General features: G+C 37.1%; 3 protein-coding genes and 1 long non-coding RNA gene across 7 annotated transcripts; 1 reads left to right on the top strand and 3 right to left on the bottom strand.

The window, feature by feature from the left end:
• Nucleotides 1–995: 995 nt before the first annotated feature.
• On the bottom strand, nucleotides 996–5995 carry LOC147548078 (F-box protein At4g22280-like). Of its 3 annotated transcripts, none has more exons than XR_015238529.1 (4): nucleotides 5792–5951; nucleotides 3536–4739; nucleotides 1616–2974; nucleotides 996–1534 (listed from the first exon to the last, which is right to left on the bottom strand). XR_015238529.1 is itself a non-coding variant. In XM_086671591.1 (4 exons), exons 2-4 carry the CDS (start codon nucleotides 4734–4736, stop codon nucleotides 1476–1478), a joined length of 1158 nt encoding a protein of 385 aa, XP_086527717.1. In that variant the 5' UTR covers nucleotides 4737–4739; nucleotides 5792–5995; the 3' UTR covers nucleotides 996–1475. The 3 variants fall into 3 exon arrangements, 2 of the variants coding, with proteins under 2 accessions (XP_086527717.1, XP_086527716.1); XM_086671591.1 differs by having other exon boundaries at nucleotides 1616–1772; nucleotides 3795–4739; nucleotides 5792–5995; XM_086671590.1 differs by having other exon boundaries at nucleotides 1116–1538; nucleotides 1624–1772; nucleotides 3795–4739; nucleotides 5792–5934.
• Nucleotides 5996–8319: 2324 nt separating this feature from the next.
• On the top strand, nucleotides 8320–10588 carry LOC147548077 (uncharacterized). The gene is made up of 2 exons (XR_015238808.1): nucleotides 8320–8739; nucleotides 8946–10588. It is a non-coding gene; the product is annotated as an uncharacterized LOC147548077 (long non-coding RNA).
• GEX3 (gamete-expressed 3) lies at nucleotides 8876–13509 on the bottom strand. Its single transcript, XM_086672319.1, has 10 exons — nucleotides 13194–13509; nucleotides 12259–12446; nucleotides 11823–12152; nucleotides 10804–11050; nucleotides 10425–10709; nucleotides 10252–10338; nucleotides 10117–10149; nucleotides 9990–10049; nucleotides 9767–9909; nucleotides 8876–9663 (listed from the first exon to the last, which is right to left on the bottom strand). Exons 1-10 carry the CDS (start codon nucleotides 13279–13281, stop codon nucleotides 9067–9069), a joined length of 2058 nt encoding a protein of 685 aa, XP_086528445.1. The 5' UTR covers nucleotides 13282–13509; the 3' UTR covers nucleotides 8876–9066.
• Nucleotides 13510–21390: 7881 nt separating this feature from the next.
• On the bottom strand, nucleotides 21391–31124 carry LOC147548075 (nudix hydrolase 1-like). 2 transcript variants are annotated; one of them, XM_086672386.1, is made up of 2 exons: nucleotides 30816–31102; nucleotides 21391–21828 (listed from the first exon to the last, which is right to left on the bottom strand). In XM_086672386.1, exons 1-2 carry the CDS (start codon nucleotides 30970–30972, stop codon nucleotides 21518–21520), a joined length of 468 nt encoding a protein of 155 aa, XP_086528512.1. In that variant the 5' UTR covers nucleotides 30973–31102; the 3' UTR covers nucleotides 21391–21517. The 2 variants fall into 2 exon arrangements, with proteins under 2 accessions (XP_086528512.1, XP_086528511.1); XM_086672385.1 differs by lacking the exon at nucleotides 21391–21828 and adding an exon at nucleotides 29711–30086 and having other exon boundaries at nucleotides 30816–31124.
• Nucleotides 31125–58568: the final 27444 nt, after the last annotated feature.

Genomic DNA, 58568 nt, shown 5'->3' with positions numbered 1-58568 from the left:
ACTTATGGAATTTGCTACTGAAGTTGGTCATTTGTTTCCTGGTGGTGCAAAATCATTTGGATATGCTCTTCGAAAATATAGTGTAAATGTTGTTTGTCCTGCTCAAGACTATATATGCTCTTCGACAATATAGTGTAAACGATTTTTTGGTAAGAGAATGTAAACGATGTGTAATGTAGAAGAAATTATGTGTTATGTAATAGAAAGTATGTGTAATTTACTGAACAAGACCCAAATACATTTGATAAATTACGTTGTATACTTGACTAATGATGGTTTATTCGTCATAAATAATACATAATTTACGTATTTGTTTCATAATTTGTATTCGATTTGTATTTATGTATGAGTAAAAACGAAAACAAATGCTGCTTTAATGTTCCCAGAGAAATATACTATTTCCAAAACTGAAAGTTAAGTGAGAGAAAGTGATATATATGTTTTGTATATTAACCCCCAAATCACGCTAAATTGATCCTAGATTGATTCAGATAATAGGAAAGAGAAAATTTGATTTCCAAATCTGTTTAGAGGAAAGAGAAATTATGATTTGTTTCTATCTTTTTTTTTCTAATAAATCTCCATATTTTTTGCTAATAAATCTCCATATTAAATCTGTAAAGAAGAGAGAGAAAATTGATTTGGGAAAGTTTAGATTTTGTTTCTAAACAGATTATAGAAGAGAGAGAAATTTTCGTGAGAATCTAACCTTTTTTTCCTAAATTTATCCTAAAATCAAGGTACATTAAACCGATTGAAATCCCAAATGAAGTAGGTTTAGAGAGAGAAAGTGTCTTTATGAAGATTGGTATCCAATCTGTTTCGGCTGAATAAAGATCCCCCACAAATCACGCCCTCGGGTTTTGGGAAAGTTTCCTAAAACCCTCGTAAATTCAAAAAACCCGGACTTTTTTGATTTGGGATACATTTGGTATTACCCAATAAATTAGCCATACTTTATACCCTTCTTGTAAAAGGACCAAAAATCCATAATCTAAGAAGAATGGTCTATAGACCTATTATCAAATTAATTTTGGTCTATATACCCATGGACTCCAAAATTAAAGGGGTTAATTCCGTTTTGGCCCCTAATTTGTGACCAACTCACCAACGCGCCCATAAGTGTCCGGGATTTCAATTTGGCCCCAACAGTACTTTTTGGGCAGTTATTACATCAGCAAGCTCTAACATAATATTTTGTATTCCTAATCTACCCCTCACCTAATACACTTCCTGATGAGTTTCAACTTCTTGAGAACTCGATCACACAATTGCTCGCCCTCGGAAGCCTTAGCAACTCCTCCATCACTTTCAATTTGGTCTTCAGTTTTTCAGATAGATAAGAACTAGGTGAAATTATAATCTTCTGCAGAACTTTGGAATTCTTCAAAATTAGGGTTACCAACTCCATCTCCCTACATGCCCCTGTGAATTCCTTCAACTCGACCGACTTCAAGTTTACAAACAAAAACTTACTATTGAAATCTATCCAAACAACGCTTGGTACGTACAGGTGCCGGTATACACAGAAGCCCTGAAATTTATTTAGAACCAAAATAAAAGATTTAGACAACTAACATAAGTAATATAACAAAATTTTCAAAAAAGCTAATACTTTCCTGATCGAAGACAAGAGACTGTAGGTATGGTGCCTTTTTGAGAATGGCAAACAATGCTTTATCAGCCCAATGATCAATTGCGGTGGTCACATTCAAATGGACCAAACTGTGAAATGTAGAGAGTTTGTCGTGACGAGTTGGCAAAGAGAGAGCCTGATCACATGGTAACACAAAATACATCAGTTCCAAGAAGGAAAGGTATAAAAATATATTCTACTGTCAGAAAATCTATGAATGCTTCAAGTCTCGCTACCCCAAAATCTAATGCTCTGAATATTGTAGTCAGCTTTCGGCCTCGAGGCATACACATTTGGAGGCCTTAAAAAGCCAAATGCATCTTATCTGGCAGGCCGCTGAGGCGTACAACTCGCATGGTACGCCTCGACGTGTAGGAGGCATACAGCTCACAGATTGGGATACAATTGAGAGAAAATAAGAAGCATGTACCTCGTATGGTACACATCGAGGCATACACCTCACAGATTGTGATACAATTGTGAGAAATGAAATTATGGGGTACATTTACAATATTTTTTTCTTTTAAGTTTTAAAATGAAGATTGAAGACAAATATAACAAAGAAAATATAAAAGACTAAAAAGGAGACAGTATGGCAACTAAGTTCTTCTAAAATCTATCATTTTTGTTTTCAAGTGTTTGTGTTTAATTTTTAAATGAGATGGAGTTTATGTGCCATTAAACACAGATGACTTTTTGGTTTGTGAAACACTCCTTATATTATTGTAACAAAGTTAAATATGTATGTTTTCTATCTATATAATGTGGTATTCTTTCTCTTCAAAATCAAATGTACGCCCTGTACGCATAGAGACATATGCCTCGAGGTGACACCTCGCTTTTTTTTTGTTCGTTGAAAACGATAATTTAAAACATTGGCTCCTTTTCTTCCCCGCTATCCCTTTCTTTCGTACATTACCTAGCGCTAAATGCTTCCTCAGGTGTCATGGTTTTTAAGACAAGCCTTCCTGAGTTCTAGTAAACTAAACCCTAGTCTATATGTCGTGCTTGTTTTTTTATTGTCTGAATCTAACTCACTTGAGTCTAATTTGCATAGATCTGATTCGACTGAGTATAAGTGTTTCCAGTCAGGGCGCAGGTTATTTCAGACAATGATCTCTTAATTAAGGCTTACTTCATGTCTGAATCAAATGGACACATTTAGATGAGTAAGATAAAACAAACATTTTATTTGACTCGAGCCAATTTAAATCTCAAGTCAGATTTTACATCTATGTTTGAAGAAAAACAAAACACCACATGACAAGATTACATGGCAAGCAAAAAGGGAAATCAAGAAGCATAAACCATAGATAAGTAATTCAGTACTTAGAGCAACTCCAATGTGGGGGGGCTGGGGCTCCCAAATTCAAATTTGGGAGCCCCAGCCCCCAGCCCACGGAGTCCAACCCGGGAGCCCCGGGGCTGGGCTCCCGGTGGGGCTGGGAGCCCCATGCTCCCTGGCTCCCAAATGGAAGCCCGGGCTGGGGGGCTCCCAGCCCCAAATATGACCGTTGGGGGTCTCCCAACGGCCATATTTGGGGTGGATCCCCTAAAAAGGGGATCCACCCCACTTCTTTTTATTTTTGTTTTAAACTAAATTTTTTTTCAAAAAATATAAATTGTTTTAAATTTGTTTTTCCAATCATTTCTCTAATTTTTCTTTTTTTAATTTTTTTCATCTTTTCAAAATTCCTCTCTCTCTAACATAATATTAAATTTCAATTTTATATTTGAAATTAAAAGTCCGCACACGTACATTACACACGTACATAATTTAGATTTGGGAGCTCCTGTTAGGAGCCCGATGTTGGAATTGAAAAAAGCCCCGGGGCTCCTAAAAATCAAGGGCTCCCAAAATTGGGAGCCCGAGCCCCACATTGGACTTGCCCCAAGTACCACAGGCACAGAACGGGTACAAGTACAAAGCGAAATGTGTTCAATACTAATTTAAGGAATACTAGAGCTTTTACTACCGGATAATCCAAACTAAGAAACCCTCATTTATTATTGTAGAAGGTACCCTCGCAGGAAGTAATAAAATGGTAATTATGTCCTTAAACTCAAAATATCATGTAATTATCATGAAAACATAAACTATATTCTTCAGACTACATGGTAATAGTCAGAAATGCAGGAAAATTGCAAGAATTCATACCTTTAGAGTTCCCCCAGAAACAATTAAATGTTTAACATGAGAAAGACTCCCAACAAGTTCATTTGCATTTGTACCAGCATGCATTTCTCCTTGTCTTCCAATTGCAGGCTTATTGAGAAAGTCAACTTCAGCAGTAACAAGTGATGTAAAGGTAGATAGGAAGTACCCCTTTGCAATATTACCCTGGTAGATGAGAGATACTAGATTTGGTGCATCCAAATGGACCTCACAATTTTGTAAACCATTTATATTTACTACATTGGGTTCATTAATCGACAATTTCTCAAGTGCATGTGCTCTGATACATAAATTCATATCCATCCAACTACAGGAATTTAAAGTCAACCTTTTGAGGACCGGGCAATTGGAAAAGAGTTGTTTTGTCAAGTAAGGACTCGTAAATCTCAAGCCTGTTAAAACAAGGTTCTCAAGTCTTGTAAAAGAGATGAGTTGAGGAAGACATAAAGGAGAGTTTGTTGTTAGCCTTAGATCCACCAGTGATTCACATGTAAAAAGAGAGAGGGGAACATAAAAGGGTTCATTTACTTTGATACTGAGAGCAAGCTCTTCTACTTTATACTTTATTACGGTAGAGATCCACGCATTGATTCGAGATGCATCACAAAGTTCATCACATTCGAGAGTGAAACCCCGTATATTAAACTCACCACGAGATAGCAACATTCTGTCCATAAAATTCATGAATAGCTTGGTCTCTAAATGAATGTCTTTGATAGTTGAAGATCTCCATGTTTGAAAGTTAAGATTTGGAATTGAGTTCCAAATGTATCTCCATCTTTTAGATAAAATGCTAGTACGAGCGGCGAACTTTATTGCAAGGAAAGAGAGAATATGGTGAATAAGGTAATCGGGTAATTTGTTGGTCATATCCTCTTCTTGATCTATCCCTTCTCCAACTAGTAGCTTCTGAATTTTAGCCATGATCTTCAAAAAGCATAAGACTTATTTTTTAGAATAGCTCATGAGGATGTAACACATGCATGCTGGATGCGCTATATATCGAAACCAGACAAACAGGTAAGACACAATCAAGAAAATAACCGATTGTAATGGGTTGTATCTCCAGTCTGATCTAAAGCCTGGAATAAGTATGCAGACAGATGGCATATAGAAGAATCATATGATACAATTGACCGACTATTTACTCGTGCGCATTGGGATGTCTAAGATGCATTTCTAATAAACTTGTTATATTTTTAATGCTAAAGTGACCTTTTTTACCCACTTATATCATCTAAAAGAATTGGAGAACGTCAAGTTTGGTTTCCTTCTTCAAGGATACAATATAAACAAAACCGAACTTCACAGTATTTCACTTCATTTATCTATGTTTGTTTTTTTGCTTAAAAACACGAGTACTATACCTTTCCAAAATCTAGGTGAGTTTTCTTTTTGTTTTCATTCTTTATTGAGTTCAAGTTGAACAACTACACTATGCAGCCTGGCAAGGCCGAGTAACTCGTGACTTGCCGACCCGACCCTCGACCAAACCCCAAGTCTAGGGTTTCGGTGAGGGACTCGTTAGACTTATTCTTACTCGGCTGGACTTGGCTGTGCGAGTAGAAACTCATTATAAGCAGCTCACCCTGACTCGGCCGAATTACTCATACTCGACTTTTGGTTGATCCCAAGCCGAGTCCGGGTATGATATACATTAGCAGCTAGAAGATACAACAATATAAGGTTGTAAACGAGGTTGGGGTTTAGGGTTTAGACAACCTATAAAAGTTATCATCTTTAGAGATGTGATGATAAAAATAAATCTTCCAAAGCTGGGTAATTAACAACTTTTTGTGACTATATAATATTACAATTTCATTATTCAGGGTATGAAAGAACAAGTAAATAAAGATAAAATCTTCTCATAAATCCCATTTCAGAAGGATAAACAGAAATACATAAACTCAATTTAGTAACTGAAGAGAAGTAATTTCAAGAAAAAGTAGAAATTTGAATTGGGTTTAGATAAATTATACCTCTAATCAGATTTCTGAAGAACTTCGAAGCGCAACGTCTGGAGGGGTAAAGTAAATAGGTTGACGATGGAGAACAATGACTTGAACTGGAAAGGCGAGAGACTCTGGAGTGAAGGGATTTTTCGAAGGGTTTAAGGGAGAGAGAAGAAGATGGCGATGAATTGGTCTGTTGGTGTGTTTCCCCTCTTTAATGGAAATTGGGAGAAAGCTATAAAGGGCCCCACTTATTTTTGCTTTAGGGCCTCCGCTTGATTTTTTTTTTTTTTTGTTTTTTTCTTTTTAAGAAAGCCTGACATTTGATACATAAAAGATGTGATAAGTACGAACTGCCGAATTAAACGTTGAAATAAACGGGAGTTTGTCTATAGTATCGGGCTGGTACGAGTTTGACACCATTTAGATTTTCAGAAATGAGAAACCGAATAATACTTATAAGTTATTTTAAAACCATTCAAAATACATCCAAAACCGGTGATAACTACTTTTCAAAGATTTAACCTCTTTAAAAACTTATCAAACATTAGACTAAAATATAAAAGATTATTTTTCAAATGACCCCATAGTTTATGATTGTGAGGGTAAGAAGTCGCGGGTCAAGAAGTCAGCTGGACCGGGTGGTTGACCGGAAGTCGAACCTCCACCTGTTAATAATTTTGCGAGCATCGACGACGTCTTTGAGCTTAACCTGTGACAAAAGAGACAATAACACATGTGACCGTGAGATCTTAGGGGACACCGGGATGGTGCCGACATAAGGGGCTCCGACAGTCAAGTCAGTAAGCTTGCAAGAGAAATAATATGTACGAGGATATTAACCTTGGAATGTTACCGTTGGTTGGTTGGTGGTCGGAGCTCGCTTTCTACGGATTAACAGACTTGTTGGAGAGAGATTGTGAGGTCTGACCTCGACTAAGGCAACCCTCGTAGATGTGGCAAAGTAAGGAAGGCCTGACCTCTCGAAGAGATAAAGTCACTTGCCTATGCTTTGATCGTCAGGAGAGAGAAAAGTGGGTCGTCCTTTCTGGATGAGTGGTCTTTAAGACAGAGAAATAAGTTGTCTTCCCTTGATGAATGGTTGTCAGGAGAGATAAAGATATGTCGTCTTCCTTTGAATGTAGGTCGACCTCCTTTGATGTGTAGTCGTAGGAGAGATAAAGATAGGTCGTCCTTCTTTGAATGTAGGTCGACCTTCTTTATTGAGCGGTCTCCAGGAGAGTGAAATATGTGTCAAGATCAGTCGTATATAGTTCAATGGATGTTTGATTAGTCGATCACAGAGAAAGAATAGGACGATAGCAAGAGTGGGAGTGTCGTAGACGACCGATTGGTCCCTCTGTATGAGAGAGAAAGTGATGATGATCGATGATCGAGTGTATTGGTCGGGAATTCGATGATGAGTATTTTTGTCTGAGATCGGATCCCTTATATCATTCTTGGTTCCGTCCTTTTATAGTGTCTTGGGTCGACTGTTACCCGGTGATGAGTTGTCATCTTTATTGGTGGTAACGCATGGGTTGTCACCATTAATATTGATTTCGTAATCCCCTAACGGATATATCTGAGGTACGGTCATCTTAAATGAATGTAACGTCTCTCCAACGGATATATGGGAGGAGGTTTGTCGAGGATTTGAGGGCGGACCTCTTTATCCAGGGCTGGATGTGCTGTCGTACTTGGGCCTGTTGAGAAGGCGAGGACATACCTCTTCTTCCAGGGCTGGAAGTGCTTACGTATTTCGGCCAGGTGAGGAGGTGAGGGCGGACCTCTTCCTCTGGGGCTGGAAGTGCTCATTTACTTTGGCGTTGCTTCGGGGTATCCGAAGATGAAAGGGTTGAGCCCATTAGCCATTAGTTTATGGGCTTCGTCACCGAATAAGCCCATTAATCATGAATTCCATGGGGCACTCCTGGTGACGTATTTTGGTCCATACAATGCCATATAAATTACATAACTTAATCCTTAATAGGAATTAAAAAAATGAAATAAGTCGGGCTTTCCCCAGCCTGGACCCGAGATAAAACCTCGAATAGCCGGTCGGCCAAAAGGAATCCCATTCCATGGGTTGTTTTTGGCTTGGGTGAAAGTCTCATGGGATGGGACTCTCCTGGCCAGCTATAAGTCGTCATCTGGAATCTCTAGCCAGAAGTAAATTCTGATTAAATCTTACCTAGTACTTTAAATAACGTCCAATTTTGCGTCTTTTAGGAAATTATAATTGGATTACACGATTAGACTTTGGGAAGTCTTAACAAAGGGCAAGATTAAATCAGAAAATGTGTGAAAAATTCTCTCCAGCTACTCTGGCAGAAGATAGAATGGAAACTGTAATACTAATAAAGCCATCTAGTCAGTTCAGAAGGACTTCTGATCTTCAAGATAAAGTATCACCGTTATAGAGGAACCGAAAGGGTCTTGCATTTCAGGAGACTTAAATTTGTAAAAGAAAAAATTATTTCGGAAAAGAGCTTGCAAAAGGATTTGATTTTGAAAAGTTAAATATTGGCTTTCAAATTAATTTTGAAAAGGGTTTCAAGAAATATAATTGAAAAAGAGAAACTTTATTTTCACGATCCACATGTCTTGGACATGATTCGATATGTATCAAACTCAGTCTGAGACATCTTGAACTCCAGTCCGAGTGTAGCTTGAAGTCTGGTCGAGACTCGTAGGAGATGTGAGTCGGGCTTAGTCCGAGAACGTCTTTGATAGTGCCCCAGACACTTCTTGAGCCATAATTCGAGAAGGTCTCATACCTCTATAGGTTAAGGGGCATTGTCCCTGAGTTCTTACCAACCTCCAGTGTGTAATCAACATCTTCCAAAACAATGCTCGTGGCTTAGCCTAAATGGGAGTTCTTTCTCTTTTTTCTCCTGTTCCAGTTAAAAATTGACCCAGGCTAACCGAAGGCGCAAAAATTGGTTTACGGAATAGTAACATGGAAAATCCAAGTAACCTAGTTTTTTGAAAAATAGAATTCTTAAGAATGAAATGCTCTCAACATTTTCTACATAATTTAAAGTAATTAATAGAAAACACATTAAATTAATTTTTACTTTTTGAAAATTTTAAAACAAAAATAAATCATGTTAAAGTATTTTTCTATTTACCTCATCTATAAATTAAAAATCATTTAAAATTAATTAAATGTCTAAAGTTGAATCTTACTGTGAACCCCACTGTACTTAGTAACATATGAAAATTTAGCAAACTTTAATTCAATTTTAAACATGACTCCACTCTCAGTTCTATCTGAGTAAGGAAATAAACAACTTCTACTAATTAGTTGAAGATAATGTCCTTCTCCTCTTCAACCAAATCTTCTTCTTACCACTATTCCCTTTCTGAATCATCTCTCCTTCGACGTATAATGGATTTCTAAACCCTTTCGAACTCGACACGTTACCCGGTGAACTTTCCCAGTACTTTTCTTCAAATATTCCATTACTACTTGAAGGTCCAACATCAGTTTCTACCTTCTTTCCCTTGTCTTCAACTTCCTTATCTTCGTAGTAATCTGTCGTTTCTTTATTACTACTATTACTTCTCTCGCTACTAGTAGGACTATTATTTCTTTCACTTGACGAAGTTTCGCTTAATGTATGAAATATAGTTACACTCTCTGTCTTCCTTCCTTGAAATGAGTAGCTTTTCGACTTGTCTTTATATAATGGAAGTATAGATTTCGACATTGAATTACTTCTGTCCTTACCTAAACTATAAGTTGTAGAAAGTTTCCTCTCAATTCCTTCCCTTTCCTTTACTAAGTCTCCGATTTTCTCCAGTACTTCATTTGCCATTGCTTCTTCTGCTACATTTTTCTCAAGCTCTGTAATTGTTCGATCGAATTCTTTCTTCTTATCCCGAAGAGAACGCTGAGATGTAATTTTAAGTCAAAACTCAGAAAAAGAAAAATCTAATAACTCATTTAAAGGGTTGTCTTGAATCTTGATTATGTTTTTTGTTCAGTTTCCTCACCCTTTTCTCTAGAAATTTTCCGATATCTTGGCCTTTGAGCTTCTTCTTCTTCCAAAATATGCAACAGAATCGGACAAAACCAGCTAATATTATCAAAATCAGAGATTGAAATAACAAGAAGAGTAATATCGCACGTTCATTGCCTGCGAGGAAGATTCAGGTTACAGGTTATCTTGGCTGGAACCATAAATGCCATATATATATATAATGTAATGATACTGACCTGTATAGATGCTGGGATTTTTCATTGTTGTTTCTGAGCAGCTTAAAGCTAGCTTCTGCCCTGTAACATAAGAAAATATTAAGGAGGACTCTAATTAAGTCATACAGGTTATGGGAAGATTTCTTACGTGTTGTTCGGCATGACAATGGGCTGCCAGTATCTGTATTACAAAGAAAACACGCATGAAGTGTTGGTCTTGACGAATAGAGATTAGTGCACAAGTTTATGTCGGTGCTAGTATGAGAGAAAGATAGAGACGTACTTCCTACAGCTACAAAAGCAAGAAGAATTCTTTCATCTAATGCGAAGTGATGAAGATCACTATCGGACGAGAACAAGGCGAATTGGCCTGATAATTGTTAACAAAGGTTAGATAATTTAACAATCAATGGTGAAACAATATTCTTCTTTCGAAATACAAATACTTAGAAGTACCAGTATAGGTTTCGGTCCAGTAAACATGTCCAGTAGCTGGAACCAATGCGGTAAATACTACATTTATAGGTTTCATTGCTGAAATATATGTATGATCGCCAACAACTCGGCTTATCTTTCTTGTCACTCTAGTCTGAGAAAAATAAACTGCGTATCCAGAACAATCAAGAACTGGACTAACTTGAACCACAGAATCAAGAGCAGATGCCTTAGCAAATTCCCTGAGAACTCCCGAAGATGAAAATGAATACAGGAAACCATCTAAAGAACCAATTGATATCCAACCTGTTAAAATTTTGACGGTTAATGAACAATTGAGTCATAATTTTTATCTATAGATATCATTTAACATCAAAGTAGATGAAGATAAGATATTTACCATTCAAATCAACTACTGGTGAGCAATCTGTTGTACTTAAAGGACCAATATGATTCTGCCACAGAATATTTCCAGTAGAAACATCTAGAGCTAATAAGAGAGATATAATTGGAAATGTAACATAAACAAGACCATTGTTGCCAGGGGTGATTATCAGAAGATTGTCGAAAGAACTAAAGTCCTGAATCCATTTAAACTGAGGCTTTCGAATAGACAAAGAGTAAAGCTCTCCGTAAGTATTTGAAATCTGCAAATAAAATATAAAGATTGGTAAGACCAGAACTTGGCAACACAACTACGTGTTAGGACCAGGCACAAACTTAGCCACCATGTTTTCATATGGTGTTTGATTTTCATGGTATAATCATGCATACCCATATTGTTTTAGAAACTGAGCTATAGCACAAATGCAAACTTAGTAAATGTTTATGCCTTAATGGTATGCTCATGAGAAAGCACGCCAAAAAAAAAAAAAAATCCTACACCCATTAGGCTAGGGCCTGGTGGCAAAAGTGGGAACACCATTGATAGTGTTAGGCATCGAGTCGTTAGAAGATGGTACCAGATCCAGGGACTACTTGTCTTTAAGGATGGGGAAATGTAACAATGTAACATCACATCGCTACAGGGAGCATCCGAAGACTGCAGCATAGTTGAGCGATCAAGCCTCGTAAGTGTCGAGACCTTTAAGGTGGGCTGTGGTACACTCATCAAGAACAAAATCCTGTAGCCACTAGGGTTTCAGCCTCGATGACAAACGTGAGAACAATATCGATAATTGGTTCATACATAAATATATATATATATATATATATATATATGTATATATGTGCGTGTGTGTCTTTAAATCCATATAACCATAGGGATTTTTATACTCATCTACCTGACACCTTCTAAGGGAGTACATTCGACTACCTATTCAGTGTCCAGGTTATATAGGTTCCAAGAAGTTTTCTGCAGGGATGTCAAATTAATATAAATGAAACAAAATAAAAAGTATAGGCAAGGGGTGGCCTTACATACACACTACCTTCACATTGATCGACAACTGGGGATGAAGTAAAATAACAATCTGTAATGTTCCTCTTACAACCCTGACGATAACCAAAACGCTGAAGCACTGGCCCAGCACTCCATAGCCGTTGTCCACGAAGCATATATGCAAATAGTCCTCTGTTTTTAACACTGATAAACATATACGAACTTATCAAGCTTATTCCCATGCCAATAATTTCATTCGATCCTTCAGTAGTTAACTTTTCACCAAATAATACTTCTACTGTCGATTCAGATGTTCCAATAGTTGGAGGCTTGATTTTTAGAATCTTGTTTTCTGCCACCAAATATATCTGCAGACACAATGAAAGATGAAGTTACTACGGAAGTACGAAAACCAACAATAAAACGAACCAAGAAGACAATATTTAAGTTTAAGATTGTTAAAAGCAATATCACCTTCCCAAATTCATCTTGAACTGGAGCAATATCGATATTACAGGCATAGTTCAAAGGGGCACTCCAAGAAATAGAGCCATTACTTTCAAATGCGAAAAAATTTCTATCTGAACAACTATAAATCCTCCCATCATCTCCAATAAGTGGTTTTGAAAGTCTATAAGCTGTCCGTTTAAAGGGCTCTTGAGCTGAAACAAGAAGAAAATTTTCACTTTAAATGACCACAAAAGAAACTAAATATACTCTTAGGTATGTAGTCATACAACTCAAAACCAATTGGGAACGATTGAAGAGGACCTATACATTATATTCTTCGTTACTGATATAACCTATCTCCCATGATGGATGACTACTCTCACTCGTGGGCCTAAACTCTGATACCATATTAAGTTTGTGGTCGTTCAACTTTAAAAATTTGACAATGAGTGGAGATGTAATTTACGTTATATTTTGGATCACTACATCCCCTGTCTTCTCCCATGTGGGACTATTCTCACAGATAAGAACATAAAGTACCGAAAAAGTGCCTCCAAAATAAGTAGGCCAAATAAAAAGCACCAATTTGATAACAAAGGAATTAAACCCACACTAATCTCCAATACATCACTCACAACTTTCTTCAAACAGCTAGTCCACGGAAACAAATGCTGCTTACGCAATTCTTTCGAAGACATTATCATTCAAACTAGATTTCTCTCTAAGGGAGAATTAAGAAAATCAGATGATAAAACAATAAAAGAAAAAAAAACTTTTTCTTTTATAAGATCAAGTTCTTCCCCTTTCTCGTGCTTCCGGCAAACAAAGGCATCATAAGACCCTACCCATTCATCATCAATATCTCATGATCCCAGAAACAGGAGATAAAACACTTAAATTTTCAAACTAAACAGCAAAAGAGTGCAATAAATGAATCTAGAGAGAGAAAGAAAAAGTACCAGAGAATGGGTTGTGATCTCCTGGAAAAGTCTGGGAAGAAACAGTAGGTGCTTGAAGGAGCAGAAGGAGAAGGAGAAAGGGTGACATGACGGATATATTCTCAGAAAAGGTGATAAGTCAAGAGGCCATTGTTGTTGTTTGTTTATATTTTGTTGGAAACGGTTATTTAACTGAAATGGTTTTGGCGGGAATTACTATTTTCAAACACCCGGAAGCCGGGAAGCCCGGAAGGATGTCACCACCACCGAACACCACCGGACCACCCCAGTTGAAAAAAAGTAAGGCAGTGTTTGTTTTTGGTAGAAAAATTGCCACAAACCCCCAGAAGCTCACACCTGATACTAAAAAGATAAGAGTAGTCACTTTAAAATAAAAATTAGGTTGGGGACTTATTTGTCATGTTTTGAGGAGGTTAAAGTTAGTTTCAAGTCCCATTAATTTCACATTTCAAGAGGGTAAAAAGGTAAATTACATCTTCTACCCATGAATTTACGTTAGGTGCACAAGTCATACGCCTATTGATATATGTCAGACGGCATGGGTTATGTCACGCGCAAAATACCTTATGGTGTGAAAGACATTTGAAAATGCATTCTCTTACATTTAATGTGCATTAACTCTTATGTATAATGGCAGAGTCATGAGTAAGGGGCTATGTTGTTTGAGGCGAGAAGCGATGCGAAACGATGTGGTTGTCCGAGTCGTTTCCGTGTCGGGTCGTGGCTAATGGGCCAACTGTTGCCAAACGCAACAAAAGAAAACACTAAATAATTTTCAAGTCAAACTTTGTGCTATTTGTTTAAACTTTAGAATCTATGTTTATTTTGTTACTTAATAATTTTATTAACTATTAATTTTATCAATTAACAACTACTTTTAATAAAATAACAATAATGTTTTGTAAATTAAGTACTCGATTTTAACGGGTTAGCGTGTCGTGGCGGGTTAGGAACATCAAGGGTCGTGGCATGTTGTACTTCCGTTCCTAATGTGCCGTGGTTGACGGGTCTGGGAGCTTAAAATCTCAGACCCGCCACGGCCCGCTTGACTCGTGACGGGTCGACACGATACGGCACGCGACGTCCGTGCCGTGTCGTGTTGCCTTATAAACGGGTTGTGCCGGTCCGTTTCCGTGCCGACACGACCCGTTGGCCACCACTATTTTCAAACACCCGGAAGCCCGGAAGGATGTCACCACCATCGAACACCACCGGACCACCCCAGTTGAAAAAAGTAACGCAGTGTTTGTTTTTCAATAAGTCTAGGGAGCCCTCCTGTTGGGACTCCCTGTCCAAACCATCTGATGATTTGGACAAAAAGACAGCTACTTCTTGGGCTGAAAAAGTGGGAGAGAAAAAGTGGGAGATTTTATAGGGGCCCCTCATTTTTGTTAAAAGGCCTCCCCTCAGTGATAATTTAGCAAGTAAAATGGTTCATGGGGAGGCCTTTTAACAAAATTGGGGAGGCCTTATAAAACTTCCCAAAAAATAACTTTTCTCTCTCCCACATGTGAACAAATCCGATTCTGACGCAGTTAATAAGGTGACCGTTAATAAGTCTTGCTGGGATGATTTTTAATCCTTTTAATCTCAACCCTTAAATGTTTGAAGGGCTGAGATTTAAACTCCCAAATAACTCTACTATTCCAACCCCCAAGCCACTCAGACTTCTCTTTTTCTTTTTTTTGTTGAAAGGCTAGTCAGACTTCTTTACTTTTAATATTTTGATCCTCCATTGGGTGTTAGTTACTTTCCTGTTGCCCTGTTGCCCACTTTTCTAAACTAACAAAGAAAACTAAAACTTTGAGTGGGTTTATGAAGTTAAATTAAAAAAAATTGGGTTGGATTAATGTAACTCATCAACTATGATTCAGTGAAATATGTTCATGTGCATTTAATTACCAATATGGTTTGCCAAAAAGAAATACAAATTGAAATAATACTAGTCTTGATCTAAAACTATTAAAAACAACTATCAATATATTTTGGCAAAAAATTAAAAACCATGAAAGCTAACTATACTAATGATCACCCATCTTTCAATTCTTCTTTCTGTCTCCGTCAAGTACTAAAATTGAACCTCCAACTCAGTCCGTCACTTTCCTGTAATAATATCACACTAGTTAGAACTAAACTATGAGAAAAAAGATTCAAACACACAACATAGTCGATCAAACAATGTGTAAATATTCAATTTACGACAAGATTAAATCTAAAAATGAGAAAACTTTCCTATAATAATATCACACTAGTTAGAACTAAACCATGACAAAAAAAAACTCAAACACACGACATAGTCGATCAAACAATGTCCAAATATTCAATTTACCCAATGTAAATTTGAAGAAATTAGATAAGTAAAAGTGAACCAAGTTATTATAGAGATTAAGAAACTATCACCCAATGTAGGATGAAAAAAGTTCGAAGGGGAACCAGCAGCTCAAGAACTCAAGTGGGTTTGGATTAACAAATTAGGGCTATAAAAGTTATTTAGGAGTTTCAATCTCAGTCCTTAAAAAATTAAAGGGCTGAGATTGAAAGTTGAAAAGTAATCCTAGGAACATCTCACTAATGGCGTTAAAATATGCCGTTTTTATTCACGTGAGGGAGAGAGAAAAATTACTTTTCTCTCTCCCACTTTTTTAGCCCAAAAAGTAGTTGTCTTTTTGTCCAAATCATCAGACGGTTTAGATAGGGAGTCCCAACAGGAGGGCTCCCTAGACTTATTGTTTGTTTTTTGTAGAAAAATTGGCCACAAACCCCTAGAAGCTCACACCTGATACTACAAAGATAAGAGTAGTCACTTTAAAAAAAAAAGTTTGCCAGTGTTTTGGGGAAATCAAGGAAGTTTCCAGGACAATAAGTCTTGGGTGGAAACAAACTTTTTTTGTTTCCTCCAAACATCACCTTTTCAATTTTTTATTTTTTCTTCTTCTCCTCTATCTCAACTAAAATTTCGGCAATCTCCACCGGATTCCGGCAATTTCTGCCATTAACGCCGGCAATCTCCACAAATTCCGGAAATCTAATTCTGCAATAGTTTAGGGTTTTCATCCCTCACGGATCAACGTATCAAATACAGAACCCTTATCAGGTACTTCTATTTCTTCTTTTTATCCTTTTACGACAGTGATTTGAATCTATAGAGTTTCGTTGATAACTAGTCTTCGTTTTTTCATCAGTCAATTCACTTCACGATATCTTTTTGAAACTAGGGTTAGGTTTATTGTTGATTTGACCGAAGAGTCAACTCTCTATCCTTCATAAAATCTCTGTTTCAATTGGGCTAGTGTTTTTGAAATTTTTATATATTGTTTCAAGTTGTCATCTTTTTATACGTATTGTGCCATGACTTCACTGAAAGATCTTCTTCCTCCTCCTGTAGAATCGAATACTAAGACTTTATATGATCACTCCAATGATCCATGGTTGAAACAACTATTCACTGCCTCAAAATCTGATTTTGTTGTACTTGTAGCTAAATCAAATTCAGTTCCTCCTTACCTAAAACGTGCAGGTTTCATCCCCAGAAAGCTTGAGGATTTTGGAGATGGTGGATCTGGTTTTCCAGAGAGAGAGGCAGAAGAGAGAGAGAGAGAGAGAGAGAGGAGAGGGAGAAAGGGATGAAGATAGAGAGAGGGAGAAAGGGATGAAGAGAGATGATGAAGTCGCCGGCCGTCACCGGCAACACCCGGCCGGCGACATTCTGCCGGCGACTTCTGAGGTGCGTTTGGCATTTTTTTGATTTTGCACCGTCTTCCCCGGGAATTTTGCTGCTTTCTCCAAAGCGCTGGCCAAAAAATTAGGTTGGGGACTTATTTGTCATGTTTTGAGGGGGTTAAAGTTAGTTTCAAGTCCCGTTAATTTCACATTTCAAGAGGGTAAAAAGGTAAATTACATCTTTTACCCATGAATTTACGTTAGGTGCACAAGTCATACGCTTATTGATATATGTCAGACGGCATGGGGTATGTCATGCGCAAAATAATATTTTTTTTTTTTGAAACCATTGAAACCATTTTTCATACATAAGTGATTAAATCACAAGTTACATGGATAATTGTTATTTCTCTCGGTTCAGCAGCATGAGAGTTACATAAATAAATTCTTAGAATTTCGAATGTAAAGTGGCTCATGAAGTGAGAGAAATGGGACTAGACACGACGAAAATAAGAAAGAAGAAAGATGAAAGGATTCTAAAGATCACGGATGAAAAGACCCTTAAGGTCAACAAAATAACTGATAATACAAAAATAAAGAAAATAATAATTTACATCCCGTCGCTTTCGCCGGAAAACCTCAATTGTCGCCGGAAAACTGCCATTGTCGTCGGAAAACCGTCATTGTCTCCGAAAAACCGCCAATATTATTGTACTAAATACATAGAAAATCAAAAAACTCTCTCTTCTACCTTTCTTTGTTGCAATAGATTGATCATCGTTGATAAAACCACAAACATAATGCCAGAGTTCTGATACCGTTGAAAACTAAATGAAGAAAACATTTTTTTCCGTTAATGTGAATTTATGAGGATCAGAATCACTTTGGATAGTGGTAGCATGGCAAGTGTGATATTGATTTTTTTTGTGTTTTGGATCCAGATAAGACCACTTTTAACTAATTCAAAGTCGGTAGAGATCAAATCTTCGCCTTCCACTGTATTAGTTGTTAGATTGCTGTTGATAGACTCCCTAATTGTTGAAGAAATCAGAGGTCTTGAGCATCCATGAAAAAATACTTAGAAGAAAACCTGACAAAAGGAGAGTCATGAGTAAAGGGTGCCATCGGTGCGGTCCCCACTTTTACTCAAGGGCCCAACTTGTTAATAAATGGTTAAAAAAAATACGCAAGGGCCAAGAGTTTTGTGTCCGCGGTTAAAAAAACAAGATTTTAATTATCCAATGGTCACGATTTCTGAGAGAAGTTGAAGTGGTTGGAATAACGTTTAAAAATGTTAAATCTAAAGATGACATGCTTATTAAGTAGGATTTTTGACTTCCTCTCTCTAAGAGCATCTCCCAGATGATGGATATGCATGTGGCTCCAACCCGGGAGCCCCACCCTCTCGGGCTTCCATTCCGGAGCCCGGGCTGAGGGGTTCCCAACCTTAAATTCAATTTGTTGGGAGTCCCCAACGGCAGTGAAATGGGATGTACCCCTTTGGAGATTCACCCAAGTTTACTTTTTATTTTTATTTATTTAAATCTTATTTGTTTTAAATTAAATTTGAAAATGTCAAATTTAGAGATGACAAGCCTATTAAGTAGTTTTTTTTTACTTCCTCTCTTTACCCTCTAATTTCCAACTTCTACACTTTTAGAGCATCTCCAGCTGCTCTCCATAACGCTAAATAATGGCGTTATGGAGGGTGTTGGGAACAAGCACCACTGGAAATCAACAAAGATTTCTAATGTCGTAATTAGTGACCCGCCAAATATGGCAGATTGCTATTTTTTTTCTATTTAAACCAAAATTTTCATTCGTATGTATCAATTCGATCCAGTACATTACATTGTTTTGAGACTTTTGACTTCGTTGAGTACAACATGAGATTTACATTAGTAAATTACAACACGGAACTTACAAAAGTAAAGTACAACATGAAGGTAAAGGAGTACAACATTACAATAACTAAATAAAATACCCCAAAAGTCACAAAATGAAAAGATCACAGAGATCACAAATGAGAAGACCTTAAAGGTCTTAACCTTTATTATACTAAACTATATGTATGAACGATGAACCAAGTAGAGGTTGCTGATCGAATCAGGTGTTGTCCTCTCGATTTAGTAGATGTTGTTCACTCTTCTTTTTGGTGATCTTTGTTTCTTCTTCGTCATTCTTCTAGCCAAACCCGTTTTCATGAAGTTGTGAAGATTGTGAATGTCAATTTAACGGATTATCAGTTATGTTCTTCTGTTCCTAGAGAGAACCAGGAGCTCCATAACCCAAGAAGGGTCTTCCAGAACAATACAAAGTTTCATTGTTGGTTTGATCAGAAACATTGATTTTCTCTCTTACTTTTTCAAATCCGTGACTAAATACTCCGAATCCAAAGATAAGCCCAATCAATATAACCACCAATATTAAGAAGAAGCAGATCCTGCACATCGAACACCCACAACACATTTTCTCCCTCCTTCAATTACTACTTGTTATGATTCATTTCTTAGGCAACTAATTTCTCTCTGCATTTCAATTGTCAGAGATATATGAAAGAATATGATTCACATTGTTTAAAGAATTGGGTGATGAGGGAAAAGAAGGACTTAAAATTAAAATTAAACTTTCATTTCTTTTGGGTCTCTCTTGTTCATCTTCTCTAGTGACAATACCCATCGATCTTTGTCTCTCAGAGAGAAAAAGAGTAAATTCTAATTTAAACCTAAGACATAATATAACTGAAAATAACATATTCTTGCCCAAAATCGAAGGGAATTCAGGCAAAGGAAGTGTTTCTTCGCGAAAAAGACAATCAAATGTTTGGCTTTTTCTCTCTCTAGAAAGCGGTATGGCGGGTCACTGTTCATCCCACTATATTAGTGGGACGGTGGGCCATGCCCCTTTTTTTTGTCATTTTAATGCTTCTTTTTAGTCCCTTTTAGTGTTACTTTTTTTTTCTTTTAATCATTTTAGTGTTATTCTTTTTTATCCCATAAAAAATTTAATTACTCATTTACATTATAATAAAACTGAAAATTAAATATTTGTTACTTCAATATTTTTATTTATACCATTAATAACACATAACCAATGTATTATACTAATTATCATTTCCACTGAGTATCGATTTTGTGTTCTCCTGGTTTTTAGAGACATTACAGTACTTTAGTCCCAAATGAACAACTTATTGAAGAATCAATAATGTTTATCATTGCCTTTTTTTTTTCCTATAGATGGTCAATCATAGTATCTCGTAGTGCAAAATGAGTTTTTATCTTTAATTTGCTTGTGTCTTGATAAGAAACGGTCGAAACGCTTTATTTCATTTACAACAATTTCTACAGTTGGAATTTTAGTTAAAATATTGGGTATTGCGCAATCGTCATATTCATCATCTATAATCATATTATGCATTATAATGCAAACAAACATTTTATCATGGAGGACATTTTTATCCCAAAAACGTGTTGAATCCTTAATAATCGAGATTGAAGAACTCCAAATGCACATTCAATCATCTTTTCGACATACTTCTTGCATCATTGCAAAATATTGTTTCTTCAAACCTTGAGGCTGAGAGATAATTTGAACAAGAGTCGTCCATTTCAGATATATATCATCAGCTAGATAATATCTCGTATTATATTCTTTTCTCATGATATTATATTTTACTGGAGGAATTTTACCTTCTACTAAAATTGCAAATAAATTTACATTCTTCGAAAAAACATCCCCTGATGTTTTACAGTCTGACAGATTCCTTACCACTTCACATTTTATTTCAATTGACCGCCTAAATCTACAGTCTTCAAGAAAACGTTTTCTGATGTCTTACAATCATAGCGATTCCTTATCCACTTACTCAGTGTATCTCAATTCACCACATAAAATTAGTTTCAAGAAAAACATCTATAAATACAATGAAGAGAATAATAAATATGGTGTGTTATGTAGAACAGATAGGTCTTTAGAGAGTCGTTGGCGTCTGATCGCTACTACTCTTCCAAAATTTTGAGGATGTGTTAGGCAAATTGAGAATCAAAATCAAAGTGGTACCATTAAGTTAGACACGGTAAGTATAGATACATATATTACAAAAAAACGAAAAAGGCGAGAAGCCCACCCATGCAAATATTACTGAGTGATACACCTATTTACATGTCTGTCCCATAACACTGAATGATAACGAACTTGTCTTTCCTTCTAGAAAAATCGAAAACAAAAACAAGAGGGCTATGTTCACAAAGGATTTTGACGAAGTTATTAACTTGTTGACTCACTTTCACTACAATACAAAATTTAACTACAATTTGGACCGTTATGTTACTTGAGTGACTCACCAACTCATATTTTGTCAAAACCGTCTTTTGTAAACTTAGCATTTTCCGAACAAAAAACACATGATTAAATACTTTATAAGTCCAAGAGGGTCACAAAAAAATGCCAAATTCTAAAATAGATTTCTACGAAAAATAATTTGGTTAACCATTGAGGAAACTAAATTACCAAAGAGAAGAGAAGTCATTTCACATACTTTTTCTTCAAATTCGATCTTTCCTTTTCTTTAACATATCTTGAAATAACAAGAGCAAAACATAATTCAATATAGTTTTCATAAACAAGAAAATAGGAAATGTTGGTTCTTTGATTTGGTTTACAAATCATTTTTCATAAGCTAAGGTGAAAGGATTAAAACCTGTTTGAACTAAAGTTTGCAAGGGTTTGAATAGAGGTTTTGGAAGATCATCATCCCAATTATACCATTCCCAACCATTACATTTTTCAGGTTCAAGGGTTTGAGGAGATTGTTGAGAATCAACCAATTCTCCTCTCATGAAAACAACGACATAATGTGATGGCTTTGGTTCATCGGAGAAGACAGTGTTGGTGATAGTTGCAAACTCGAGTTTCTCTATGTCCAAACCAGTTTCCTCTTTCACTTCTCTCACTGCACATTCCTTGAAGCTCTCCCCTAATAACATAACATACAAAATACCGTAAGATAATACTAGTTCAATTTAAAGAATCACCTATGGTTCATCAGTATCTCTTTTAAAAAACTAAAACGTCTTGGTTTGGAGTCAGGGTTGCAGTTTACCTTATGGATTTGTTCTAAGTGAATATTCGTCGAATAAAGTAAAGATAAGTTCTATTGATCTTTAGGGTCTCTTATATGCACGGGGATTGGATCAGGCTTCGGTTTTTTTTCGAAATGGACCACAAGAGTCATCGGTAAGGCATTGATACCTCATGAAAAGATAATACAAAGATACATCAAGATTCTTGAATTAAATATACACTATAACTATCTAAGTCTGGGAAGAAACAGTAGGTGCTTGAAGGAGCAGAAGGAGAAAGAGAAAGGGTGACATGACGGATATATTCTCAGAAAAGGTGATAAGTCAGAGGCCATTGTTGTTGTTTGTTTATATTTTGTTGGAAACGGTTATTTAACTGAAATGGTTTTGGCGGGAATTACTATTTTCAAACACCCGGAAGCCGGGAAGCCCGGAAGGATGTCACCACCACCGAACACCACCGGACCACCCCAGTTGAAAAAAGTAAGGCAGTGTTTGTTTTTGGTAGAAAAATTGGCCTCAAACCCCCAGAAGCTCACACCTGATACTAAAAAGATAAGAGTAGTCACTTTAAAAAAAAAAAAATTAGGTTGGGAACTTATTTGTCATGTTTTGAGGGGGTTAAAGTTAGTTTCAAGTCCCATTAATTTCACATTTGAAGAGGGTAAAAAGGTAAATTACATCTTCTACCCATGAATTTACATTAGGTGCACAAGTCATACGTCTATTGATATATGTGAGACGACATGGGTTATGTCACGCGCAAAATACCTTATGGTGTGAAAGACATTTGAAAATGCATTATCTTACATGCAATGTGCATTAACTCTTATGTATAATGACAGAGTCATGAGTAAGGGGCTATGTTGTTTGAGGCGAGAAGCGATGCGAGGCGATGTGGTTGTCGCCTCGCCTTGGCGCGTCTTGGCGAGCGCCTCTCACCTCCATGGTAGCAGCTTGAAATAGGGTTAAGAAGGATGAAGAAGGCAAAAGAGAGAAGAAGAAAAGTCGAAGCAGTCAAGCAGCTTGAAATAGGGGTAAGGGGGATGAAGAAGGCAAAAGAGAGAAGAAAAAAAGTCGAAATGATAAAACCCTAATAGGTTATTTACTAATTTATCCCTAAAAAGCTTCCTGACCACCCTTTTTAAAGGGTGTACTATGCTTTTATTCAGATTTAATATGGAAAAAGAGGTCAGTCCTCCCTACCCACACTATGAAATAACTTATTTAAGGGTGCTTCTAAAGGCACCTAGCCAAAAGGCTGTTAGCATCCGGAAATTTTATCGAGTCGAGTCAATGTTCATTCACCCGAGTTCTCTATAAGCACCTGTTTTTAACGTGGGTGACGGCCACCTTCGTTTGCTTCTTCCATCTTTTTTTTTTTTGAGTCAAACCCATATTCTTTTTTCTAAACAAAGCAGACCTAACTACAAAAAGTGTAAAATCCACTCTTCTTCATAAATGTTGAACGAATTAACTGAAGAATAAAACCCGAAACTCTACATTTCCCAGAAAGGTGATATCAAGATTCTTAACAATACAAGTAGAAACAATAGTCAAAATTGATGTGAAAATAGTAAGACATTAAACATCCAGAGAACACCAATGGTGGAAATGGTTAGTGTTGTTTGGTGTGAAGGAGTGATTCTAGGCATGTGCTTGAACCATTCTTCATCCAATGGTGGTAATTATTAATGCGGGTGGTATAAACAGTGATTATAGGCATGTCCTTGCACCAGTCTTCAACTTCTTGAACGATTCTCAAAGTTTCCCCAATATTCAAACTCTAAACCCTAACCCTGATTATAGGCATGTCCTGTCCGTGAGTTGAAGTTCCGTTTTGAAAGCTTAGAGAGAGAAAGTTTGAAATTCCCAATTTGGTTCAGATTGTGTGAGGGATGGAGGGATTAGGGTTAACTCCACTTTGACCGGTGCCTACATAGTTGTACGGTGCTAACAGAGAAAGGAGCAGTTGGGCTTGGTGCTAATAGAGATGGATGCTAACAGCCTTTTGGTCCGGTGCCTTTAGAAGCACCCCTTATTTAACTTGGTCAAAGGTGGGCCCACATTTCTTTTACAGCTGTTACACCTCATCTTCTTCTCTAAAAACGAAATCAGACTTCTAAACCCTAAATCTTCATCTTCTTCAACATTTCTTCTTCTCTCTATCATTGTCGCCTCAAATAGCCTCATGATTTTCCAAGCGAGGCGACCATTTTTTCAACCTTGCGCCTTGCTCGCCAAGGCGTCGCCTATGCGCGCCTTTGACAACATAGGTAATGGGTGCCACCAGTGCGGTCCCCACTTTTACTCAAAGGCTCAACTTGTTAATAAATGCTTAAAAAAATATGCAAGGGCCAAGAGGTTTGTGCCCGTGGTAAAAAAAAAACAAGATTTTAGTTATCCAATGGTCACGACTTATGAGAGAAGTTGAAGTGGTTGAAATAACGTTTAAAAATGTTAACATGCTTAGTAAGTAGGATTTTTGACTTCATATCTCTAAGAGCATCTCCAAGATGATGGATATGCATGCTCTCGGGCTTCCATTCCGGAGCCCGGGCTGAGGGGTCCCCAACCTTAAACTCAATTTGTTGGGAGTCCCCAACGACAGTGAAATGGGATGGACTCCTTTGGAGATCCACCCAAGTTTACTTCTTATTTTTATATATTTAAATCTTATTTGTTTTAAATTAAATATGAAAAAATCTAGAGATGACATGCCTATTAAGTAGGCTTTTTTCTTTTACTTCCTCTCTTTAACCTCTAATTTCCAACTTCTACACTTTTAGATCATCTCCAGCTGCCCTCCAGAACGCTAAATAATGGTGTTATGGAGGGTGTTGGGAACAAGCACCACTGGAAATCAGCAAAGATTTCCAATGTCGTGATTAGTGACCCGCCAAATATGGCGGGTTGCTGTTTTTTTAGTTAAACCAGAATTTTCATTTGTATGTATGAATTCGATCCAGTACATTACATAGTTTTGAGACTTTTGACTTCGTTGAGTACAATAGAGATTTACATTAGTAAATTACAACACGAAACTTACAAAAGTAAAGTACAACATGAAGGTAAAGGAGTACAACATTACAGTAACTAAATAAAATACCCCAAAGGTCACAAAATGAAAAGATCCTAAAGATCACAAATGAGAAGACCTTAAAGGTCTTAACCTTTATTATACTAAACTATATGTATGAACGATGAACCAAGTAGAGGTTGCTGATCGAATCAGGTGTTGTCCTCTTGATTTAGTAGATGTTGTTCACTCTTCTTTTTGGTGATCTTTCTTTCTTCTTCGTCATTCTTCTGGCCAAATCCGTTTTCATGAAGTTGTGAAGATTGTGAATGTCAATTTAGCGGATTATCAGTTATGTTCTTCTGTTTCTAGAGAGAACCAGGAGCTCCATAACCTAAGAAGGGTCTTCCAGAACAATACAAAATTATTATTGGTTTGATCAGAAACATTGATTTTCTCTCTTACTTTCTCAAACCCATGACTAAATACTCCGAATCCAAAGATAAGCCCAATCAATATAACCACCAATATTAAGAAGGAGCGGATCCTGCACATCGAACACCCACAACACATTTTCTCCCTCCTTCAATTACTACTTGTTATGATTCACTTCTTATGCAACTAATTTCTCTCTACCTTTCAATTGTCAGAGATATATGAAAGAAGATGATTCACATTGTTTAGAGAATTGGGTGATGAGGGAAGAGAAGGACTTAAAATTAAAAATAAACTTTCATTTCTTTTGGGTCTCTCTTGTTCATCTTCTCTAGTGACAATACTCATTGATCTTTCTGTCTCAGAGAGAGAAAGAGTATCTTCTAATTTAAACCCAAGACATAATATAACTTAAAAGGACATTTTCCCACTCAAAATCGAAGGGGTTCCGGCTCGCGAGAAAGACAACCAAATTCTTGGTTTTTTATCTCTCTAGAAAGCGGTATGGCGGGTCACTGTTCATCCCACCGTATTAGTGGGATGGTGGGCCATGCCCTTTTTTTTTTCCATTTTAGTGCTTCTTTTTAGTCCCTTTTAGTGTTACTTTTTTTTTCATTTAATTATGTTAGTGTTATTCTTTTGTGTGTTTGGTCCTATAAAAAAATTTAATTACTCATTTACATTATAATAAAATTAAAAATTAAATATTTGCTACTTCAATATTTTTATTTATACCATTTTTTTTTAATTGTTTCGCGTGTGCCTCGAACCCTTGACCTCTAGGTGGAAGATTCTATCTCTTACCACTCCAACCAAGGGTTGTTGGCAATAAATAAATTTTTAATGTTGCTTACAAGTGGAGTCGATCTCATGACCACTTGCACAAAGCACAAACTCTTAAACCACTGAGCTATAACTTGATTGATAAAAAATTATTATTTTTATTTATACCATTAATAACACATAACCAATGTATTATACTGATTATCATTTTCACTGAGTATCGATTTTGTGTTCTCCGGGTTTTCAGAGACATTACAGTACCTTAGTCCCAAATGAACAACTTATTGAAGAATCAATATGTCTATCATTGCCTTTTTTTTCCTATAGATGGTCAATCATAGTATCTCGTAGTGCGAAATGAGTTTTTTATCTTTAATTTGCTTGTGTCTTGATAAAAATCGTTCGAAACGCTTTATTTCATTTGCAGCGATTTCTACATTTGGAATTTCAGAGAAAATATTGGGTATTGTGCAATCGTCATATTCATCATCTACAACCATGTTATGCATTATAATGTAAGCAAACATTTTATCATGAAGGACACTGCTTTTATCCCAAAAACGTATTGGATCTTTAATAATCAAGATTGAAGAACTCCAAATGCACGTTCAATCATCTTTTCGACATACTTCTTGCATCATTGCAAAATGTTGTTTCTTCAAACCTTGAGGCTGAGAGATAATTTGAACAAGAGTCGACCATTTCAGATATATATCATCAGCCAGATAATATCTCGTATTATATTCTTTTCTCATGATATTATATTTTACTGGAGGAATTTTACCTTCTACTAAATTTGCAAATAAAATTACAGTCTTCGAAAAAAACGTCTCCTGATGTTTTACAGTCTGACAGATTCCTTACCACTTCACATTTTATCTCAATTGACCGCCTATATTTACATTCAAGAAAACGTCTTCTGATATCTTACAATCAGAGAGATTCCTTATCCACTTACTTAGTGTATCTCAATTCACCACATAAAATTAGTTTCAAGAATAATGTCTATAAATACAATGAAGAGAATAAGAAATCTGGTGTGTTATGTAGAACAGATAGGTCTCTAGAGAGTCGTTGGCGTCTGATCTCCACTATTCTTCCAAAATTTTGAGGATGTGTTAGGCAAATTGAGAATCAAAATCAAAGTGGTACCATTAAGTTAGACACGGTAAGTATAGATACATATATTACAAAAAAACGAAAAAAATATACTTAATACATTTAATTTGACTTCTTTTCAACCTTGTAGCCAGCAAGTGCAAGAACCTTGTAAGCACAAGATGTAGACGGGAAAAAAGGGTTATTGTTTGATCATGTATGTCCTACGCTAGAAGATTGTAAAAAATTTGACGCGACTCGGGTAAGGGTAACTCGTTTGGACGTGCGTATGGAGGTGGAGATATAAGTGGGTACAATGGTGGGTGCAGAGGTGACTATTGAGATGATGATATACCCCCGTATTAACAAAGTAGTTTCAATTTGTAGTTTTCGTATATTGTTGTAGTTTTAGTAAAATGTTTTACAATTTGTAGTTTTAATAAAATTTTGTAGTTTTAGTAAAATGTTGTATTAGTTTTAATTTGTAATATAAGTCTTGTAATTTCAATTAGTTGTTAATAATTTAAGTGTAATCTTATTTTATTTAAAAAATGAGAATTAAAAGATGATAAAAATGAAATTTGTGTGATGAATAGTGATTTGGTGAGAGTTTTAGAGTTTTGTCTTTGGAATCAAAAATTTGAAAACACCAAAAAGTTTGGCAAAGATTTTTTTTGATGTTTTTTTGTGCCAACAATCGGAGATGGTCTTATAAGTAAACAATTTTTTCCCCTTCAGTTTCAATCATCTCAGACTCAGGCTCAGGCTTCTACATTCTTTTCTAATTATTTTTTTCTCTCTATAAGAGTACTACCTATTATCTAATTAGGTCTTCTAATTGTACAAAACTTACATACTTATTCCATTATCAAATTTATATCGAACCAAGTCAACAATTATACTCTTCAACAAAAAAAGTTAACGATTCTAGATTTGCAAATTCAGTATATAGACAGAAACTAGATGAAGACAACATCATCTCCGACGTTTTAAATCTCCCGATAATGTTCTCTACTTGTAAAACACATAAAATGGCAAAGGTTGTAGTGTTTTATGTTTAGTTTCTATTAATTTTTGTTATTTAGTTCAATATATATTGAGTTTGAGCTGTTTACTATCATCTTTGTCTATTTAATCAGATTTCTTTAGTTTTCTTCTATTGTATAAAGGGCCTTTGGAAATTGCACAGTTGTATGAACAAAATGCATAACGTTGAATGCAAAATGCATTCATTTTATGTGTAAAATGCACAATACATTCATAATCTATGAAAAAGAGTTCAACTTTTTTCTTATGCAAAAGTACCGCGACGTGTAATTTTTTACCACTCCAAACCTTAGTTTTGTACATGTCCTTTATTTTTTACGACTTTAGGCCTCTCCCAAAATAATCTACGAGGGTATAACCCGTGTCCGCTGAGCACAGGCAGTTCTATCAAATGCGTCACGTGAGGTTCACTTTAAGATAGTTGATGTTGATCTATACGCGCCCAACATTGCAGCTATAGGCACCTCTCAAAGGCTAAAGTTTAAGGGATCCATATGTAAATGAGGTGCCTACAACAATAATATGAATGACTTTTTAAGTCTTCTTCAAGAAAAATGAGATCTTTGAAAAGATGTTCTTTCTTATAATCTCAAGTCATGGCTGAATTCTTTCAAAAAAAAAAAAAGTCATGGTTGAATTCTAATTAAATCTGAGCCCTCAAACTTTGAGAGAGTAAATCTCAACCATTAGGGGTAACCATGAGAGAGTAAATCTTGGTCATTGGGAGGTGGGGGAAAAATACCCTCCTCCCTTATTATATAGATTTCTTTTGGCTTAACACCCATGTATTCAAGCAGTCCGAGGGCACTCAGACGGGCCTTAGTATGTGCTATCTCGGACTGCTTCGTCGGAAATTCACGAGGAGTGCTAAGAGAGGGGCGGTCCAAGAGCAAAAAGCGCGAGGAGCCTTTAGAGGCACCCATGCAAATATTACTGAGTGATACACCTATTTACATGTCTGTCCCATAACACTGAATGATAACAAACTTGTCTTTCCTTCTAGAAAAATCGAAAACAAAAACAAGAGGGCTATGTTCACAAAGGATTTTGACGAAGTTATTAACTCGTTGACTCACTTTCACTACAATACAAAATTTAACTACAATCTGACCGTTATGTTACTTGAGTGACTCACCAAATCATATATTTTGTCAAAACCCATCTTTTGTAAACTTAGCATTTTCCGAACAAAAAACACATGATTAAATACTTTATAAGTCCAAGAGGGTCACAAAAAAATGTCAAATTCTAAAATAGATTTATTCGAAAAATAAATTGGTTAACCATTGAGGAAACTAAATTACCAAAGAGAAGAGAAGTCATTTCACATACTTTTTCTTCAAATTGGATCTTTCCTTTTCTTTAACATAACTTGAAATAACAAGAGCAAAACATAACTCAATATAATTTTCTTAAACAAGAAAATAGGAAATGTTGGTTCTTCGATTTGGTTTACAAATCATTTTTCATAAGCTAAGGTGAAAGGATTAAAACCTGTTTGAACTAAAGTTCCCAAGGGTTTGAAGAGAGGTTTTGGAAGATCATCATCCCAATTATACCATTCCCAACCATTACATTTTTCAGGTTCAAGATTTTGAGGAGATTGTTGAGAATCAACCAATTCTCCTCTCATGAAAACAACGACATAATGTGATGGCTTTCGTTCATCGGAGAAGACAGTGTTGGTGATCGTTGCAAACTCGAGCTTCTCAATGTCTAAACCAGTTTCCTCTTTCACTTCTCTCACTGCACATTCCTTGAAGCTCTCCCCTAATAACATAACATACAAAATACAGTATGATAATAGTTCAATTTTAAGAATCACCTATGGTCCAATATCTCTTTTTAACAACTAAAAAGTCTTGATTTGAAGTCAGGGTTGCAGTTTACCTTATGGATTTGTTCTAAGTGAATATTCGTCGAATAAAGTAAAGATAATTTCTAATGATCTTTAGGGTCTCTTATACGCACGGGGATTGGATCAGTCTTCGGTTTTTTTCGAAATGGACCACAAGAGTCATCGGTAAGGCATTGATACCTCATGAAAAGATAATACAAAGATACATCAAGATTCTTGAATTGAATATGCACTATAACTATCTAATTTGAGCCTTAAAAACTGTATACAATCTGCCCCTAAAGGCCAACCTAAGGGGCCTAAAGTCCATCTGATCTACCTCTACTTTATTTATATTTAAGTTCAATAGATCCTTTATTTGCAGTATTATGGGATCGAATCTGAGACCTCCGTGTTACGGAGTGGATGTCCAACCACTTGGATTAGACCACGCAAAATTGAAACTCTGTGTTGTGAGCTCCAAATTCTAAAGAATATTAGGATTTTCGGGAGGGGTCGGGATGGGTAAAATTGAAACTATTTTATACAAAACCCACAAAAAGCGCACTGCTACAAACATAGCAGGCAACAGGCATACTGTACATTTTTTAGATGAAAATATAAGAGAGAGAAAGAGAAAGAGGTAGTAAGAAGTGACTGACCGAATTCAAGGTGGCCACCGGGGATGGCAAAAGTGGAGGCACCGATGGAGGACTGCCGCCGCCCAATAAGTATTTTGTTTTCCTTGACAACGAACACCCCAACCCCTACTTTTGGTGCTGGTGCTAGGGTCGATGCTGATCCCCCTCCGCTCGTCATTGATGTTAATGATAGCCCTTCTCTGTGCCTACCGGCTACCGGAGTCTTCTTTCTCTCTCTCTCTCTTCACGCCCTTCTCTCCTCTTTTGGTAGCATCCTGGGCGGGCCACTTGAATTGGAACAGAATAGATGGATCTTTACTCTTTTGGTACAGGGATACGAGTTTATACTATTGAGATATTTAAATGGCTGACAATTTAAGGAAAAAAAAAATTAGATAGGAAATTTTATAGGCAATGAAATATAAATATTTAAGTTTACACAAGGGACGCCCTTAGGATAATGGTTAAGTCCAATTTGACGTAACCAACCCTCCATCTTCACCTCCACTTTATCTCTCCTTCAAACACCACTTCATCCTTCTTCCGACAAAAAATCACAAACCGACAACTTTCAACCCAATTTTTTTTATTTTTTTATTTTTTATCTCGTCTTCTTTTTCTCTTCTGACTCTCTACTCTCTTCGATGAAGGAGGACCCCCCTCCTTTGCCTGACAGAGTAGAGAGAGGGAGAAGTGAATAGGGAGAAGATAAGGAAGAGGCTGCAGAAGAGAGACAAATGGGAGTAAAAAAGACTTTAGCTAAGGTTGCCAGCGAAGAATGGTGAAGTGGCGGGAGGGAGAGAAAAAGATGTAGTGGGTAATAAACACTCAAAAAATGAAGGATAAAGGATTGCCTCTAACCATACTTGGTGAACTTGTTGTGACCAAGTTTTGGTGAAAATTACATTGAATCTAACAAGTATGGGCATTGCCTATAAAACTTATGGAAAAAAAAATTGTTCATTTATTTAGTTTTCCCCTCACTTCATCGCCTCTTCTTCTTTTAACTCTAACAAGGTTGCCGACAAACTTCAAATGCTGGCGAACTTAAATTTTTGTTTCATCTTCGAGGTCTTCTCCTACCACCACCAATGTTGGTTGATGATGCACAAATGTTCAGTCGTTGACTAACATCAGTAAGTCAAGAATATACCAGAAGTCCAACGGGTTAACCCTGCTTAAGGCAGTAGGATGTTGGACCCGCAACGATCTGCCACCTACGTCCAGAACTAGGAGGTCGACAAAGATCAGATAAGGAGCTCCAACCCTGTTGCGCCTAAAACACAATCAGGTCAGCCCAGAGATTCTCTAAAGGAGTAAGGGGGTCCACGTAGACTAGGTCGATGCCTTACGCCCTAAACTGGGAAGGCAAAAGTGCGCCACACGCTTACCGACATAATCTCAAAATCTTCCTAAAGATCTTAGTCGGTTAAAGATCTTTAGTGTTTAAGCAAGCTTGAACTTCAAGAGTCTCAAAGGAGGAAACATGTCCTAGAAGATCTATTACCTCGACAGGATATCTACGAAGTATCATTGAACATAGGAACTTCTATTTATCCTAGATACGAGATAAATCAAAAGGGAAACCCTAACCACGAACATCAGGAAACTTCTCAAACGGTGGATCACAACCGCCTCATCTACACTGTCTATCACAGTCGGTCCAATTTAGCCTATAAAAGGGCATCACATCGCCTTCTTCAAGGCACGTTGAGAAACTCAATACATTCCCAAAAAGGTTCATTTAATACTCAATTTTATTATTGCAAAGAGCAATTTGACTGTCTTGAGTGTCGAAGCGGTTTCCGAACCCCTTGCAGGTCCCCCCCGATTTCTAAGGAGCATGGAGCAGGAAGATGGAGTATCCATCAACCAGACGGAATATTCGTTCATAACAGACACTGTCATGCATTAAGTCTCGATTTCTTGCTGATTAATGGAAAGGTATTTTTTTACTGGTAACCTCCACCTTCTCCGATTTTCTCTTCCATTTCCTCTTTTTCGTTGCATCTCTATCTCTCTCTTGGACTCTTTTTAGATCCCCTTCAGCAATAGAAACCCAAAAGAAGGGAACCTGTCGTCTTCACAAAGGAGTTATGATCTGAAACTTCTTCCTGAAGAGGAAGGGTTTCCAGATTGGAAACTCCTTCACCCATCTGAAGGTTCCCCTTCGATAGGGATTCTTGTCAGTGAAGAGGAACTAGAGAGAGAAAGGTCATGAGAGATAAACCTGGAGAGAGAGGGCAAAAGGTAAAGGCCAGAGAGAAAACGAGAAAAAAAAAAGAAGTAGGAGGAGGTGGCCGACCATCACCGGTTTTCGGCTATGGTGGTGGTAATGGGAAAAGGAGAGGAGCAAGAAGATATAAGAAAAAAATATTTTGGAAAATTTTTCCACCCAAATGATTTTTCCCCCTAAACGTCCACCTTTAGAAAATGTCACTTGATTAGATTTTATGCCCTTCAACGTTTTAAGAAAGTGCATTATTGTAAGGGCAAAAAGAAATAAAAAATTATTTATTAGGGTTGCGCGTTTGGGTTATCCAAAAAGTCTTTGGAAAGTAATGACTTAGTCTTTATTTTAGTCCGAAAATGTACTTTGTTTTTCTTATTGCAAGGGTCCAAAAGTTTACATGGAACATGGTTATATTTTTTTTCCCTTTAATCTTCATCTTCACTTCTCTCTAAAATGAAACACTCATTCTGATTCGATTCTTTTTCTATTTTTCTCTCTCTGAAAAGAACATTGTAACAATCGAGTGTTCACAAAAATTATCAGTAGCTTTAACAATCTATCATGACTAGCATTTATTGTGAACAATGAGACGGAGATGTTGATGTCGAAAAATGTCAATTCCGATTATTAATTATAGTACCAAACTAACTTTTTGACTTATAAGCAAGTGTCTCACCAAACTAACTTTATGTTATTTTTTTCTTTTTAAAAGTTAAAGAACTTTTACTGCAATCAAAAGTACTTTTACTTTTGCGTTGCCAAACGGCACCTAAATGTTCTGTTTTTTTCATCTTTATCACTGTCTTGACCGACGACTAACTTACTTCCACGACCTACCATGAAAAGCACAATGTTCTCCGACCACTATCATTATATTTGTGTTCTTGTAACTTCGTCATCTCACTCTTCATCTTCATCACCACCATCACATCATCTCCTCTCAGTTCTCACTGAACCTTCTTTTTTTGTTTTTCTTAAAAAAGTGAATTAGGGTTTCAACCCTTTTAAACAATTAAAGTTTAAGTTGAAGAAGTAAGTATTGTGATATCTTATGCCAAATCATTTTGATCAAACATCTTCATCAACTTTTTCTTTTTGTTGTCAATTATCATGGTCATTATGTTTCATTTCCTTCACACATCATTAGTCAAATATTTTGCCATTTAAGTTCATCCCTTTACACCTATAAATTGATTAGGGCAAATGGGCGAAGAAGAGTACTATTAAATACAATGGCAATATTGCTTTATATGTTTTGTAGAATCACGATTCAAAGTTTTTGTTCTTCCGTTTAAAACATATGGGTGTATTAGGCTTTTAAATTATCTTGATTTTAATATATTGAGTGAAACTGGGTTGTGGCCGATAAAAATGGTGAAGAAGAAAAATGATATTTAATTTTAGATCCCTAAATTTGACTGTCTCAGACAAATTTTTCTTACACTCAATTTAGTTGTTTTTTTGTTGAACTATCTTTACATTAATTAATATAAACGTTATTACAATATTTATTAACTAAAATACAGGGAATATTACACCACTTTTTACTTCTATTCTTCTTTCTCGCCCATTTAGCTAGCTTGTCTGCATTCGAGTTGGGCTCTCTTCTAGTGTAATTGAATTGAACCCATTTAAATTTCTTCTGATTTCTCGAATTTTCCTGATATGAATCAAGGATTGCCAGTGAACTGTATGCTTTCTATTCCGGATGTGCTTGATGAGATTCATGTTGTCGCTTTCTATTATTATTGATTTGTGATTCTGTTCTTTAGCCCATTCCATGCCATATAAAATGGCCATTGCTTCACATTCCTCACTGTTTCTTGCCTTCGAGGTTTTCACTTGAGCTTCGATAAATTTCGAGTCTGCATTGTGAGCTATTAAACTGATTCTCGTATTGGATGTTACATTCACAAAAGATGCATCAACGTTAATCTTAATGAAATGTTCGGTAGGAGGTTGCCACTTCTCAGGTTTTTTGTTGGTTTTTGGGAATGTTTTGATCATTCTGACGATCGTATTAAGATCGTTTATCTCGTGCTGAAAACAGTGATCACATCTTACTTTCCATAATATCGAAAGAATACTTGCAAAGTGGATATCATCACTGGTGTAACAATACCGGGGATTACCTTCCCAGGAAAAGATCCAATCTGAGATGGATATTATGTTCTCAGAGATAATATTAAAGTTAAACTAGACATTTTTTGTCAGTGCATAGTGTAAAAGTGCATGTTCAATTGTTTCGACGTTCATACAGTTTGGGCAAGTGGTGTTACTGTCAATGTATATCCCTATTCTCTCTCTTACTGGGAGAACTTGATTATAGATTTCCAGATAAATATTTTAATACGCGGAACAGACGGAAGAGATCAGATGAACTTCTAGTTCTGATGGTTAGGGTTTTGAGTGATATTATTAGTGCTAAGATGATGATACATGGATTTTACCGTGAAGTTACCTGATTCAGTTTACTTCCGTTTGAGTTGATCGTGCCCTTCGCTGTTCACCGGTATAGCTTTGATAAGGTTTTGGGTCGTGGTGTCAAAGTTTGCATTGAGAACAACATTATTCCAGGAGTTATTCGTAATAAGTTGGGCCACCTTATTCAGATTAGAGTTATTCGTGTTCGGCACTGGTCCATTGATTTCGGGGATCCAATTATCTTCCCAAATGTTAATATCCTTGCCCGACTGAACTTCCCATGTGATTAATTCCTCGATAAGATTGTAATGCTTTCTGATAGTTTTCCAGCTCCAAGAGTGATGCGGTTTAGCTGGACCCGGTTTAATAGTGTGGGGGAAGTATTTAGCTTTGTGAAGTTTTGCCCAAAGAGCTTCAGGTTCTGTTTTGAGTCTCCATGCCATTTTAGAGAGCATGGCAGTGTTGTCAAGTTCCGGCAAGTGGATTCCGATACCTTCATGATTCTTAGGAAGACAGATATAAGACCATGCTTTGGTGCATTTACCCTTCGACTTACCCACCAGAAAGTCCGTTGAACGGACTTAATGCGTTTGCTAATACCTTTGGGGATAGCAAAGAACTGTATCTGATATCGGGGTACGGCTGCAGCGATGTTCGCTATGACCACCGTGCGACCTGCTTGGGAAAGAAAAGAGTGATTCCATTTGTTAAGCTTGGAAATCCAAATATATGGCGACCTTGGAAAAAACATGCACGTTTGTTTTTGGTAGAAAACGGCCACAATTCCCAAAAAGACACACATGATACTAGAAAGATTAGGGAAGTTGCTTAAAAGAAAAAGTTAGGTTGGGAACTTATTTGTCAAGTCCATTTATTTCACATTTCAAGAGGGTAAAATGAAAACTACGTCTTTTGCCCATGAGTTTATGTTAGGTGCACAAGTCATAGGCATATTTATATACGTCAGACGAACTGTTGTGTCACGCGCAAAATACTCTATGGTGTGAAAGACGTTCGAAAATGCATTATGCATTATCTTTCATGCAATGTGCATTCACTCTTATGTAAAATTGCAGAGTCGTGGGTAGGGAGGTGTTGTCGTTGCGTTCTCCATCTTTACCCAGGAGCCCATCTTATTAACCAATGGTTAAAAAAGTTAAGTATGCAACAATCAAGAGCGTTGTTTGGGTGGTTAAAAAAGGAAAGGGAGATTTTAATTATCGAACGGTCATGACTTACGAAAGAAGTTAAAGTGTTTGAAATGGCATTTAAAATGTCAAATCTAGAGATGACATTCTTATTAAGTAAGTTTTTTCTTTTTAACAAAAAAAAAGTAAGTTTTTTCTTGCAACAAATGAAAGGCCACTGGTATTTACAGAGCTACTAAGAGCTATTTACAGAGCTTGTTATTTGTAGATACTCTTTTTAATATTCACAAATATTTTGACTTTATCACTACTTATTAGGTATTTAGAATTAGACCCCTATTTTAGAGATAGGTAAGATTCTTGTTCTTTTTATTCTCCTTGCTTGTTTGTTTAAGTTTCCCAAAACATCTTGTTATAAATTTTGTGTTTTATTGGTCATAAGTTTCTCTTTGATGTTATAGACTTATCTTGATGTATTAGGGTTTCATAGCTTCTTGTAGTTAGTCTTCTTATGTCATGATTTTTTATCTTCTTTCTCTAGAAATCTTGAATGACATATACTTATCGAATTAGATTTCTCTCTAGCTCCTCAGGTGGGATTTTCTAGTTTTAACTTTTGTTGAGTGACTTCTTTTACAAAATATTAGGGTTCTTTGGTAGGATTTTGAGGATGATTAAAAGTTTTTGTTGAAATTCATGGAAGAAGATGACATTTTGTTGCAATATTCTTTTTTTGGTTATTGTCGTCAATTTTTTGCTTAAATTCGGTGGTTTCTGCCGAAAATCCACGTTTTTGTTGTTTTTCGCCGAAAATTTTAAATTTCTGTCTCGATAAAATTGTTTGATGTTCATAGTTTATATTCATTCCTATGTTATAGATCGATTTTTTCACTTCATTACTTTATGCAGAGGAAAGAAATCCGGTACCCGTCTTACTGATCAGACAGAAACAAACAAAGAACTACGAGTTGAAAGAGAGAGACCAACATAGTCTAATTTAAGGAAGAGAGCTGAAAAACGGTAACTACTTCAAGACGAAGCCGCATCAGAAACATTAGAGGAAACCACACCACCAACTTTAGAGGGAGCCGTACCACCAACTTCAAAATGAAGATGCATCACAGACATTAGATGAACCTATTCCACCATTTGAACTCTCCATGCGAGATGAGCATTTGACTAAAACAATTTTATATTGTTCCCCAACTTCAATGCACCAACTAACAACTTCTTTTCCGGACCCAAAAAACTATAACGTAAACACAACAAAAAATGAGTATGTAAGACCAAATGTAATCAAAGATTAACAAAAAATGGGTTCAAACTAGCTTGCCACTTCTGTTTCGAAAAATCGAGACAAATTAAAGGGTAAACAATTGGGATTGATTGGATCTTCATGACTGTTATGCTCATCATTGGCTATACTGTTTTTGTCGTCAAAGAGCCCGGGACCCGATGGCCTACCTTGCCACTTCTACCAACACAACTGGGAAGTGGTGGGAGCAGCACTGGTAGAGTTCATCCAACAGGTTTTCATCACAGGTACTTTTGAACCCACTCTCAATAAAACCACACTGGCCCTGATCCCCAAGGTAAAATCTCCCACTACTGCCACTGATTTTCGGCCGATTGCTTTATGTAACACGGTTTACAAGTTCATCACTAAAATCATAGCAAACCGTATCCGTCCTTTTTTAGAAAATTGCATTAGTTGGAACCAAAACGCTTTTGTCCCTGATAGACAAATTTTAGATAATATCTTGATCACTCAAGAGCTGCTCCATTCTATGCATAACTCTCAAGCAAAAAAAGGGGGGTTCGCCCTTAAAATGGATATGGCCAAGGCTTATGATCGTGTTGATTGGTCGTTTTTAAAGACGATTTTATCGGCAACTGGTATCCGTGGCCCAATCCTAAACTTAATCATGCATTGTGTCACTACGGCCTCCTTCAACATTCAAATCAATGGAGGCCTATATGGTAATTTTGAGACTAGTCGCGGCCTAAGGCAAGGGTGCCCCTTATCACCCTACCTATTCATTCTCATGGTCCAGTCCCTCTCCCTTCTGATTTCATTATATGAGTCTCAAGATACATTTACAGGGTATAAAATTAATAAAAACTGCCCTCGCATCTCCCACTTGTTATTTGCTGATGATTTGATCCTCTTTGGTAATGCCACGGATAAAAACTTATTAGGCATCAAAAAGATCATTGCTTGTTACTCTAACTTTTCTGGACAGATGATCAACCTGGAGAAATCAGCAATCTACTTTGGTTCTCATGTCCCTCTGGATATCCGGAATCGTTTTACCCAAGATCTTCATACTCCTATTATGGATGAATATGCCAAATACTTGGGCTCTCTTGTAAGAAAACCTGGAAACAGAATACACAGTTATAATTGGCTTCTAGAAAAATTCGACAATATGCTATCAGGATGGAAGGGGAAAATGGTCACCCAAGCAGGCAGAACTGTTTTGATCAAGTCTGTCCTCAATTCATACTGTACTTATCCTTTTAGCTTGCAAAAAATACCAAAGCATACCATTGATAAACTGGAACAGAAAGAACGAGCATTTTGGTGGGGACATGGCACGGAAGAAAGAAGAATTCACTTCATTAATTGGGGAATCATATCAAGCCCAAAGCAACAAGGGGGTCTAGGAATTCGAACCCTTGAACAAGTCAATGATTCTCTTCTTGCAAAGATTATATGGCGTATTCTAACAAATTCAACAGCTACATGGGTCAAACTTCTAAAAGGTAAGTATTTTAATCAAGATAATTTCTGGAGTACCAATAATTCTAGGCCAAAATCTACATTGTGGCAATCTATTATCAAGATCAGACCTTTCTTTCGACAACATGTACTCTGGTCAATAGGGGACGGATCAAATACCAAGATACTAATGGATCCCTGGGTTCCAAACATTCCAGACAATACTCCAACTCCTATCATACCTCTTCCTACAAACATATATTGGGTGTCTGACCTCATGGACTCATCAACTAACAGTTGGAATATTAATTTGATCCAACATTTTTTCGATCATGTGACTGCCAATGCAATAATAGATATCCAAATACCATCAATCATAAGACATGATAAACTGGTTTGGTGTCCTCACCCATCGGGCAAATTCTCTCCCAAATCCTATTATGCTTCTATCCACATACAACCCACTCTTCCTACTAATATCAGTGACTTTCCTTGGATGAAACTATGGGGGAAAAAAGACATGAGCCCTAAGATTCAAATGTTTATATGGAGGGTACTTCATGATGGTATAGCAGTTTTAAGCAATATAGGAAAAAGAATGTATATCAACAGTCAAGAGTGTCTCATGTGTCAAGATGGTACAGAAACTATTCAACATTTATTTGGTGCTTGTCCTAAATTTAAACAGCTCATGGAGTTTACAGATTCAGATTTTCAGGAGCAATTAACTACAGATCCCATCATCAATTTAAAAAATATGCTAAACCAAGGAGAAAGAGGAAATAAGAATTGGTATATATATACTTATCTCCTTTGGGAATGGTGGTTGGGAAGGAATGATCTTCACTTCAATGGGAAACAACCAAATCTTTCTCAGATCTACAGATCGGCCACCAAAAATCTCAGGTATATTCCTTCCTTTATAGTTGATAACAATTCCTCATCAGTTTTGCAGACATCACCATGGATCCCACCGAATGAAGGAAGAATAAAGATCAATGTTGATGGGAGTTTTACTCTAGAGAGAGGGTCAGCAGCGGCCATTGCAAGAAACTCAAGAGGCGAGATTCTGGCATCAAACAGAGAAGAGTTCGTCCCCAAATCCGCCATTCACAGTGAGCTACGAGCTGTTCGGCTAGGGTTGCAAATGGGACAACAACTAGGTATTCTAGGTTTTATAATAGAGAGTGATTGCAAATCAATCGTTGGATTTATATCCAATGGCCTGGATGAGGCTCCATGGCGTTTAATGGATTTGATTGAAGAAATACGCGTGGCTATATCCCAAGCACATGCAGAGATCATTCACTGCCCGAGGGAACAAAACAGGCTGGCACATCTCTTGGCAACCCCACCACTTTAATGGTTTTAGGATATAGTCCTGCACTTATGTTAACTTATTCATTGGTCCTTTACTTTTTGTAATATACCTTTGATTTTAATGAATTATGTGCTTTCAAAAAAAAAAAAAAAAAATATAAGTTTCAAAATAAGCAAGCAGTTTTCTGAGAAATTTTCGTTAGCAATTTTTTTTTGATAAAAACGTCATCGAAAATGTTCATCGTTCTAAGCATTTTTTATTGAAAATTTGGGTCGTTCATAAAAGTGAGGAAAAATGTTGACCTAGAAATCTGAGTTCTTGATGTAGTCGCAGCGGAATTAAAAGAAGAACGATGTAAATAAACGAAGAACGGTAAATAAATGTAAATAAACTAAACTTTATTAAACTTCAAGGGGTTTTTCTCTTCAATATGAATATGAAAATAGACTAGACCTCCTTTTATAGGAGAATAGACTTTCCTAGATACACTCAAACTAGGATTCCTAAATATTAAAGATACTTAAAACATAGAAACTCCTAAATAATAGAAATACCAACATAAGGTAATTTCCTAATCCTAAACTAACTAGGACCACTAACGTGGCCGACTAGGGCAAGGGCGCGTGGTTTGCGGCCTTGACCCGTATGCGCCTGCATCAGCTTCCCTTTCCCCAGAAGGTTCGTCCCGAACCGTTTCGATGAAGAACAATGTGAGCCACCCGTATACTCTGAATTCCGCCATGGCGATCCGTAATTCCCACTTCTAACGAAATTTGCAGACAATCCGTAGAAGACAGTGATGGACTAATGAACCCAATATAATCCGGACCCCTTGACACGACGAGATTCGTAAAATCCACAGTAGTGAAGAAACATCCAACAAATTGTGACATCGGTCGTCATCTTTTAGTGGGATGAAGAAGATTGCACATACCAAAATATCCTCTTTGAAAAATCGGACCTCCAAAATCATCTTCCAATATATCACGATTTCGTGTTCACCGGAAGCTAAAAAGTGAACTGGTGGTGAGATACTTTTCTTTTTCTTCACATTACTCTTTTCTGTTAATGTAACAAGTATCCCATTGATTTTTCTAAGGAGCATTTTCTCGAACACGTTAGAGACACCAATTAATATTCCCATGATTGGCCTTTCGTGTGGTAAGGTAAAGCTCCATCCACCTCCTTTCATTAATGCCCTGTTTCTCAAGTAAAGACTTTCATGTGATGAAGCCATTGAAGATGATGATGATTCTCTGCCAATTACTTTGTATGTAGGCATCTTTGTAATAGTTTCAGTTGATTTTTCCCTCCTCTCCACTGAATTTACAATTGACTTCTTAGTAATATACTGTGATGAAGAAATTGTTGATGGAGAAGATAACAAAATATAACTATCATTGGCATCAGTGTTAGTAATCAGATCTTTGAGCAAGAAACGTTTCGTCTTCATCCAGTAATCTTCAGACGACGATGATGTTGATAGATTGCTTTCATGATGAATTTGATTGAATTTAAACTGTCTAACGGAGAAGATTTCAGTAGGATAAATATGAAATACAAAAGCTAATTCAAAGTCAACATCGCAAGTGGGATGATCTTCAGTCATTGTGTTATGATCACGCGATGAAGGATCATAACGAAATTCTTCATTATCTGCTAACGTCTCAAGCCAAATTAGTTGATTATCTGCATATAGTTGAGCTCCTCAATACCTGTTATCTTGTGAAATTTTGCCTTTAATCCTCGTAGAAGTGGTAGCATTATCAAGTTGTGATCGTTTATTTGAAGACCATGGGGTACTACTATTATTTAAATACGAAATAGGTTTATCCCATGATAATGAATGAAGGTTTGTTTGATCATGGGGAGTCGAAACTGTCAAAGCTCCTGGATCCCAAATAAAATCAAAATTATATTCTTCTATTGCTGGGGAATATTCATCTTCATCTTCTTCAGTTTGAAGGGAGTTTGGCAGATGGAGATTTGATAGAGGAAGTGGGTTCTATTTTCTCTCTCTTGGAATAATGGGATTGTGGTTGTGGTGGTTGTTTTTGGTAATGACGTCTTCTTCTTTCATCTTAACCGGATTCATCTTCTTTACTAAAGACACTAGCTGATCGATTCATATCATTAGTCCTCGTAGCCGTATCAATCGAATCATTAATCACAACTGCTTCTTGAACATCTTCTTCAACTTCCTCCTAATCTTCTTTTTCTATTTCTTGTTCCTGATGGAACGGTAAAATAGGCGATGAATATGGTTGACGTATTATTGTTCTGAGGTCGTCACACATATGTTGAATCTGAGCTAAATACTGTAGTAGCGATTGAACCGTTTCGGCAGAAGTCGGTTGTGGTGGTGGTGGTGGTGAATAGGATGGTATTAGAGGTGGTGAATACGGTGGTGTTGCATAATAAGAGTACAGAGGTGGTGTGGAACATAATTGATGCGGAATTTTTTTTATGATTCGAAACAACCAATTCTTCTCCCGGAATTATATACGGAGCAAATAATTTGTTTGAGCTTGTGTTATTCGATTGAATTTTTTCCACTTTATTCATCTCGATGAACTTGTATTTCTCTGTCATTGAAAAACTAGTATTTATTTTATCAATAAAATCTTCTTCAACAATATCGATCATGGTAGTTGAAGGAATTTCGGATAATAATTTGTTCGAATGGGTTTGAGCCTCTATATAAGATAGGTATTCATCCAAAGGAAGAAAAACATACCTGAAAATACTTACCAATGTATCCCAATCATCAATGATCGATTTTCCTTGATCAATAAGTCTCCATTGCAGTACATTGAATTGTTCATAGATTCTTTTGGACATATGTTGCTCAACCAAAAAAACCTTATCGTTATCATGAACTGCTTGATTTTGGAACCAATCTTCCATGTGGTGAAATCCATAAATTTATATGGAACTGACCGTCGAATAGAGGGATTTTAGAAACTTGGTGAATTTTTCTTTCATCTTTTCGATCAATGTAAAATTGAGTTGTATCTCGAATGGGATCCCAACGTAAACGTGGAAATTTTTTCCAACATTCAAGAGGAATAGTCGTGTTAACCATTGTAAACGATTAAACAAAAATATGGCTCTGAATACCACTTGATGTAGTCGCAGCGAAATTAAAAGAAGAACAATGTAAATAAACGAAGAACGGTAAATAAATGTAAATAAACTAAACTTTATTAAACTTCAAGGGATTTTTCTCTTCAATATGAATATCAAAATAGACTAGACCTCCTTTTATAGGATAATAGACTTTCCTAGATAGACTCAAACTAGGATTCCTAAATATTATAGATACTTAAAACATAGAAACTCCTAAATAATAGAAATACCAACATAAGGTAATTTCCTAATCCTAAACTAACTAGGACCACTAACGTGGCCGACTAGGGCAAGGGCGCGTGGGTTTGCGGCCTTGACCCGTAGGCGCCTGCATCAGTTCTTTTTTGGAATAATCACCACAAATTAGTTTATCTTGCCTCTAAAATTATTTCTTCACTTAGTATGTTGTTATATGAGTTCAATGAAGAGTACGTAGTTGAGTTTTTCAATATCAAACTCTTTCGTTAATGAAGCTTCTTGACCATCAAGCTCATGTATTAATGCACCTTCCTCATTGTTAGTTTCTTCCATTACTAGTGATTGTGAGTTAATTGTTCATAGTGGTGGTGGTGGTTGTTGGGGTGGTGGAAGGCGTTGGTGGTGGGGTTTAGGAATGAAAGTGATAAAATATCTTTTACTCTATAATCGATATATAATCTTGTTGGGTTCGATCTTTATCAAAATTTTATTTTAGTCTCTCTGTGCTCGGTAAAGTATGCTTTTTGACTTCTTCTCTCTATCTCTTTCTCCACTCCAACTTCAAACTTCTACACCTTTATAAATAAACAATTGTTTCTCCTTTAATTTCAATCATCTCAGACTCAGACTTCTCCGTCCTTTTCTAATTATTTTTTCTCTCAATGTCCTACTACCTAATATCTAATTAGGTCTTCTAATTGCACAAAATTTCTATAATTATTTCATTACCAAATTTATATCGAACCAAGTCAGCAATTCTAGTATTCAACAAAAATAAAGTCAATGATTCTAGATGTTCAATACATAGAAAGAAATTAGAAGAAGACAACATGATCTCCGACATTTTAAAGCTCCCAGTAATATTCTCTACTTAATTATAAAGTCACATAAATGACAAAGGTTGTAGTGTTTTTTGTTTAGTTTCTATTAATTTTTGTTTTTTAGTTCAATATATATTGAGTTTGAGTGGATTAACAATATAATATCATTTTTGCCTATTAGTTAATGAGATTTCGTTATTTTTCATTTATCATATAAGGGGCCTTTGGAAATTCGGCACATGACCCCCAAAATCTCAGCCGCGCTCCTGTATAACCGTTGTGTTTTGTCAAACAAAATGCACAGTTGTATGAACAAAATGCATAATGTTGAATGCAAAATGAACTCATTTTGTATGTAAAATGCACAATGCATTCATTATGTATGTACAAAGAGAGGATAATTACGTAGAACACTTTATGTTACATAAAATAGAGTCTATGTACCAGAAAACAACCTTATTCTTATACCAAAGTGCATTGACGTGTAATTTTTTGTCATTCCAAACCTTAGCTCTGTACATGTTATTTTTATGACTTTGGGTTTCTTCTATAGTAATCTATTTCGTTCGACTTAGCACCCATGTATTAGGGCAGTCCGACGGCACTCGATGCGCCCTCAGACTACCCTTATTACGTGTGCCCTCGGACTGCCCTTAGTATGTGCTACTTCTACCTCGGACTGCTCCATCAGAAAGTCATGAGGCATGCCAAGAGAGGGGCGGCCCAATAGCAAAAAGACGAGGAGCCTTTAGGACACCCATGTAAATATTTCTCAAGTACTCAGTGGTACACCTATTTTTACAGGGGCTAGGTGTGGATCCTGGCACCGCCCTTGCCTATTTACATATCTATCCCATAAGTTAACACTTAATGATAACAAACTTGTCTTTCCTTCTAGAAAAATGGAAATCAAAAATGGGAGTGCCAAAAGGATATTGACAAAATCATTAACTTTTTTTTTTGTTCAGAAGACAGAATCATTAACTTGCAGAATCACTTTCGCTACAATACAAAATTTTTCGAAGTTTAACGACAATGTGGCCCGTATCTTTACTTTAGTGATTCACCAATTCAAAGATTTTGTCACAATCTATCTATTGTAAACTTAGCATTTTCCAAACAAAAATCAGATGTGATTACAGACTTTATAAGTTTCAAAGGGTCACGAAAACATGTACGAAATTCTAAAATAGATTTCTACAAAAAATAATATGGTTAACCATTGAGGAAACTAAATTAATAAAGAGAAGAGAAGTCATTTCACTCTTTTTCTTCAATTCAATCGTTTATTTTCTACAACATAACATGAAATAACAAGAGCATAACGTTATTCAATCGTTTATTTTCTACAAAATAACTTGAAATAACAAGAGCAGAACGTTATTCAATATATAGTTCTAATAAACAAGAAAATAGGAAATGTTGGTTCTTTGATTTGGTTTACAAATCATTTTTCATAAGCTAAGGTGAATGGATTAAAACCTTTTTGAACTAAAGTTTCCAAGGGTTTGAAGAGAGGCTTTGGAAGATCATCGTCCCAATTATACCATTCCCAACCATCACATTTTTCAGGTTCAAGATTTTGAGGAGATTGTTGAGAATCAACCAATTCTCCTCTCATGAAAATAGCAACATAATGTGATGGCTTTTGTTCATCGGAGAAGACAGTATTGGTGATTGTTGCAAACTCGAGCTTTTCTATGTCTAAACCAGTTTCCTCTTTCACTTCCCTCACTGCACATTCCTTGAAGCTCTCCTCTAATAACACATAACATACAAAATACAGTAAGATCGTAGTTCAATTTCAAGAATCACATGTGATTCGGTATCTCTTTTAAAAACTAAAAAGTCTTGGTTTTGAGTAGGGGTTGTAGTTTACCTTATGGATTTGTCGTAAGTCAAGATTTGTCAATAAAGTAAACATAGTTCTTAATGATCTTTAGGGTCATTTGAAGATAGTTGCCATTAAGATGTATTAATCTTTAAAAAGAAAAACTATATAATAGGTTCATATGTGAGGAAAGTTCTACTATTAATCGGAAATTATCCCAACAATTTCCCCCTACACTTATAAACTCCGCTGTGACTTGTTATAACCGAACTCTGATAAGAGTGTTCGGTGGTACCAGCCACCAGGTCTCTCTCATCCCAAAAGCTAGCTCATGAGCTAAGGCTTTTCCAAAACTTATAAACTCAACCCTGTCCCATCCACAACCAATGTGGGATTATCCTAACAGGTTCGATGTAAGCTTTGACTTGTAGCCTAGACTTACTCATAATTTGCCTTCATTTTCCCTAACATGAATCAGAGTTTGGTCAAACTTTCTTAAGTACTAATTTGTCTAACTACTAGTAGATTCAATCGTTTAGTTGTTTATCGTAGTCAACTACTTGTTAGAGATCCACTCCACTCGGTTTATCCGAGTGGATTAGGACGAATATTGAAGCTATAGGAATCCATATAGGATTAGGATTGTTATCATTATCGGATTCCTAATACAACTCCTAATAGGATTATTGTATAGATAAACATGTAATATAGTATCTTATATACTTAAAAACTCTCATTATGAATCCTATATATATGGATCAAACTCAATGTTGTAATCATCAAGTTGTAAAGTAATAACAAGGTTTTTACCTAGCTCTCTCTCTCCCTCTCACTCGATCATCACTATCACCACTCGGTTTCATCCGAGTTTCCTTTGCAACAGTCCCTCGATCTTCAACCGAGACGATCATCAAATCGTTCTCGGCTTCACCGAGAATCCCACAGTGCACTCTCGGTTATACCCGAGAGTTACACTGCTCCAGCTCGGCTATACCCGAGAGGAACTTCAAGGTTCACTCGGTCTCACCGAAGTGTTATCTCTCTCGGCTTCTACACATCCGTCTTCCTCGAGTTTCATCGAGTTGTTTACTTCAAGGTTTAAACCTTCTCACATGGTATCAGAGCCTAAAGAATTCAATTTTTTTTGAAAGATGACTACTCCCGAATCTTCGGAGATCTCTCAAATTCATCCTAACACTAATAGTGGGCCGTTTGATGTTCACCACTCGGATTCTCCTACTACTATTCTCATCACACCGCTTCTAACCGGTGAAAATTACTCCTCATGGTCGCGAGGAATGACTAAGGGCTAAAGCTAAACTTGGTTTCGTTGACGGAAGCATTGAAAACCCCACCGATCCTAAAGAATTAAAATTATGGGGACGATGTAATGATCTCGTCTCTAGTTGGCTCATCAATTCCGTTGATCCACCTCTTCGCGATTCAATCTTATATGATGAATCGGCCTTTGATATATGGCACAATCTATATGATCGCTTTCACCAACGCAATGCTCCCAAAATATTCCAATTGAAGAGAGCAATTTCTTGTCTCAAACAAGATAATTCCGACGTTTCTACATATTTTACCCATCTCAAGGCCTTACAAGATGAACTCAATCTTGATTATCACCGAGCCTTGTACATGTGGTCATGGTCGTTCTTTACTTGAACATACTAATCAAGATAGAGCCATGGAGTTTCTTTAAGGGCTTAACGGTAGATTTTCATCTATTCGTAGTCAAATTTTGTTGATTGAACCTTTTCCTTCGATTCTTCGAATCCATTCACTTATTAAACAAGAAGAGGTTCAACAAAACTTGGCCACTCCTATGACTATTGATTCCAACAATGCGGCACTTGCCGTTGGAAGCAACGAGTACAATCAAACTCGTTTTAACGGATCCGAGAGGCAACGTACTAAACGCCCTCGACCCTTTTGTGACAATTGCAAGATTCATGGTCATGATGTCACCTCTTGCTATAAACTCCATGGGTACCCACCAAATTATGGACAAAGAAACCGGAACCGAAACCGCCAAAACACCATCAACCTCTCGGTTTCGGACCAAACGGGCCAGGGGGTGCCTCCAGCAACTTCTTTCACCAATGAACAATATCAAGGGATTTTGGCACTCCTTGACCGAAATCGGCAAGCCACCGCAACCCAATCCAACGGTAACTCCAACAAGGATACCCATGTAAACCTAACTGGTAAGTACACTTCTTCTTTTCATCCTCCTTGGGTCATTGATTCGGGAGCCGCTAAACATATATGTTCACATATTTCAAGATTTTCTTCTTATTCCCTTGCACCACCGGACCTATATGTCCGTTTACCGGATGGTTCCCGAGTCAAGGTAGAACACATTGGTACCGTCTATTTTACCAATAGATTTTATTTACAAGATGTGCTTCATATTCCATCTTTTCAATTTAATCTCATATCTATTTCTCAAATATCTAAATCCCTTCGTTGCACCGTCTTATTTAACCGTGATTTGTGTCTTTTTCAGGACCGAACAACGAGGACGGAGATTGGGCATGGTAGTCTTCATGATGACCTTTACTTCCTTCGCATGGAGCGTCCCATCCTTTCGGTTTCAAGTTTAGATAATTCTAGTTATGAGTCTTTTTCTTTATGGCATTCCCGTTTGGGCCATCCTTCTTTTAGTCGTTTTAAATTTTTTAATTCTAAACTTCCATGTTTGAATTTTAAATTTTTATCAAATAAAGTACCATGCGATATTTGCCCTCTTTCTAAGCAATCTCGATTGCCTTTTCCGATTAGTACTTCTTCCTCTTCTCATATTTTTGAGTTAGTCCATGCGGACGTATGGGGACCTTTTCCGGTTCCCTCCACCTCCGGGCGTCGCTATTTTCTTACCCTTGTCGACGATTATTCACGTTGTACTTGGATATTTCTCATGGATTCTAAGTCCGAATCCAATAAATTGATTATGAATTTCTTTCAATATGTCTCCACGCAATTTAATTGCACCATTAAGACCTTTCGTTCGGACAATGGTTCCGAATTTACTAATTCATCCCTACAAAGTTGGTTCCTTGAAAAAGGAGTTGTCCACCAACGTAGTTGTACTTATACCCCGCAACAAAACGGGATAGTTGAACGCAAGCATCGTTACATTCTTGAATTAGCCCGTTCATTACGCCTTCAAGCTCATCTCCCTCTCTCCTTTTGGGGAGAATGTGTTCTCACCGCGGTTTATTTGATTAACAAATTACCGACACCCACCCTTAATGGTAAATCCCCCCATGAAAAACTCATTGGTATTGCTCCTGATTTATCCCATCTACGTGTTTTTGGATGCCTTTGTTATGCACGTATCCCTTTGGTCAAAACCAAGATGGACGCCTGCTCCTCCGCCGGTATCTTCCATGGGTATCCCAATGGCCAGAAGGGTTATCGAATCTACGATATTTCCACACGACGGATCTTCATCTCCCGCGACGTCACTTTTGTTGAAAATCGATTCCCTATGCACCCCTCTTACTCGTCTGCTTCTTCTCATCTCGATCGCCCAACACCCTTCATAACGATCGACGACAATGATACATTCAACTTTCCGGCGACCGGGCGTTCCACGGTCGCCGTGCCACACAGCAGCACCACCGATGACAGTGGTGCTGCCCTTCCTGTTTCCAGGAACAGCACCGATAATGGTGCTGTTCCTGTTTCCAGGAACTTCGCTGACAGCGGTGCTGTTCCTGTTTCTAGGAACATCACCGATGCAGGGGTGCCTCCAGACACCCCTGCTGAACTGGGCTCGTCTTCGCCCCTTATTTTCCCTCTGTCCGAGGTGCCTTCAGCACCTTCTGCTGCTGCTCCTTCTCCAGGCACACCACCTGCCTCTAGCGCCGAGAATTCCTTCGACGACGGCCCGTCTGACTCCCCGACAACAGACGCCACCAACTATTTTTCATCATCTCACCAGAAATTTCTCTCTTCGGTGTTAACTACTACTGAACCTAGCTCCTTCACTCAAGCAATGAAATCTCCTCATTGGAAGGAAGCTATGGCCAAAGAAATCTCCGCTTTAGAAGCTAACAAGACTTGGTCAATTACTACTCTTCCACCCGGAAAGCGACCCATTGGTTGCAAATGGGTGTATAAGATCAAATTTAATTCCGATAGCTCCATTGAGCGATATAAAGCTCGGCTAGTCGCTAAGGGTTATACTCAAATCGAGGGCCTTGACTATACCGATACTTTCGCTCCGGTTGCCAAACTCGTCACTGTCCGTGTATTTCTTTCTATTGCCGCCATTAAAGGTTGGTCCCTCCACCAGTTGGATGTTAACAATGCCTTTCTCCAAGGCGATCTTCATGAGGAAGTATACATGAAACTTCTACCCGGTTTTTCATCTCAGGGGGAGTCTAGCGTTTTTCGCCTTCATAAGTCTCTTTATGGTCTTAAACAGGCCTCCCGCCAGTGGTTTTCAAAATTTTCCTCCGTTCTCACTGAACGTGGTTTCTCTCAATCTAAAAGTTACTACTCTCTCTTCACTTTTCGCTCTCACTCCACTCAAATTTACGTTCTCGTCTATGTAGACGATATTATTATTTCAGGAAATAATGATCATGCTATTTCCCAGTTAAAAATATTCTTAAATACAGCTTTCTCCCTAAAAGATTTAGGTCGTCTTCAATACTTCCTTGGCATTGAAGTATCTCGTTCTTCACAAGGCATTTTTCTATGTCAACCAAAATATGCTCTTGATATCCTCAAAGATTCTGGACTAACCGCTGCACGTCCATCTGAATTTCCCATGGATCAAAAGCTCCGCCTCAGTCCCACCGACGGCACTCCTTTAAAGGATCCATCAGTTTACCGACGTCTTATCGGCCGATTACTTTACTTAACGGTCACACGACCGGACATCACGTTTGCAGTAAATAATCTCAGTCAATTCATGCAAACACCTAGTCAAGTACATCTAGACGCTGCTCATCGCGTTCTACGATATCTGAAAGGCACCCTTGATAAAAGAGTCTTCTTATCAGCAGATAGCTCTCTCCATGTCACAGGATACTGTGACTCAGACTGGGCTGGCTATCCTACAACCCGTAGATCAACTACCGGGTATTTTACAATGATGGGTGATAACCCACTTTCTTGGAAATCAAAGAAACAACCAACAGTTGCAAAATCATCTGCGGAAACAGAATATCGAGCTCTAGCCATTCTCACTTGTGAATTACAATGGCTCAAGTATTTATTACTTGATTTCAGAATTAACCACACGGACCCGATGACAGTTTACTGTGATAATCGGGCCGCTCTCCACATCGCAGATAACCCAGTGTTTCACGAACGTACAAAACACATTGAAATAGATTGTCACATCGTTCGTGAGAAGATTAAAGGCAACGTCATTGCCACGCGCTTTACCACTTCAGACAACCAATTAGCGGATATCTTCACCAAGCCACTTGGAGCAGAACCGTTCAAGAACATTATTGGCAAGTTAGGCGTTACTTCCATTCCCGCTCTAACTTGATGGGGAGTGTTAGAGATCCACTCCACTCGGTTTATCCGAGTGGATTAGGACGAATATTGAAGCTATAGGAATCCATATAGGATTAAGATTGTTATCATTATCGGATTCCTAATACAACTCCTAATAGGATTATTGTATAGATAAACATGTAATATAGTATCTTATATACTTAAAAACTCTCATTATGAATCCTATATATATGGATCAAACTCAATGTTGTAATCATCAAGTTGTAAAGTAATAACAAGGTTTTTACCTAGCTCTCTCTCTCCCTCTCACTCGATCATCACTATCACCACTCGGTTTCATCCGAGTTGCCTTTGCAACAGTCCCTCGATCTTCAACCGAGACGATCATCAAATCGTTCTCGGCTTCACCGAGAATCCCACAGTGCACTCTCGGTTATACCCGAGAGTTACACTGCTCCAGCTCGGCTATACCCGAGAGGAACTTCAAGGTTCACTCGGTCTCACCGAAGTGTTATCTCTCTCGGCTTCTACACATCCGTCTTCCTCGAGTTTCATCGAGTTGTTTACTTCAAGGTTTAAACCTTCTCACACTACTTAGCATGAATCAAATTTTGCTACAATTACTTCAGCATTTCTAACTTAGAGGATGACATGCTGACTCATCCGGATAAAAAAACTATCCTGATCGTAGTCAAATTTTGGAAAAACTTTGTGTTTTAGTGAAAGTGAGTCAACATGTGATATATCCTCTAAGTAATTGTAGGATCTCCTATTAGAGATATGGACACGGCCCGTTAGGGTTCGGCCATGCAACCAAGACGGCTCCCCATGTAACCAGAGAAGTCTTCCCACGCGTCAAGACTCTCATGTAACTAGAGACCGCCTGTTTTGTAGTGTTGTGAACTATTAAATCAATACAAAGAGTTATTTAATCTCTACATCTATGGGCTGCTCTCGCTCTCTCTCGTTTTACATCTCAATCTCTAGCTCTTGGTCTATCCCATCATTCCTAGAACATTTGAAGTTCTAGGACTTCACGATCTCCCTTCTCCATGTAACTCCCTAAACCACTTACCCTCCAATGTTACTAGTCAAGAGTGGAATTTGATCTAGACGATTTCATCTCGGAAGCTGGAAGATCAATGGTCAATTCCAGCCAATGAACTTTAGTTCCTCTGTCTTCCATGGTGCAAGTTAACATTAGATGAAAATAGAAAAGAGAAAGAGGTAGTTAGAAGTGACATGACCGAATTCAAGGTGGCCACCGGGGATGGCAAAAGTGGAGGCACCGAGGGAGCACTGGCGCCGACCAATAAGTATTTTGTTTCCCTTGACCACGAACACCCCAACCCCTACTTTTGGTGGTGGTGGCGATGCCGATCCTCCTCCGCTCTCCATGGATGTTAATATCAGCCCTTCTCTCTGCCTAACTGAGTCACTCTCTTTTGGTACGAACTTGTCGAACCATGCACTTTTTTTTTTGATGATGAACCATGCACTTGAAATGGTGCAGTTTATATGGGTCTTTGGTAGCACACCAGATATGACTTTATACAATTGGGACATTTACCATACCACACTTACTTACCTTTATGCCTTTTTTTGGTGGGAAATTATTTCTGGAGACTAGAAACAAATACAGGAATTTGAGAAATACTACTTGGCCCGATTGGTTGCCCTTGGTCGGGCGACGTCAGCTTGACATGGTCGGCCACGTCAGCCCAAATAGCGTTTCCGTGGAGATAGAGAGTGTGTGTGTGTTTTCTTCTTTTTCAACTTCAGTCCGTCCTTAAATTCCTTTTCATGTCAGCCTAAAAGAGTATCTTAATTTAAGAATAATAATGCAAATATTAAAAAAATTTAATTGCTTTTATGTATTATTTTCAATCTTAATTTAAGAATTTTAACCACTTTCTACTGGGGACATGAAATATTTCGACCACTATGGTCGAAATATTAGTAGGACTAAATTGGTCAAAATATTACGACATATGTACGTACTCCAAATATGACACACCTAGAGTTTGGCCTCATGGCTCATTAAGAGGCGTGGTTTACAAAAATGAGAATCGTAGTACTTCTTACGAATATGTACTTCTACTACGGCTTGGAAGTAAGTTTGCTCTCGTCTCTTTTGAACCCGGACCAAAAAGAAAAAAAAATATTCGGGCTGGTGTCATTTTCATTAACATGAGTCAGTTTTTTTTTGGAATTTGACTTCGATATATGATAGTCATGACAATCCATTGATACATCAAAGATGTGATAAGCACGATAATTGTTAAATCAAACGAGAACAGGCTTAAAGCCCAACTAAACTATGGCCTAAAGCCCATCTACATTATTTATGCCCTAATATCTCCAAGTTCAATAATCCAGAAATTCCACTTTCTCTGGGGGATCGAACTCGAGACCTCGGGAGACCTTTGGAGTATATGCCAACACTTTAACCACTCGATCAACGAAGTGTAGACCTTTGTATCTTAATGTCACACTACTCTTGTGACTATCCATATTTGATTCAAAAACCTCTTAATGTCATACAAAGTTTCTTTGGTGTGGGCTTCCACTTTGACCAATTTTAGCCTTATGCACTTGATCAATCTAGGCCTCCATTCCACCCAAGAAACTATTCATATTTATAAATTTTTATGTGAAATTTTATTCCAAAGTAGGCATTACCGGAAATGTTTGTTGCCTATTTTTCCCATTCGTAAAACGTATATAAGGGGTTTTGCAAATATTTTTCGATTGTGTTTTCACCGCTGAGTCCGCCCAAGAACCCTAGTGTTCTTGCAATTTTAAACCCTACAGTTTAGAATGCCCAGTCGGACTGTAAGGAACCCACAAGTACTAGAGCAGACTCCCTTCCCCACTCCTATACCATCAAATTAATCTAGCATTACAAACTTATAATAGGCCGCGGCTTTGGGGAATAAAAGAAAATCTCGGGGGAATAAACATATTTTCGTTTTAGACTAAAATTTGACATTGTTGTTATTAGAAAGTAATAATAAAACAATAATCCAAGCTCTCAATGGTGAGGAAGGATGTATTCAATGGCAATCTCAAAGTATCATCCGACAGATCAAAGACATCAAGGACAATTTTTCAAGAATTATATTCTCTCATGTGTCTAGGAAAGGTAATAATTATGCAGATGCGTTAGCTAAATGGGGGCGAGCTCACGGGTGTAAGAAACTTTGGAATGATGTTGTCTCTTTTTTTTTCGGATTTCTAGTTGGTATGTAATAGACGCTTTGTTTTAATGGTAATTTTCTTCATCAAAAAAAAATCTTCATCTCCTCACATCTTCATATCAAGTCACTAGAAAAACAAAGTAAATCAACCCACCAAATGCTCAGATTCTGACTAACAAAAGATAAATAATATATTCACACCATTAAAGAAAGAATTGTTTTCACAAATCTCTTTTAAAAGATTCAACCAATCCACCTGCTCCTCTAAAATCTAAAATTCCTCTAAACTTTCACATGACTATCACCATCTTTACTTCATCCAAAAAATTTCAGGATTTTGAATTGTTAACCATCTACCCTTCATTGAGAGTTAATCACCATCTCCATGTTTTCTTTTACAGAATAAACATCAGAGGAATTTTCTTTTTGTGCCTAAATCTCAATAAGAAACCCTAAGTTATTGTTTCTGTAGGAAACCCTACATCAGGGAGATAGATATAGATGATTTAGAAACCCTAGATTAGGGAGAGAGATAGAGAGAAAGAAAACGATAGAGAGGGGGGGAGAGAACGACAGAGAGAGGGGGAGAACGACAGAGAGAGAATGGGGGAGATAGAGAGAACGACAGGGAGAGGGGGAAGATAGAGAGAGTTGGTAGAGGGGGAGAACGACAGAGAGAGAATGGGGGAGATAGAGAGAACGACAGGGAGAGGGGGAAGAGAGAGAGAGTTGGTTAGAGATAGGGTTTGTGAGATTTAGGGGGTTAACAACAATCATGTCAATTTTTGGTCTAAAAAGAAAATATGTTTATTCCCCAGAGATTTGTTTTTATTCCCCAAAGCCGTGGCCTGGCCGCGGCTTTGGGGCATAAAGAATAATATCCTTAGAACAAATTCTGTAGGGAATTCATATTTTTTGTACATTCTCGGGGGAATATTTTATTTTAGCCCAGAAACTCACTTGATCAAATATTGCCCCTTAATCTTCATCTTCTCTATCACCTTCACCACCACAAACTTCCCACCATCACAATCCCGGCCACCTCCATTCCGACCACCATTGCCACCTCTTGCCTCTCCTCTTTCACTCACTGTTACCCTTTCTCTTTTGTTGCTTTCACTTTTTTTTTCTGTTTCTCTCTCTCTCTCTCTCTCTCTCTTTCATTGTAAATCACTCTCTTTGTTTCTCTCGTTGGAGACACATCTCTCCATAGATTTGTTTTTCTCTATCACTCTCTATATGTCTCTTGTAGTCTATCTCTCTTCTCTCTTCCCCCAATCAGATGACACCATGACTCATACCGAATCACCAACAGATCTTTCTTTTTTTTGCTCACTGATCCATCAATCAATCCTATGATATCCTCAAAAGGTAAGAACTTGATCAGTTAATTCTTAGGTGTTGATGACCTCAATTCTAATTTTGATTTGAATTGTGTAATCAATCAAGCAAAGAGCCTGAGAAATTAGATAAGTGAAAATTCTTAAGAATCTGAATTAGGGTTTGTCTATTAGAAAAACAATGGCTTCCTTAGAAGAAGAACTTCGATCATTACTAGAAGATTCTAGGGAAACTTAAACAGACGCGCCCAAAAGGGAAACCTCACCTAGGTTCATTCAAGAATCCAGATGGATGCACATTAACTGAACAAGGATCATCATCTGACGAATCGAATTCCTGGCATACACACCAAAATAATTACAAATCTCAATAGAATTTCAAATGAAGGTTATGAAACAAAATGTAGTCAAGTGGCACAACATTGCTGGACGAAATATATTGGAAAATAGTTGGAACAAATTAGGGTTTGAAAATATGAGTTCTGGTGATGTTCAGAGGATGCAATGGGAATTGTTAGAATCTGAGATTCCAACATGGAGTAAGATATTTAAATGTTGCATAGACCGAGAGAGATAGCAATAGGAGAGAGGGAGAGAGACATAAGTGATAGGGAGAGAAGATGAAGATTAGGGGCGATGTTTGATCAAGTCAATCTTTGGGTTTAAAAAAAAATATGCTTCTAAATCAATGTTTATTACCTAAAGTCTTTATTCCCCAGAGATTTTTTTTTTCTATTCTCCAAAGCCGCGGCCTATAATAATATAGAGAAATTTTGTTTGGTCTGAAAATAGAGGTCTACCACAGGCAGAAAGTTGATGCAGCGTTCCCATCGGTCCAAATGTTTTTCTCTGCACATAGCCCGACCAATGGGACCGGCCATATCAGCTTTTGACATGTGGTTCTCATTTTCGGGTTAGATTTTTGTATAATAAAAAAAACTGAAACAAAAATCATAAGAAATGAGAATTTTTTTATAATACCTTTCACCCATAGATACCCCTTGTAGTCAACAGTTGGTAGCCCAAGTGGTTCCAAGGTGTTGATATAAACTTCAGAAAGCCTTGGAGATCCCAGGTTCGAATCTCAGAGAAGGTGGAATCTTTGGTTATTTGAATTGTGATTATTAGGGTATAAATAATGTAGTTGTGCTTTAGGCCATTGTCTAGTTGGGCTATAGGTCCGGTCTTGTTTGAGTGGGCGGTTATCGAGCTTATCACATCTATGATGTAACTATGCCAAATGTAACGACTAACGTAGATCGTAGTCTACTTCCAAAAACAAACAAAAAATACCTCTCCTAAGCTTTAATTGTATTCAAAAATACTTTCTCTTCTGGCTGAACTTAATCAACTCTCTACAAACCCTTTTTCATTTCCCTCAATAAATCTTCCGCATTTTTGAATTTGGATTTTACATTCAAACTGATAGCAATAATATTACTAAACTCAAAATGAAATAACCTTTTAGAAATGATAAAATTTTTTGACTAACACAAAAAATGAAACTTTCATTATTAAACAATTCCCATAGAATTCTTGGAAATGAATTTACACCACCACCATCAAAGATATAAACTAAACATTGTTTATCATTTCCAAAGAGGATTAAAGATTGAAATGTATTTCTATTTGTATTGTCAAAAGGGAAATGATAGAGTGACTTAGAAATTGGTACTTAGAGGGTGACATATTTCCTCATTTAGAAACAAAAGCGGTCTTCATCGTAGTCAAACTTTGAAAAACCCTTGTCTTTTAGTGATTCCACATCAGCTGGGCATTAAAATGCCCAAAAATTTGGGCACTCTAGCATCTCCCTTGTCAAAATCACCATTGACAAATACTACTATTTGTTTATTCTTTTTCTTTGAAATCCAGTTACCCATTATAGAACGATCATGAGTGAGTTCACTTCTTATA

The sequence above is a fragment of the Eschscholzia californica genome, unplaced genomic scaffold (genome assembly GCF_041429995.1).
Source record: "Eschscholzia californica isolate CP2 unplaced genomic scaffold, dmEscCali1.0.p SCAF_3, whole genome shotgun sequence".
Lineage (NCBI taxonomy): Eukaryota > Viridiplantae > Streptophyta > Magnoliopsida > Ranunculales > Papaveraceae > Eschscholzia > Eschscholzia californica.
This window is presented reverse-complemented; position numbering and strand designations above follow the sequence as displayed.

Excerpts from the sequence above, each read along its gene's own strand:
- LOC147548078 (XM_086671590.1), bottom strand. The coding sequence starts at position 4,736 with ATGGCTAAAATTCAGAAGCTACTAGTTGGAGAAGGGATAGATCAAGAA. Across the intron at positions 1,773-3,794 it reads TTTCTGGGGGAACTCTAAAG|GCTCTCTCTTTGCCAACTCG; the intron begins GTATGAATTCTT and ends CCATGTGATCAG. Across the intron at positions 1,539-1,623 it reads CTACAGTCTCTTGTCTTCGA|TCAGGGCTTCTGTGTATACC; the intron begins TCAGGAAAGTAT and ends TCTAAATAAATT.
- GEX3 (XM_086672319.1), bottom strand. The coding sequence starts at position 13,281 with ATGTCACCCTTTCTCCTTCTCCTTCTGCTCCTTCAAGCACCTACTGTT. Across the intron at positions 12,447-13,193 it reads AGATCACAACCCATTCTCTG|CTCAAGAGCCCTTTAAACGG; the intron begins GTACTTTTTCTT and ends TTCTTGTTTCAG. Across the intron at positions 12,153-12,258 it reads TTCAAGATGAATTTGGGAAG|ATATATTTGGTGGCAGAAAA; the intron begins GTGATATTGCTT and ends TTGTGTCTGCAG.
- LOC147548075 (XM_086672385.1), bottom strand. The coding sequence starts at position 30,972 with ATGACGAGCGGAGGGGGATCAGCATCGACCCTAGCACCAGCACCAAAA. Across the intron at positions 30,087-30,815 it reads CGGTGGCCACCTTGAATTCG|GGGAGAGCTTCAAGGAATGT; the intron begins GTCAGTCACTTC and ends TTATGTTATTAG.